Genomic DNA, 70,409 nt, shown 5'->3' with positions numbered 1-70,409 from the left:
GCTTCAACACACCATTCTTTCTCATTTCTACAAAGCCTGTGGTGCCATTTTTCTTTTAAAATACAGGGCATTGGCTTCTTGGAGTTGCTATTTTCTGTTTCTTTATTTTATGTTCTAAACGCTGCTGACAACCTGACCAGAATGTGAGGATGAGAAAAGTTCGTGCTCTCTTTTCTCCACTCAGTATGTTCTCCCTTTCCTTCTCAGAGCCCCATGCCTCGCCGGGCCCTTATGATCACGGGCAAAGGCTCTGCTCTGTGACATGGCCTGGCAGCTCCACCTCCCAGCCTCTCTGTACTGTGACCTCCTAGAGGCCAGGGTCCTGCCCTACTCTCTGTCCCAGCCCTGCACAACAGAGCCACCCCTAACTGCTACCCCCAGCTAGATATCCTGCATTTCTGAGCATCAGGGACAAAGTCCCCGGAGCCTCGGCCCTCCTGACCTACTCACCTTCCAAGAGATGCCACCTCTCAATACTGTCACCTTGGGGTTAAGGTTTCAACATATGAATTTGGTGGCTCGATGGGAAAATCAGGCTGGGGTTGGTACAGCTGAACATTGAAGGAACGGTCTTGCAAAGACGTTGAGATAGAACGCCTTTGCTGCTAAAACCCCTGTGCTCTGCCAAGGTGCTGGTGCAGCCCCAAAAGAGAAGTGAAGGGGACCCCACGTGAAAAGCCACCCTGTTCTATTCAAGTGTTAGGGGCTGAGAATGACCTGAGGGAAGGAGCAGGCAGGGCACAGGTGAGACCTTGGCAGAGACTGACGGGCCCTGGGCAGCCCTGTCCCAGCCACAGACTCGGGAGGAGGAAAGGACAGGAGCATGCCCCCCAGGGAGCAGCGTCCCAGAGAAGAATGTGCCAGGGAGGGAGTGCTGCTCCCGAGGTCTGGCTGGGAGCACTGGTTTCCTGGAGAGTCCCAGGGACCAAGACCACTGCGGTAGAACCTGCACATCCCCTGCCCAGTGTTCATCCCGCTCCTGCTGGGTTCAGAGTGGCTCTTATGCCTGCCCAGAATTGGTCTGAGGACAGTATCTGCACACAATACCAGGTCATACAGGCTAATGACAATCTTTCTGCTGCCTTGGTAGCCTCCTGGAGGTCCCTCTATGACATTAGGTCTCATGCAACATTATCATGATTCTCTGATAGTCCTAGACAGTCGTTCAGCTTTGAGCTATCTATTGGCCAAGCAAGGAGGTGTTTGTTCCCTCCAGAGAACCACACGCTGCACGTGCACCATTAACTCAGCGAGAGTCCGACAGGTGTTACCCTGTGAACAACACAATGGAGGTGGTGGACACTGTCACTCAGGTGCTCTCCAGCATCCCTACTCTGCTGAACAGTTTTAATTTGCTTTTGTGGTTAGAACCTGGGTCCGGGGGAAGCTGGTTGAGAAGGAGATTCCAAATTCTCTATCATGTGTATGTTGGCATTTTGATTCTGGTCACATTAAAAAAGCATGCGGTGAGATATATAGACCAGGCATTCCAGGTGGCTTTTAATATTCCCTTTGTCCAGGTAATTCAGCCTCAGCAAACAGGCCAGGCACTGTGGGGTCCACTGCCTCAGGAGTCCTGGAGGAACCAGAGTTTCTTGCTGCCTGGGCTTGGCCGAGGCTGAGCAAGATAGATAAGGGGTCCCTGTGTGGAGCCCCATTGTAACCCCAGCTTCACACCAAATTTCTCAACTCCACTTGCTGCCAGAGTTGATTAAAGTACTCAGTAGAACTGCACTCCAGCCTGGGACACAGAGTAGGGCCTTTTCTCTATAAAAAAAAAAAAAAAGGAAAAAAATGTATCCAATACAAATTAACCCACAAAATTAGGAAATCTCATCCCAAATGGCCCTTAAATAGGGAAGTCTCCTGCTTGTGCATGGTGGCTGTTGCTACAAGAGGCTTGGGACAGAGGACTGCTGTCTGCTCTCTCCAGTCACCCTCCTAGCCTAAGGATCTGTAAGTAACACAAAAGTAAGTCTTTACATTGCTATTCTCTCACTTAAGCCATGCCCATAGTCTGACCCATGACTGTGAAGCCACCCCAGAGGGACCTGGTGTGTGAATCCCCAGCTGGTGCATGTCTGTCTGGGCCTCTTGTGGTGCCATCAGCTATGTTAATAGAAAAACTCAAAAGAGTTTGGTTCAAAACACATGGGTCCTAATTGACATAGCCAATAAACACTATAATAGCTTCTTAAAACATTTTTTATTTATGTATAATAGATATAACATACCTAATAGATAAAAATATGTATAATAGAAAAGTCTATTCAGGCCTTGGCTCATTTTTAGTCAGATTATTTGTTCTTTGCTATTGAGTTGTTTGAGTAACTTATATATTCTGATATTAACCCATCATCCCATGCATCATATGCAAATAGTTTCTCTTATTTTCTAGGTGTCTTTCACTCAGTTGTTTCCTTTGCTGTGAGTATGCTTTATAGTTTGATGCAACCACACTTGTCTGTTTTCCTTTTATTGCCTGTTACTTTGGTGTCATATGCAGGAAAAAAATGCCCAGAGCAATGTCAAAATGCTTCATCCTATTGTCCTTCTAGATGTTTTATGCTTTCAGGTCTCCTGTTTAGGTATTCAATCCATTCTGAGTTAATTGTTGTATATGGTGTGAGATAAAGGCTCATATGTATGAGACAGCAAATCATAAGTTAGTATAATTAGATACATGCAATTCTTAATTATCACATGTACCTCAATAGAATTGGAAGTAATAAACATTTTTTAGCCTTAGACCAACTCTTTATCTGTATTTCACTGAACTCATTTCACCTGAAGCCTGTTGAGCTCTTTGTCCTCTTCACACTGACCCCATCAGGAGCCTACTCACTCCGTAAACTCAAACACACCTTCACAAGGGGGTATGTCCTTGAAGCCTGCAGTGAATCAGTTCTCTAGTCCACTGGAATTCAAGTCTGTCACCAGGGTCTAGACCTAGACAGTAGGAGGGCCTGTGTTGAGAAAGTAAGAGGCCATTTGTTCCATGAGGTTATTGAATTAAAACCCTGTTTACTTTCTTTTGTGAATATTGATAAGTAAATACTTAAGCAGGTGGGAAAGAGGAAAAAACAGCAGTGTCCTTATTACCACTACCAGCTCGAACATACTACAGACATTATATCACAGATTCATACCAGAGTGAGGGCTGGGAGAACACAGGAGCATCTGAGGGACTTTAGGGCACAGGCTTTCCTCACCCCATCTAGTGACGTGTGCAGCTTCTCTGACTGAGGGGTCAGAGGAGGCTTGTTGGTCTCCGCACCTCCTCCCACAGCCCTGGAAATACAGCTGACTCCTCACCCCACACATTCCCCTCCTGCTCTCCCTGCTCCAGGCGACCCCAGCATGAGGACCCTCGCCCTCGTTGCTGCCCTTCTCCTGGTGACCCTCCAGGCCCAGGCTGGGCCCCTGCAAGAGAGAGATGATGAGGCCCAAGCCCAGGAGCAGCCAGAGACAGAGGACCAGGTCATGGCCATCTCCTTTGCAGGGGACGAGAGCTCAGGTGTCCCAGCTACAGGTGAGAGACCCCAACACTGCAGAGCTGGGGCGACTAGAGAGGAAACCCAGATTCCTCTGGAATCAGTCCCAGCCACGGCCTCTGTGTCTTCAGGTGATCACCTCCCCAGGCCTCAGTTTCCTCCTGTGTACACTGATAAGAAAGAACTAGATGATATCAAGAGAATTTCCTTCCCCAAAGATTTTTGACTCTGTGACCCTTCTGTGAAATTCACTGACTTTCTGCTATGTAGAAACAAACTGGGGCGTGCCTTCTGCATCCAGATGAGACCCCTCCTCTCAGAAACATACTTTCCATGGTCTATTACAGTAGCTTCAGGAAGTGGAGACAGGTGTCGGGGTGTGTTCAGAAGTGTGTGTGACGGGGCAGGGAGCAAAGTGGGGAGAAAGTGAGAATGAGACTCTAATCCCGTGTGTGTCCAACACTGCTGGGAGTATTTATTCCAAATGGCTGGGACCGATCATGCTGCTGGCTGTAATGTCACCAATATGACCGACCCACTCTACTCAGCACATAACTGCTCGGGGACTCGCTTTGCCACCTGCCTCAGTCCCCAGCCCTAGTGCCCAATGCTGTCTCTGTGTCCCCAGGCTCAACTGGGCGCTTGAGATGCAGATGCAGAGGAAGATGTGGTTTTCTAGAGCGCACCTATGGCATCTGCCTCTACCGTGGTTTCCGCTTCAGATTCTGCTGCCGCTGAGCCCCGAGAACAGAGGACAAAGAGCTCATCATGTGCCTCGAGACCTTTTGGGGACTTTTACTCCTCCTGTCCCTCGTCCCTCACTTCCTTTCCTCATCTCAAATAAAGTCTTCACAGCAGGTTCTCTGTTTCTGCACTTCTTGGATAATTGAAATGTGTCTTAGTTGGCAGAGTTTGAGATGTAAGTGCCAAAATTCAGAAACATACATTTGAAACAAAACACAGATCCAAATTCTAGGATCGTCAGGGAGGAACGGTGGCTTCAGACACAGACTGATATGCATGTGCCAGTGAGGCCGCCGATCTCTGCACCCGCGACTCTGTCTCGCCCTGAGCCCCGTTTAGCTTCTCTCAAGACAACTCCCGAGTGCCAGGCAAGCAGTGTTGCTCCAAGGTCACACATTACGGCATCTTTGTTTCTCAGGGAAAAATCACCGTCCCCTTTCCCCAGATGTTGCAGTGTCATTGAACACACCCAGATCACACATCTGCTGCATGAGACCTGAGGTTGCATCGGCTCCAGTGAAACAATTTCAGCTCAGATTGGAAGGGCTGTTACGACAGCCGTAATGCGTAGAAGGAAGCACAGAGGCACCACGCTAGGAAATAGTATTATCTGTATCATCCAGCCATATCCACCAAAACCTGGATATTTTGTGCATGAAGCTGACCTTTGCAAACACAACATGCACAGGCACAATTGCTCAACTGCTCAACTTGGCCACAAGCGTTCTCTTGGGTTGTCTTAAAACCGCTGAGATCCTGACTCTACCTGTACGATGCAGCTTCAGAGGATCGCCAGGAACAGTGCAGCGAGGGAAAAGAGTTCCCCAAGCAACCTGGAGCCCTGTGGGTGCCGCAGGTGCGGAGGCTCTGGCACCCCGAGCGCCACGCACATCTGTGAGTGGAGGACGCAAGCTGGGTCGGGGCAGGAAGCGCAGCCGGAGCCCTCTCAGATTTCGCCTCTGAGCTGGGGCAGCCGGAGGTCCCTCTGCCGTCTGTCTGCACCTGCCCACCCCAGCGTATGCACAGCATCTGGGGTTTGAGTCCTCGTGAGCGTGTCCTCCTCCCATCCGAGAGGACATGCTCACTGCCCAACCTGGTGTCCCTGAGGGGCCAGTCTGACATCTGGGTGGGCTGTGATGTGACTCTTCCTCCTGGCTCTCGTCTCTTCCTCTCCCCAGACACTCACTGCCCCTTGGACACTCGTCCAGTGTGTCCTGCAGACGGCCTATGCGGCCCTGAGCACAGAGCCCTGGGCAGGAGCCCAGCCCTAGCCCCGGAGTCCGTGTTGTGCGCTGAACACACTGCTGGGACTCCACCCACGTGAGCTCAAGCCATGGCTACTCCTGTTAGGTGGACGCTGGTGGGGGGCCCCCAAGAAGTCCAAGGATTGCAAACAGATGGACAGTGTCTAAGAGGGACAACTCACCATTATTGACTAAAACTGCATGATGGGCCCAGACGCTGCTCTGCCCACCAACACCAACAAGTGCCCAGAGCCAGGAGGAGGGAGCAGGTGTCCCCCACGTCCCCTCCACGCTGACTCTGAGCAGGTCTCAGCCCCAGGAGGGTCTCCCTGTCTGAAGACCCAGCCCAGGGGTCCAGGCACCCCGCTGAGACCCTGCCCAGCTGGGGGACCACAGCACAGACCTCAGGGAGGGCAGAGTGGGTCTGCATCTGACAAAGACACGGTCCCAGCTCTTCCCACTTATGTGGGTGGTGAAGGCCAAAGACCGGAATTTGGGGTTCAAGGCCGGGCAGCCTTGTTTGGCTTCCTGTTCCTGCCAGTCACTTGAAGTCACTGTCTGAAGCTGGTACCTGAGTCGTGCAGTCCCTGGCATCACAAACTGCAATCTCATGGGTGCATTTGAATGTGGAGCCTCCAAAGACATTTTCCTTTTCTATGTTTTCCCTGATGAGATCTACCGGCCAGTTAATTCTGACTACCACTGGTTGACCAACCAGAGTAAGAACGTAGCCACACTCGCTAAAACAAACAGTAATTCTCTCTTTATACAATACACCCCCTTCCAAAAAGAAAAAAACATCCATAATGGGGAAAAGAACATTTCCTTGTTAACCAAGGCACTGTCCTGTCTCTAAAATCGCTATCTGCGCTGCCAAGCAACGGTGCTCCCTCGCTGTCCAGGATGCTGCTAACACCAGATGGCAGGAGAGGCGTCACCGCGACTTGTGTCCTGTCCACCACAGGTGCAAAAGCAGGACGTGGTGAAATCTTTTTGCTCCAAACTGCTCCTCTCGGTGGGGGAGGGGAGGGAAGAAATCTCTGGAGAAAATTATTTGAGTTCTGGGTTTTTGTGATCTTTGGTTCACGGAGCCAAGGCAGTTCATCCTGCCCTCTGCCAAGCAGTGCCGAGGGGGCTCCTCTCTCGCCCTGGCCTTCCTCTTCCAATCGTGGAAGCCAAACTCTGGCCTTGCTTTGTACTTGAGATTTTCCATGCACTCAGGGCCTTGGGCATCTCAGATTCCTTTCAATATATTAAATGTCATGATTAGGATTGCTGTACACCTTCCGGACCCCCTCTTTTATTGTTCTCTGCTGCGAAGACTGAACTCCCCAATGCTATAAACTTCGGGGCTTGGCACCAGAAGGCACGCATGTCCGTGCTGTGTCCGATACACGCGAGAGACACAGACCTGCGGCTAAAATCATCTTCCCGCGTGTAAACAGGTGCGCGTGTCCTCTGCGTTGGGAAGTTTCAGTGCACTGTGCTCGCACAGGTGAAGGAAGCTCTGATCCTCACAGGACGCCAGGAGCAGCACAAAGCTCTGTGTGCATTATTCTAGCCGAGCGCTCAGCGGCCCTGGGAACTGGCTGCGTCACTCTCACTCTGCGGGTGGGGACCCGGCACTGTCTCCCGGAGCCCCGCATCTGAGCAGCAGCTGAGCCTCCTACATCACCCGAATTCTGAAGTGCTGACAGGAGTTTGTGCTTATTTTTGTGAGCTCAGGGCCTCCCTGGCGGTCAGTGGCCCTTCATCCGCTGATACATTCAAGCGTCTCTTATGGAATCTCCTTTGTGGTTTTCAGAACACCTGCTTAGAACTACCGTGGGGATGTGACGTGTGCACTTTGGGGTTCAGAGGCAAAGCGTGTTTGCACAGCACCCCTGGACACTGATCCCATGCGCAGGCCCCCTGGGATAAACACCAACTTTGAGGTCAGGAGCGCCCCCTGCTGGCCACGTGTGCTACTGTAGGGCTGTCGGCCCAGTTCTCTGTAGGGGCAGGTCCTGCTTCACAGGGGACATCCTGTGGGCAGCAGGTCACCATCTGAGGACTGAAGACACTTCAACGTGGAAACATGCTGGGGCTGCTGAGGAGCAGGACAGAGACAGCCCTTGGCCCACAGAGACAGCCTCCCGGGGCAATCACCAAGATGCTGGGCTGTTATCGGGGCTTGGATGTGGGGTGGGGTGGGGGTAACAAGAGAAAGGCAGTTAGCACAGATGAGGTCCCCAGGACTGCAGGTCACGGGAGGGACGTTACTTCTCATGGGGCTGTGGGAGGCTGGCGGATAACTGGAAATACGTTGATCCAGCGCCGTGTTCATTGAACGCAGGACACAGGGGTAATGGGCCCTTCGGAACAGGACTTGGACTTGAGCATGTGAACATACGTGTGTACAGAGAGAGGGAGAGGGCCTGGGAGAGTGAAGGGAACCACGTAAACTTCCCTATTGTCCCCGAAGCTCTCTGATGTTACACCTGCTCCCAGTGTGCCACCTATTAATGTTTGCTTGGTGCCTGCGATGACTTCATAAGTCAGATTAGAACCTAATAGGATTCCCTGTTCCCCACCTGTGTACATATTTATCAACGGCCATGTGGATTGGTCTGCATTATCTTTCATTCCATTTAGAAGAGGCTGGGAACCTTTCTTATCTTCCAAAGGTAGACCAAATAATTCCAGTATTTTTCTCCTGGTCAAGACTAGTAAATCAGACTATTTATTTATCCATGGAGGTACATTGTCCTCTTAGACAGGGCAGGGCATCTGAGTGATGACTCTAGGGTAGGATTTCCAGGCGACAGGGTAATTACTGTCTTCCCAACGCACAAGTGCAGAAAGGAATGCGGACAGCTAAAATTCACAATAGACAAGCAAAATTTGGGGTGAGGGAGACAAGCTAATTAGAAACCTGCACCAGAGTAAAAGGCCATCTCACCTGGGTAAATGAATGTCAACTTCAAGTCAATATGAAGCAAATGCATCAGTATACTAATGGTCACCCTACAGTCAAAGCAGCCTCTCTGGAAGTGGCCCTACAGTTCCGGAATTCTCTCCCGCTGCATGGAGCTCAGCAGTGGGATTTGAAAGAAAGCATTTCTGTCAGTTGCTTTTCTGGACACCGGGGAGAAGGAGCCTCTGTCATGAGTGGTTGTGGCCCACGGGCAGTCAATATCCTTTAGGTTAGCGAGGTCTCCATAAAGCCCGTTTGTGGGGACCCACTCCACAGAGTTTCTGATTCAGAAGGTCTGGGGCTGAATCCACACATTTGTATTTCTAGCATGATCCCAGCTGGTGCAAGTGCTTCTGCTTCAAGGACCTGGCTTTGAGAACACCTGCTCTGGAGTGTGGGAAATGGCATTGCTCTTAGATGGCCCCCTGAAGCCACCAGTAAACCTCTCAGGTCCCCGACTCCTCAATGCCTGGAAGCTTGCTCATACTCTGCTTTGCTCACCCACCCTGTAGCCAGGCCCTCCACCTTCTTACCACGTGGAGATACTCTCATATTAAGCATCTCGCTGGCATTCGTGTTTTCTTTCCTGCATGACTAGAAGGTCCAGGGCCATGTTGGACTGCAGCAGGGAGTGCAGGCGTGCTGGGCGCGCTCCTGGGCTCAGGGGAGCATCCTGCGTGTCACCTGGGAACGACTCGAGCTCTGGGTTTCTCGTAGGTGCCAGTTTCCCTCTGATCCTTGTGAGCATTTCTCGATGGATAATGGCCCACATTTCTCTGCCTTTTTTTGTTTCTCTTCATTCTTTTCTCTCTGTTCCTTGGACCACACAGCCTCTATCAATCCGCAGTCAACGTTCCCAGTTCTTTGTTCTACCACTGAAAACCCACTATTGAGCCCCCCACCGTAAATTGCACATTTCGGCTCCAGACTTTCATATTTTTGTTCATAAGCTTCCTTCATTGACAATATCTATTTGATGAGCTATGGTCACCAGTTTCCTTATGTACTCATGGTTTTCCTTCATTCTTTTTCTTTCTTTGTTTTGTTTTGAGACAGAGTCTCACTCTGTTGCCCGGGCCAGAGTGCCATGGCGTCAGCCTAGCTCACAGCAACCTCCATCTCCCGGGCTCAAGGGATCCTCCTGCCTCAGCCTCCCGAGTAGCTGGGACTACAGGCGTGTGCCACCATGCCCGGCTAATTTTTTCTATATAGTTTTAGTTGGCCAATTAATTTCTTTCTATGTTTAGTAGAGACGTGGTTTCGCTATTGCTCAGGATGGTTTTGAACTCCTGACCTTGAGCGATCCACCCCCCTCGGCCTCCCATAGTGCTAGCATTATAGGCATGAGCCACCATTCCCGGCCAGTTTTCCTTCATTCTTTGGTCAAATTTATCATGGAGGCTGCTTCTTTTGACTTGTTGGGGTTATTTATATTTGGATAGTAACCTCTTGTTACATAGAGAGCTTGCAAATGTGTTCTCCCGTTGTCTAGGTTGCCTTCTCACTCGGGTGATTGTTTCCTTGCTGTGTGGAGCTTTATAGCTCGATGCAAGCCCACGTGTCCACCTTTGCTGCCGTAGCCTGTGTCTTTGGTGTCGTATCTGAGAAACGACTGCCTGACTAGTGCTCAGAAGCTTTGTCCCCACCCGTTCTTCCAGTTTTAATGGCATCGAGTTTATGTTTGCTCTTCAATTCATCCTTAGTTGATTTTATATATGGTATGAAGTAAAGTATCCAACATATGCATATATCCAATTAACAGGTTGCACGCTTTTCATGCATACAATTTGTAATTGTCACTCATGGCCGATTAAAGCTGGAAATAGTGAACATTCTGTTAACTCTCCCAGACCACTCTTCGCCTGGTATCCCACCGAGCTCGCTCAACCTGTACCCGGATGAGGCCATTGTCCTCTGCTCACTGAGCCCAGTGGGGGCTACTCACCCCATAACCTCAAAAACCTCCTACAGAAGGGTGAAAATGCCCCTGAATCCTCCAATGAATTGATGTTCCAGACCCCTGGGGTCCAACACTGGAACCAGGGTCTAGACCTCCAGGGAGTAACAGAGCCCAACTGCAGAATATAAGGTTATTCCTCCCTGAACTCTTAAAATAAAGCATTACTTCTATTCCTTTTGTAATATTAAAAGTAAACATTCCAGCAGATGGGAAGCAGGGAAATACAGCAGGGTCCTTATCTTCACCATCAGCCTGGACCCAGGAGGCTCACTAAACACACAGACTCTCTGTGACGAAGCCGCGGGGACAGAGGAACATCAAAGGGAGCTTCAGGCCACGGGCAGCCCTCACCCTCCCAGGCAGATGCTCGCCGGCCCTCACTGCTGGCTGCTCTCGCGCCTGCGCCCTCAGCCCTATAAAGACAGGCCGAGTCCTCGTCCCCACACTCGCCTCCTGCTCTCCCTGCTCCAGGCGACCCCAGCATGAGGACCCTCGCCCTCCTCGCTGCCCTCCTCCTGCTGGCCCTCCAGGCCCAGGCCGGGCCCCTGCAAGAGAGAGATGACGAGGCCCCAGCCCAGGAGCAGCCAGAGACAGAGGACCAGGACATGGCCATCTCCTTTGCAGGGGACGAGAGCTCAGGAGCCAGAGCTTCAGGTGAGAGACCCCAACACTGCAGAGCTGGGGCGACTAGAGAGGAAACCCAGATTCCTCTGGAATCAGTCCCAGCCACGGCCTCTGTGTCTTCAGGTGATCACCTCCCCAGGCCTCAGTTTCCTCCTGTGTACACTGAAGAGAAAGAACCATATGATAGGAAGACACCTTTTTACTCTGAAGATGTTTGACTCTATGACAATTCTGTGAAATGCACTAATGTCATGATTTGTCGCAGCACAGTGGGGGGTCTCTCCTGCAATGTCCCCGCAGAGAGCCCAGTTGAAGAGAAACGTATCTTAACACTGTCTCTTAGAGGAGCTTTAGAAAGTGGAGACGGCGTCAGGGTGTGTTCAGACGTGAGTGTGACGGGGCAGGGGAGCAAAGTGGGGAGAAAATGGGAACGGCTCTCGAATCCTGCCGTGCCCAGCACGGCGCCTGTGTTTATTCCTGTCGACTGGGGATGGTCAGTTCTGCCTGGCGCGATGTCGCCAACAGGATGAACCCGACTACCCACCAAGGACCTGCCGGGGACTCCCTTTACCTCCCACCTCTGCGCCAGCCCTAGTGCCCCATGCTCTCTCTGTGTCCCCAGGCTCAGCCAGGGCCTTGACCTGCGCCTGCAGAAGGACCCGGTGTCGTTCTTCCGAGCGTGTCTCTGGCACCTGCCTCTACCGTGGTGTCCCCTACCTGTTCTGCTGCCGCTGAGCCCCGGGAACAGAGGACAATGAGCTCATCATGTGCCCTGGGACCTAAAGAACATTTTGACTCCTCTTGTCCCTTGTCCCCCACTTCCTTTCCTCATCTCAAATAAAGTCTTCATAGCAGGTTCTCTGTGTCTGCACCTCTTTCATGATCAAAATGTGTCTTAGTTGAGACCCTTTGGCATGGAAGTACCGCAATCCTAGATTAAACTTTTTAAACAAAATGCGATTCTAAATCCTAGGAATATCAGGGATGAAAATGGCTTCCGACACAAATGCATAAGAAGGCGCCAATGACGTGGCTGCTCTCACCCTGAGCTTCCGTGTCCTCTCCCCGAGCCTCGCTGGGGTGGGACTCACTGGCGGGGACACTCCCACGCGTTACTCGAACAGTCACTGTCAGCGCCCAGTTCACGAAGTTACAGCGTCTTTGTGTCTAAGGAAAAGACTCGACCCCCTTTGCGACAATGTTGGAGTTACATTGCACAGACCCGGCTCACACATCTGCCTTTTAAGACCTGGGGTTGCGCCAGCCCGATGACACAAGTTTAGTTAGGGCTGGGGTGGGCTGTTCAGGAAGACGCAATGAGTAGACGACACACAGGAGCACCACACGCACATGCACGCGCCACCGGTGTTTCCCGGCCGTAGCCAGTGACATCTGGGTAGAGATGAAGCTGTCTGCGCACACACACACACACACGCGCACACACATACACACACACACACGCACGCACACGCACGCACACACAGACACACGCACGCACACACACGCACACACACGCACACACACACACTTGCACGCACACACACACGCACACACACACACTTGCACGCACACACACACGCACACACACACGCACACACAGACACACACGCACACACACGCACACACGCACACACGCACACACTCGAACGCACACACACGCACACACACACACTTGCACGCACACACACACGCACACACACGCACACACAGACACACGCACGCACACACACGCACACACACGCGCACACACACACACACACGCACACGCCACTGCGCCACTGCGCCTGCACGCTCTCGCGCTGCTTTACAACTGCGAAGGTGCTTACTCTGCCTGTCACATGCAGCGTCAGGTGTGCACGTGGGGAGTGACGTGAAGGAAAAGACTTCTCTGCGCACCTGGAGTCCTCGTTGGTGCCGCAGGTGCTGAGGACCCCGTCCGCTAAGCAGCGGGCACGTGGAGAAGTGAAGGGAGGACACCAGGCCTGGGGAAGGCGGCAGCAGGAGCGCCCTCTGAGATCCAGAGTGTGCCCGGGACAGCCGTGCCCGCCAGACACACCACACTCGGCGTCGGTGTCCTCTGAGCGTGTCTTCCCCTTCCTCTCCGAGAGGACACGCTCGCCGCCTAAACCCAGCGTCATCCTGGTGCCGTGTGATGTGACTCTTCCTCCTGTCCCTCCTCTTGTCCTTCCCCAGACACTCGCTGACCCGTGAACACTCCTCCAGCGTGTTCCGCAGACGCCCGATGAGGACCTGACCACAGACCCAGGGCAGGAGCCCACCCAGAGCCACCACGTTTACTCCGGATCTGTGTCTGGAAACAGACTCTCTCAGTTCGCGCCATGGCTACTATCAGCGTGACCACGGCGGTCACGGGTAGCATGACCCCAACGCACACAAGAGGGACGCAGAGACCAGGGTCACTAAGAGCGAGACAGTGTTTGAAGGAGGGTCATTCACCATTCTCAGTAAAAACAATCTGAAGGGCCCAGACACTGCTGTCACCACCAACACCACCAGCACATGCCCAGACCCAGGAGAAGGGAGCAGCTGTCCTCTGCGTCCACTCCATGCTGGCTCTGAGAAGGTCCCAGCCCCAGACGGAGGGTCTGCCTGTGTGAATACACAGCCCAGGGGTCCAGGAACCCCACTGAGACCCCACACGGCTGGGGAACCACAACACACACCTCAGGGAGGACAGAGTGGGTCAGTGTCTGACAAACAAATGGTCCTAGTTCTTCCACCTTGAGTCCAGGTGAAGGTCAAGCACTGAGCTGTGGGGTGTGGAGGCCAGGCCGTCTTCTGCGGTGTCCTGCACCTGGCCCTGGCTTGAAGTCCTGACCTCCTTGAACTAACTCAAGCAAACAAATTCAGGGACTAAGTCAAGGACCTCAGGATGTCTGTATTGTTCCTAACTCTACATATTTTCCTCATTGCTCCTAACCGTGCCCTGGGCCTGACCCCATCCCTGGGCATCTGCACTTCAGCCAGAAATGCACCTGTCTCCCTCCCCAGCTCCTGGGGTCTCTGCTACAATGTCAGTTTGGCCCTGAGGTCTGTCCTGATTTCTCAATTGCAAATTACAACAAGTTCCCCCTGGAAACCTCAATCCTCTTCTTCCCTTTATTTTTAACTGTAGACTTTGAATCCATCTCACATTTTATACATCTGTCTATTTACTTTCTGTGCCACTTTTCTGCCTACAGTAGGGGAGGAGTGGCGTGTTTCGCTCATCTTGGTGCTGAGATGACTGCATGACACATAATAGGTGATCAATGAATTAATTTGAATTAAATTAATTTCCAACATCATATAATATTAGAAAATTACATTATTTTTACTAACTGCTCCAAAGAAAGCTGAAATCTAAAAAGCTAAAGCAGTTTATATATCCAGTTCATGTGACTGCTACCTTTAATAAAACTAATTAAAATCACGTATACTGAAATATAGGAGAATATCATGGGTACACTTGGCTTCATGAATTACTGGGACTTTAGAAAGAAGGAAGAGACCATCGTGGTCGGGTGTCAGGGAAATAGTTCTTGGTGACTCTCAGAATGAAAGGTACAAGACGTGAAAATGTGGGTAAAGTAAAACAAGGGGCAGAGTAGCATTTTAGGAAGAGAAAATGGTATCAGGACAGGAGAGATGCAGGGTCGCAACCTAATTCCACTCGATGTGAAGGAAATGAGGTTGCCAGACAGCGAGGTGGAATAGAGTTCCGGGCTAACCAGCTCAGGAGCATCTGTGAATTCAAGGGATGCGCAGATGTGGGATGGGACCCTCGTGTGGATGCAGGGGTCCTGGGGACTTCATGCTCCGCTCTCGCTGCTCCATCTCAGTTGAGCAATGAGAGATTCAAACCCTAAGGACAGCGATGGTGGGGAGACGTGTGACGGTCTCCAAACGACCAACCTGCCCAGACTCAAACAAGACGGAACACTGGCTGTTGACCTGCGTGTGCCCTGGGTGCTGACTGCAGACCTACAAGTTGTCATCTGCCTTAAATAAGCAGCTCTCCTGGAAGGAGAATGAAATAAAGAATAAGTCAGACGTGGAGCCACCAGTTTGAAATACCATTTTCCAGGGGGAAGTACCCTGTCTCTGTGGAAATATAGGGGTCCAACCTCTGTGAGCCCAGATTAGCAAACATAGATGGGCTAATCCCACCGGTCAGCCCCCACTTACACCCACCAGTGCCGACCCAGGGAAGGCCCAGTGCCCAGGCTCTCCTGCTGCCCATCCGGAGCGCTGCCTGTGCCTCTCTCCCGACTGCAGCGTCCTGGCCCCTAGTGCAACAGCCCCTAGTGCAATACACCATTCTTTGCCACTCCAGCAAAAAGTCTGCTGCAATTTTTCTATTAAAACAATGCACAGTGCATTGTTGTCGTTTTATATCTCTTTCTTTGTTTCATCTCCTGCTTATAATCTTACCAGAATGTAAGAGGCAATCAGGACCTAAGGTGAGGTCAGTGCACCAAGTGTGCTGAGGCACCTGGCCATCGGTGCGGTCACAGGTGGGCGGCCCCAGTGCAGGTGGAGCAGGCGACTCTCAGGACCTGCACTGCATCTTCCTGTGGAGGGAGGAGGAATTGCATCTTGAGGTCGTGGTAGCAATGGAGTGAGAGATGAAGTGTCTCCCCCAGTCTCGAGCCTTGTCTAGGGTGGTAACTGCCACTTGAGTGGGGTCGGCTGCCACTCTGGGCAAGGAGAGTGGTCCACCCATGTGACAGGACCAGCAATTTAACCGTCTGAGGACATGGGCAAAGGTCTCAGCCCAGAATATGAGCAAACCTGGGCTATTTTGAGGGAACTGGCCCCCAGGGGATGATTTTAGGTTCCAGTGCACTATTTATTAATATAGCTCCCTTTTCCCCACACATTGTCCCGTTTACCCCACTGTGAAGAGAAGAAATGTGGTGGAGTCTGACACATTAATGCACAGGGGGCTGCCCAGCACTCTCCTCAAACTCCCCAGGAGGACCACATGAGGTGCAGCCTGCACATCCCACACCCCGTGTTCATCCCACTCCTGCTGGACACAGAGTGTCCTTTAAGCCTGTCCAGAATTAGTCTGAGGACACAGAATTTGTCTGGGCACAACTTGTGGTGACATGCTAATAACAATCTCTCTGCCACATTGGCAACCTCCTGGATGTCCCCCATGAGACATTAGGTCTCAAGCAACAATCTCATGAGTCCTTGACCCCAATGGTCCTACACATACATTCACCATTGAGCTGTCTATTGGCCAAGAAAGGAGGTGTTTGTTCCTGCTAAAAGGGAACCACATGCTGCATGTGCACCATTAACTGAGTGAGAGTCCAACAAGTGTTATCCTGTGAACAGCAGAAAGGGAGGTGGTGGACACGTGCAGTGAGATATGTAGACCAGGCTTTCCAGGTGGCTTTTCACATTCCCTTGGTCCAGTTAATTCAAGCTCAGCCAACAGCCCAGGCATCCTGGGGTCCCTGCCTTAAGAAAAACCATAGTTTCTTCCTACCTGGGCTTGGCCAAGACTGGACAAGATAGATAAGGGGTCCCCGTGTTGAGCTCTGTTTTAACCCCAGTTTCACGCTAAATTTCTTTTTTGTTCTGGTGACAGAGTTGTTTATTATACCCAGTAGAACAGCACTCTAGCCTGGGATACACAGTGGGATCCTACCTAAAAAAGAAAAAAAGGAAGAAGAAAGAAAAATCACCCAATAAAAAATAACCCCACCAAATTATGAAACCTCATCACAAATGACCCTTAAATAGAAAAGTCTTCTGCTTGTTCATGGTGACTGTGGCTGCAAGAGACTTGGGACAGACAACTGCTGTCTGCTCTCTCCTGGCACCCTTCTAGCCTAAGGATCTGTAAGTAACAAGAACACTTAAACCTCCACATTGCTATTTCTTCATTGAAGCCATGCCCACAGTCTGCACCATTACTGTGAGGCCAACCCAGAGGGAATTAGTAGGTGAATCCTCACCTGGTACACATCTCTCTGTGCTCCTGGTGTTGCCACCAGTTATGCTAATAGTGAAACGCAGAGACTTTTACTCAAACCCACAGGTCCTGCTTTACATGTCCAAGAAAAACTATAATACCTTCTTACAACATTATTTTATTTATATGTATAATGACATGCCTAATAGATAAAGGGAAGTATAATGTTAATAGAAGTGTTTGTTGTGGTCATTGCCCATTTTTGATTCAGATTACTTGTTTTTTGTTATTGAGTTGTTTGAATCTCTTATGTATTTAGATATTAACTGTTCACCCCATGCATGGTTTACAAATATTTTCTCTTATTTTCTAGGTTGCTTTTCCCCTCAGTGGATTGTTTTGTTTGCTGTGCATAGCTTTATTGTTTCTTGTCATCCTACTTGTCTATTTTTCCTTTTATTGACTGCTCCTTTGGTGTCATACCCAGGATATAATTGCCCCAGCCAATGTCACAGGCTTTATGCCTATATGTCTTTTTAAAGTGCTATGCTTTCAGGTCTTAGGTTTAGGTATTCAATCTATTCTGAGTTGATTTTTGTATATGGTGTGAGATAAGGGTTCAAATTTGAAATACATCAAATCATAAGGTAGTATATAATAGAGAGATACAATTTTTAACTGATACTCATACTCCAATAGAGCTGGAAACAAGAAGTATATTTTTAGCCTTAAATTACCTCCTTATGTGTATCTCACAGAACTGATTTCACCCAAAGCCTGATGAGGTCATTGTCCTCTGTTCACAGACCCAAGCTAGAACCTTCCCTTCCTATAATTCACAAACCCCTTTCTGAGAGTGATAACACCCTTGAAGCTTATAGTGAATTATCTTTTTACTCCATTGGAATTCAGGTCTGACACCAGGGTCTAGGCCTACAGAGAGTAGCAGGATCTATCATCAGAAAAAAAGAGGTTTTTGTTCTCTGGGGTTATAGAATGAAAGCCCTATGTGTTTAATGTTCTTGAAAATTAAAATGTAAATATTTAAACAGATGAGAAACAGAAAAATACCGCAGGGTCCTTATTACCACCATCAGTTCCAACTTAGTACAAACATTACAGTATATATTCATACCAGAGTGAAGCTGGAAGAACAGATGAACATCTTAGGGACCTTTGGGGCACAGACTTTCCTCACCCTTCAGTGACATGCACACCTTCTCTGACTCAGAGGGTGAGAAGAGGCTTTTTGGTCTCTGCAACTCTTCCTGCAGCCCTGGAAACACAGCTAAGTCCTCGTCCCCACACTCGCCTCCTGCTCTCCCTGCTCCAGGTGACCCCAGCATGAGGACCCTCGCCCTCCTTGCTGCCCTTCTCCTGGTGACCCTCCACGCCCAGGCTGGGCCCCTGCAAGAGAGAGATGAGGAGATGCCACTGCAGGAGCTGCCCGTGGCAGAGGACCGGGACGTGTCCATTTCCATCACATGGAATGAAAACTCCATTCCTCAAGCTCCAGGTGAGAGACACCAGCATGGCAGAGCTCCTAGGTCTAGAGCAGAGGGACAGGAGACAGGCTCTGGAATGAGCTCTGGAAGGGTCTAGGCAGCTTAGATGGCTTTATTTAATATCGACGAGTGGTGTTGAATTTCTTATCTATACATTCAACACACAGACCCAAATAAATGTAAGAGATCTTCTTTTCCGAAGTGTTTTGATTCCAAGATGGCCTGTGACATGCACTGTGTTGAAGATATAGACAGACCTACTGACTAGTTCTTCGTTGATTTTAAGAGTAGATTTCATTACAGGGAGAAGATTTGCCTCTATTTATAGAGGAGATTTTAGAAATTGTAGACTGGCCTGGGGTGTGGTCAGGTGCCTGTGTGATGTGGACTAAAACACAGAAGAGTAGAGACTGCTGACAATGTGTGTAACCCTGTGTGTGGCCCACTCTGCTGTGTGTATTTATTCCTGTTGATTGAGGCTGTTCATACCCCTGTTTAATGTGACCAGCGTCACACATAAGCCAGCATGTGACTTCTCCAGAACTCCCTTCATCGTCACTGCTGACCTGGGACTCAATTTCTGACGCTGTCTCTGCGTCCCATTCCTAGTGGGGAGCATGCGCTGCGCTTGCGGAGACGTCTGCTCTCCTGACGAGCGTCCCGGAGGCCCGTTCCGCATTCGGTCATGCCTTCATCCGTTGCTGCCCTGCCGTTGAGAGATTGTGGAGGATAGTGGAAAAGGGGCTCGTACTGTGCTTGGAGAGCTAAACGACATTGCTGTCACTCTTCTACCTTGTCCTCAATTTGCTTTCCCTATCCCAAATGAAATCCTTGTTGAAAGGTTCCTGTGTTTGCGTGTCTGTAGTGTTTGATATGTGTGTGAGTCAGTACACTTTGGAATGTAAGTGCCAGAATCTTAAATCACACTTTTTGAGCAAGAAACATTCCATTTATAAGAATTTCAGTGGGAGACTGTGGTTTGAGACACAAGTTGATATGAAAGCTGATATGATGCTGCTGACCCCTGACCCACTTCTCTGTCTTTTCACTGTGACCCATTTAGAGTGGATTCGGGCCCAAAGACACCTCCCATGCTTTAGGCCAACAGTCATCATCAGACTAAAGTGCACACAATGGTAGCATCACTAATTCCCAGAACATACCACACCCTGTTTCCCAAGAGTTGGAGTTTTCTTGAAAAGACCCCCATCACGTATCTGCCATTTCAGGTCTGGGGTTGCTTCAGCTCCATGGAAAACACCTGTAATAAAGATTGTAACAAACGCATGAGGACTGGAACAGAGAGCACAGGAGCCCCACCCGATAACATCTCCTTATCAACGCTATCCAGGCATGTCTACAAACATGAGGATTTCATATACTTGAACTGGGTTTCACACACAAAATGCACATGCCCCCTTCGTGACATCTTCTTTGTCATATGCCCTCTCCAGGGTACCTTAAAACTGCAGAGAAACCGATTCCTTCCGTAAAATACAGCTTCCAAGGGCAGCGGGATAAGCGAGGTGAGGGAGAGCATTTCTCCAGGAACCTGAGTCCCTGTTGGTGCTGCAGGTGCTGAGGCTCCGATACCCAAATAGTCGTGCACACCTGTGAGTAAGAGGCAGGAACGTGGGTCTGGAGCAGAGCCAGCAGGAGGCGCCCTCTCAGGTCCTCAGAGAGTGTGCTGGGACACCCGGAGGTCCCTCTGTTGCTCTGCCTGCCACTGCCCACCCCAACGTACGCTCCGCATTTGGGGTTTGTGTCCCTACGAGCTTGTCCTCCTCCTCCCGTGCAGCACGACACACTCACCGCCCAAACCTGGTGTCTCTGTGGGCCAGTCTGACACCTAGGTGGGCTGTGACTCTTCCTCCCGTCTGCTGTGTTTTTCTCTGCTGGAAACACTCAGGGACCCTTGAGCACTCGTCCAACATGTCCTGTAAATGGCCTAGGTGGCCCTGACCACGAAACCTGCAGAGCAGATCCATGTGAGCCTCTAAATCTCCTCTGCATGTGCTGGTCCCAGTTTGCGGTTCCACAACACATGTCCAGAAAAAGAACACGTCTCCTCACATCTTGGCTACTCAGGGCGGTGACTGATGGAATGCCCGACAGAGTCCCAGCATGACAGAGAAACCACAGTTTGTAAGGAAAGGGACAATGTTTCAAGTCGGGTTAATCATCATTCTCACCTCAAACACTATGAAGGTCCCAGACTCTCCTGTGACCACCAACACCAACAGTAAATTCCCAGACCCAGGGGAAGGGGGCAGGTGTCCCCCACGTCCACCCCGTGAGGATTCTGAGCAGGTCTCAGCCCCAGATGGAGGGTCTGCCTGTGTGGAAACACAGCCCAGGGGTCCAGACACCCCACTGAGACCCTGCCTAGTTGGGCAAACACAACACAGACCTGAAGAAGAACAGAGTGGGTCTGTGTCTGACAAGGAAATGGTCTCAGCTCTTCCCTCTGTGCAAAACGTCAAGGTCAAGTATTTTGATTTGGGGTGTGACAGCCAGGCAGCCTCCTCTGGTTTCCTGTACCTGCTAAGAAGTTGAAGTCATGAGGTCCCTGTACTAAATGTTGGTGGTTTTTCTAACTGTTGCCCTGGCCAGGATGACCCTATCTCAGAGTATGTGCAGTTCACCCAGAAGGACATCTGGCTCCCTCCCCCAGCTCCTGAGGTCTTGGCTAAAATTTCAGTTTGTCCCTGAGGTTTTTCCTGATTTCTCAATTTCAAATTGCAACCAGTTCCCCCAGGGAACCTCAGTGCCCCTTCTTCTCTCAATTTGTAACTGTAGAATTTCAAACCATTTCACATTCTATACATTTTACTACTTGCTTCCTGTAACATTTGTCTGCATACTCTATGAGGTAAGCTGCAGGCTTTCCTTGTCCTTGTACCACAGCGCCAAGATAATTGCCTAATACATTTTAGGTGATCAATAATTTCATTTTCATTCGATTAATGATGTCATACATCATATGACAGAAAATTACATTATTATTACTGAACTGCACAGAAAACTTCTGACACCTACAGAGGTAAAGCAGTCCATGTGTCTACTTCATGTGACAGCTACCTGTAAAATATTAACAAAAATCATTGAATTCTATATTATAGGAGAATATCATGGGTAAGTTCTAGGGAAGTTCTAGGAGTTTAGAAAGTAGAAAGTGGCTGGAGTGGATTTTATGGTGAATCTTAAAATATAACATATAAGAAGTTTAAAGCTTGGATACATTCAAAGAAGGGGCACAGCATCATTTTACGTAGAGAAAGTGGTTTCAGGACAGGAACTTTGTGCAGATAAGGTCTAACTCCACTGAATTTGGAGGGACTAATGTGAGAGACAAGGATGGCATAGAATGCAAGCTGATGTGCTCTGTCAATTCAAGGGGAAGGGGCAGATGACCCGTGGAATGCCCCTGTCCACACTGTGTGATAAACGCGCAAAGCCTCACATCAACTCCCACGAGTGGATTTACAAAAGCATACCCCAAGGGGAGGCTGTGATACCCACGGAAGATCCTCACTTAACAAATGTGCTGACTGTCAGCGTCTGTCAAGCTCCGGCCTCAGAACTACCAAGTAACTGTCACTGCTTCCAGCATCTAGCACTGTAGATTTCAGAAAACTTAGAGGAGGGAATAAAATAGTGGTCAAATATATGGGATTTGCCATCAGCTTGTTGCTTAATCTTTTTTGACTTTGAGTAAGGGAATTAACCTGTTTAAGAGTTATTTTCCCACGTCTGGAATCCTAGCACTTTGGCAGGCCGAGTCGGGAGGATTGCTTGAGCTCAGGAGTTAGGGACCAGCCTGAGCAAGAGCGAGACTCTGTCTCTACTATAAAAATAGAAAGAAATTAGCCAAACAGTTAAAAATAGAAAAAATTAGCTGGGCACGGTAGCTTGTGCCTGTAGTCTCAGCTACCTGGGAGGCTGAGGCAGAAGGATCGCGTGAGCCCAGGAATTTGAGGTTGCTGTGAGCTAGACTGACACCATGGCACTCTAGCCCAGGCAACAGAGTGAGACTCTGTCTAGAAAAAAAAAACATTTATTTTCCCACCTGTAAAAAAATTGGTTAATGACAGGTAGGGACATAGTAAACATGGACATTTTTTATCATGTTGGAAGAAAAGTTCTTGGCAATCAATCAATATCAGCTCATATGAGTACAGTAAATGCTTGCATATATCCTGAGAAGACTTCCTGGCGTACAGCAGCTATCCATTTAATGCCACTTCTACGCAGTGACACAAGGATGTCTTCCTCCCACCATGAGTGGTCGGGACACACTTGTGCTCTCACTTTACAGGAGACGAGACTGAACTCCACAGGATTTGAGTGTTGCATTTGGGGATAAAAGGCAAGCATTTAAGAGAACTAGACTGGAACCCAGGTCTCAATCCTATTTTCAAATGACTCCAGCAGTTTATGGTTTTGGGAAGCTCGTGTGGATGAAAGACCATGACAGAGGAAGTGTCCCACGTCTGTGCATGATTCCAGCCAAGTGACAGGGTGGAGTGGCCAAGGTTTCATGTCCTCCTTGAAGGAAGAATAAGATTGGGGACGAGAGAGAGGTCAGACCACAGATTCCAAGAGTGGAGAATGGTGTTAAGGAGGAAAAGGGTGAGAAACTTCCAATAGGACCACACGTGGGTCCTGCAGACTGTGGGACGGGGAATGGCCAAGGAGTTGGGAACAGAAATTGGGGCTGGGACGTTTCCTAGACATGTCACAGACACACCTCGTCATTTTGAACATGAGAACTTGGGAATGGGAGCAGCGTCGTGGAGACGGAGCTGTTGAATGAATCCAAGACTTCCGAACCAGAGCCCAGATCTTGTCTTTGCCCTTCCATCTGTCCAAGGTCTATGCGGCTTCAAAGCCACGCCACGGACGCCTAAGGTGGGGCAGGGGTTCATCTCTGAGGATAATCACATTTCCATGTCAGACTTATTTTTTATTTTCTTGGCCCACCGTAGGAGCTGCTTATTTAAGGTAGAAAATGTCTTGTAGGTCTTCGGTAAACAGAGAGGATGTGCATTTCGGTCATCAGTGTTGGGCACTACTTTAGGCTGAGTGAGCTGTCTTGGATGTTTGGTGACCTTCACACGTCTCCCCCTATGTCTGTCGTAGGGTTTGCATCTCTCATAGCCCAACCTAGACTGCAGTAGCAAAAGCCAAATGTGATGCTGCCGGCCAGCCTTTGTGGACCCTGCGTGAAAAAGGATGTTCCGTCTCTCTTCTGCCCCTTCCCCTTAAATGGAGAGATGCTTCTGAGCATATCAGCCCGGAATTCTATTCCATCTTTCCCTCTGGCAAGATCAGTTTCTCTAAATCCGTGGTATTAGATTCTCACCCTGCCCAGGAGGATTCTCACCCTCCTGCCCTGGTACCGTTCTTTCTACCAAAATGACTGCTCTATTCCTTCTTTCACTGCATGCAACTCAGAAACATTTTTATGTTTAAATTTGAAATTCACCATGTTACACTTCCTTGCCACTGCATCCACAATGGCTTCTTCTTTTGAAAGTCCCAATGCTTCATGAAGCCACACTGTATCCGTGATATTCTCCGATGACATAGTCTCCGATGATTTTTATTGTTTTTTTTTAAAGGTGGCTGTCACATGACTTAGATACCTGGACTGCTTTACCTCTGTAGGTTTCAGGTATTTTAGGTACAGTTTAGTAATAATAATATAATTTTCTGCCATTCTGTGATGTTTGATATCATTAATCGAATGAATCAAAATTGATTTATTGATCAATTGTGTAAGACACTAATGTAGACAATGTGGTAAAATGATGCACAAAACATGCAGCTCCCTCCTGGTATAGGGAGACGAATGTTACAGAAAGTAAATAGTCAAATGTATAGAGTGTGAGATGTGTTGAAATTCTACAGTTGGAAGCAAAGGGAAGATGGGGGCTGGAGGTCCCGGGGGAAACTGGTTGCAATTTTCAGTTGAGAAATCAGGCAAAGCCACAGGGACAAAGTGAAATTGTAGCCAAGACCCCAGGAACTGGGGGAGGGAGCCAGGTGTCCTTCTGGGTGAAGTGCAGATGCCTTGAGATGGGGTCAGCCTGGCCCAGGGCACAGTTAGGATGATACTGTTAGTTCAGGGGTTTCATGACTTCACATCGGTGGCAGGTACAGAAGGCTGTCTGGCCTTGACACCTTGATCCCAATATGTCATTTTCACCTCTACACAAGGGAGAGCAGCTGGGACCACTTCTTTGTCAAACACAGACCCACTCTGTCCTCCCTCAGCTCTGTGTTGTGTTTCCCAAGTGGGGCAGGGTCTCAGCGGGGTGCCTACACCACTGGGCTGTGTCTTCAGACAGGCAGACCCTGCATCTGGGGCTGAGACTGGCTCAGAGTCAGCATGGAGTGGCCGTGGCGGACACCTGCTCCCTTCTCCCGGGTCTGGGCAGTTGCTGGTGGTGTTGGTGGTCTCCTCAGTGTCTGGGCCCAGCAGATTGAGTCAATCGTGGTAAATATTCCCATTTTACCTCTATCCTCTTTCTTTGCAAACTGTGGTCTTTCTGTCACTTTTGGACTCCTTGGGGCACTGTGCCAGGGTCCACACTGATAAGAGTGGCCATGGCTTGTACAGACACAGTTTTATTTTCAGACATGTGCTGTGGAATCACAAGCTGAAACTGCTGGGTGCAGAGTAGATGCAGAGGCTGACGCCGGACTCCTCCCTGGGGCTCTGTGCTCAGGGCCTGGAAGGCCGTTTGCAGGACACACTGGACGAGTGTCCAAGGGTCAGTGAGTGTCTGGGGGAGAGAAAGAGACGAGAGCCAGGAGGAGGAGTCACATCACAGCCCACCTAGATGCCAGACTGGCCCCATGGAGACCCCAGGTGTGGGCAGTGAGCGTGTCCACTTGGAAGAGAGGCAGACAAGCTCAGGAAGAACTCAAACCCCAAATGTGGTGTGTATGTTGGGTGGGCAGTTGGAGACAGAGCAGCAGGGACAGATACGGCCATCCCGGCACATACTCTGAGGATCTAAGAGGGCTCCTGTTGCCGTTCCTTCCAGAGCCTAGTCTCCTGTCTTCACTCTCCAACCTGCACAAGGATCTGGTGTCAGAACCCCAGCTCCTGCAGCACCAATGGGGACTCAGGTTCCTGGTGAAATGCTCTCCCTCACCTCGCTTTTCCTGGTACATTTGGGAAGTTGTATATTACAGGCAGAATCAGGTTTTCTGCAATTTTAAGGAAACCCAAGAGAGTGCATGTCGCAAGTGTAATTGAAGAATTATTTGTGTATTATTGTGTATTTTATGTGCGTGAAGACCCACTTTATGGATGTGAAATCCAGATTTTAGTGTTTATGGCTGGATAATATTGACAATGAGTACATCCTAGTAAGGTGTTTTTGTGCTTTTGTTCTACTCATCATGCATTTCTTCCCACTTTATTTAAAGTTGTTTCAGTGGAGCTGATACAACCCAGACCTTAGGAGACAGATATGTGACCTGGGCCTGTTCAATGAAACTCCAACACTTGGGGAAGCAGGGTGTGCTTTTCCTCAGAATTACTGATGCCATGACGGTGTACACTTTAATCTGATGATGATTGTTTGCCTAAAACACGGGAGGTGTCCTTGAGAGGGAATCCACTCTAAAGGCGTCACATGAAACGACAGAGGAGATACAGATATCAGCAGCATCATTTGCACTTCCATATCAATGTGTGTCTGAACCCACAGTTCGCCCTTGAAAGTCCTAGAATTTGAAGCTGTATTTTGTTCAAAGAGCTTGATTTACGTTTTTGATACCTGGATTCTAATATGTCTTTACCAGCCATATATCGTATGCAAAAGAGGTGCAAACAGAAGTCTTTGCAAAAGGACTTTATTTCAGACCAGGAAAGGAAATTGAGGACAAGGTAGAAGAGTAACAGCAATGCCCTGGAGGTCTCCAAGCAAATGAGGAGCTGCCTTTTCTCTCTTCTCCACACTCAGCAGCAAAACACAAAGACATTGTTACCAAAGTGGCAGGTCCCAAGGCGAGTTTCCCCTGCAAGGCAAGCTGGTCTTCGGCAAGCACAGGCCATGCTTCTCACTAAACATGTGGACACAGAACATCAGAAACTCAGTCCCGGGTCAGCAGAGATGATGAAGGGAATTTTGGAGAAGTCACATGCTGGCTAATGTGCAATGCTGGCTACATGACATCTGGGGTATGAACAGCCTCAATCTACAGGAATAAATGCACACAGCAGAGCGGGTCACACGCAGGGGTACACACACATTGTCAGTAGTCCTTACTCTTATGTGTTTCGGTCCACGTCACACATGCATCTGACCACACCCCAGGCCAGTCTACAATTTCTAAGAGCACCTCTATAAATAGAGTCAAATCTTGTCCCTATAAGTAAATCTACTCTTTTAAATCCACAAAGAATGAATCAGCAGGTCTCTCTATATCTTTAAACTATGTCACGGCCATCTTGGAATCAAAAGACTTCGGAGAAAGAAGATCTCTTACATTTATTTGGGTCTGTGTGTTGAATGTATAGATAAGAAACTCAATGCCTGTCCATGTTAAATAAAGTCACCTATGTGGCATAGACCTTGCAGAGCTCATTCCAGAGCCTGTCTCCTGTCCCTCTGCCCTAGACCTAGGAGCTCTGCCATGCTGGTGTCTCTCACCTGGAGCTTGAGGAATGGAGTTTTCATTCCATGTGATGGAAATGGACACGTCCCGGTCCTCTGCCACGGGCAGCTCCTGCAGTGGCATCTCCTCATCTCTCTCTTGCAGGGGTCCAGCCTGGGCCTGGAGGGCCAGCAGGAGAAGGGCAGCGAGGAGGGCGAGGGTCTTCATGCTGGGGTCGCCTGGAGCAGGGGGGGCAGGAGGCGAGTGTGTGGAGTGAGGAGTCAGCTGTGTTTCCAGGGCTGTGGGAGGAGGGGCAGAGACCAACAGGCCTCCTGTCACTCTGGAGTCAGAGAAGGTGTGCATGTCATGGGGGGGAGGAAAGGTTTTGCCCTCAAGGTCTCTCAGATGTTCCTCTGTTCTCCCAGCTGCCACTCTGGTATGAATCTGTACTGTAGTGTCTGTAGTATGAGATGATAGTAGTAATAAAGACACTACTGTTGTTTTTTTTTTCCTGTTTCCCACCTGCTTAAATAATTACTTTTTAATATTAACAAAAGAAAATAATCAGTGCTTTCATTCCATAACCTCAGGGAACAAATGGCTCTGATTTCCAAACAAGGAGCTTGCTACTATCTGTAGGTCTAGCCCCGGTTGTTGCACCTGAACTCCAGGATAGGATAGAGTTAATTCCCTGCAGGGCCAAAGGCCTTACCACTCTCATGAAGGGCTATAGAGAGAGCAGGCTCCTGCTGGGGCCAGTGCAGAGAGGACAATATGTGAAATGAGCTCAGTAAGTTATATTAATAGGTAAAGAATTGGTCTAAGATGGAAAATATGTTTATTATTTCCAGCTCTATTGATATATGAGTGGCAATAAAAAATGTTGTTTATCTAATGTATACCACCTTATGATTTGATATATTTTACATTTAGAACTTTATCTCACACCATATACAACAATCAACTCAGAACAGATTAAAGACCTAAACATAAGACCTGAAAGCATAAAACTTCTAGAAGAACAATAGAAATAAAACTTTTTTTTTCTTTTTTTTTTTTCTTTTCCTGAAGAAAGTCAGCAGGTAAGAAATAAAACTTTTTAACATTGGGATGTATAGAATTATTTCTTGAAGATGACACCAAAGGAGCAGGCAATAAAAGGAAAAATAGACTGGTGTGATTGTGTGAACTATTAAGTATATGTCCAGCAAAGAAAACAATCAACTGAGTCAAAAGGCAACCTAGAAAATCAGAGAAAATATTTGCAAACCATGCATGGGATAAGGTATTAGTATCAGAATATATGTTACTCAAACAACCAAATAGCAAAGAACAAATAATCTGAATGAAAAATGGGCCAAGGACCTGAATAGACTTTCCATATATATATATCTTTATTTCCTAGACATTCTATATGTATTATACATATAAATGAAAGAATGTTTTAAGCAGCTATTACAGTCTCTATCAGACATGTCAAGCAGGACCCGTGTGTTTTCAACAAAACACTTTGAGTTTCTCTATTAACATGAGCTGGTGGCACCAGCTATTCACCTACTGGGTCCCTCTGGGGTGGCCTCACAGTCAGGGTGCAGACTGTAGGCATGGCTTCAATGAGGAAATCCCAACGTAAAAGTTTAAGTTTTCTTGTTACTTACAGATCCTTGGGCTAGGAGGGTGACTGGAGAGAGCAGACAGCAGTCCTCTGTCCCAAGCCTCTTGTAGCAACAACCACCAGGCACAAGCAGGAGACTTCCCTATATAAGGGTCCTTTGGGATGAGGTTTCATAATTTGGTGGGGTTATTTTCTATTGGGTTCTTTTTTTCTTCCTTTTTTTTTTTTTTTTTTTTGACAGGGTCTCTCTCTGTATCCCAGGCTGCAGTGCAGTTCTATTGGGTACTTTAAAGAACTCTGGCAGTCAGGGCAGTTGAGAAATTTGGCGTGAAGCTGGGGTTACAATGGGGCTCCACTCAGGGAGCCCTTATCTATCTTGCTCAGCCTTGGCCAAGCCCAGGCAGCAAGAAACTCTGGTTCCTCCAGGACTCCTGAGGCAATGGACCCCACAGTGCCTGGGCTGTTGGCTGAGGCTGAATCACCTGGACCAAGGGAATAATAAAAAGCACCTGGAAAGCCCGGTCTACATATCCCAGTGAACATATAGTTAAGGAGACTAGGATCAAAATGCCAATATACGCCCAGAGGAGGATTTGGAATCTGGTTCTCATCCAGCCTCCCCAGGTGCTCCCCTCAGGCTGTGCTGAGCACCCGCACACCTGAGGAGCTGTCTGCTTGAGGCCCCGTCTCACAGAAGCCCGCAGCAGGGTGGTGGGAACTGTCCCAGGTGCATGTAGGAGAACTTGTGCTCCTCTGTCCCTCCTCAGCTGTGGCAGCCTGCACCCCTCCCAAAGGTGGGCTCTGCCCTGCTTCAAACTCCAAGCTGGTGCCCTGGGGCTGTGACCAGCGTGGGGGCCCTTCCCAGGAAGGCTGCAATGCTGGAGAGTGTGGGGAGTGCCACTCACGTGGGACTCTGGTGCACAGCAGCTGGCTGCAGCCTGGGGGCCACTGTCCCAGAGGCCTGGTTTCCCTGCACCAGCCCAAACTCAGCCTGAGGGAGGAACGCAGCATGATGTCAAACTCTCAAAGTGGTATCTGGGGCCTGTGTACTGAAAGGGACTGGAAAATGCTGTCTGCTCACGTCTCAGTCACAATAGCAGCTCACAGTAGGGTGGTGGGGTCTTTCCCAGGAGTGCAAGGTAGCACCTGGCTCTTGCATCCCTCCTCAGAGCCCGGCAGTGGCTGCAGGTGCACCCGCAGTTCCCCGTGATCTGGGCTGCCGGAGTGGTGCCCAGGGCAAGCTGCCTGTGGAATGCCACGTGGGTCCCCGTCTGGAGCGACTTCTCCGTGCGATCTCTAGGCAGCTCCCCATGTTAGGCCCAAGACCTGCATGGGTTGGGGGAGCTCTTGTAGCCGAGATCGTAAAAGCCCGTCTCAGGGTGGGAGCCTGGGGGGTTCACTCTGACTGTTTCCCCGTGTCCGAGAGCTTCTCCCCATTCTTAGCCAGTCCCTGGCTGTCAAGTGGCCCTGACCCTCTCCTTATCCACATTAGGGGGTGCTTCCCATGGTTTCCCTAGTGATCCCCAGTGTTCTCTCTTAGATGATCTGTTCGAAATGTGAGCATCTGCTGACTCTTCTGGTCCTTCTCCCTGGGGGAGGCACATGCTACCGGTTACTAGATGGCTGCCTTGGAGACACCTCTGCCCTGTTCATGTTTTAAATCCCTCCAGGGGAGGCACAGGCAGGGGGGACCCAGACGTGGTGCAAACCTACACCCTAAGGGGCAGGTTCAAGGGAGGGCATGTGGCCTTGGAGTTTGCTGGAGAAACAGGGAAGGAAGGAGGAGTTTTTCCCAGGATGATCGACTATCATGGCCATGTACATGTGGCTGTCATTCACCTTGATGTCATATAAGGACAGTGACAGGGGTAAAATCAAGAGAAAGAAAGGGAACAGAAAGTGAAGTTATCAATGTAATTCATCCTTTCAGCCCTTGGATCAAGCATTTTCTGAAGCCTGAATTCCTGCTTAAAACTCCCAGATGTGGGAGTCACAATGTTGACACAGCTTGATGTGGTTTCTGAACTTTGATCCAAAGACTCCAACTAACATGCATGGCGCACGTCAAATGTGCCAGTCCCAGAGGACCTTATGCAAAGGTGCTACAGTGCAGCAGGCAAGGACAGGAGGGGCAGACTGTGGCTGTTCTGGGTGCAGCCTGGACAGCAGCCCCCGGGGCACCCTGAGACTCAGCCCCGTGATAACTGCCCATTGGTGCTGGTGCCCAGGGAAGGAGGGACGCTGAATGAGAGGCTGGGAGGACAGCGGGTGAGGTCAGGGCCCAGGAGCTTTGTCCCTGATGCTCAGAGATGGAATTCTAACAGGACAGGGATTAGGGGTGCAGGGCTGGGAAGAAGAGTAGGGCCGGTCCCTGTCCTCTTCTAGGAGGTCACAGTGCCTAGAGGCTGACGGGGGAGCTTCCACTCCATTTTAGAGAGCAGAGCCTTTCCCCATGATCGGAAGTGCCCTGGGGAGGCACGGGGCTTTGGGCAGCAAAGGGAAAATTCAGAATGGAGAAAAGCAAAGGAGCACTTTCTCACCCTTATGTTCTGGTCAAGTTGTAAGCAGAGCTTAGAACATCAAACAAACAAACAGAAAATAATAATAACAACAACAAAACGCCAATGCCCTTCAATGCCAATGTAATTCATCCTTTCAGTCCTTTCCTTTCCTTTTTTTTTTATTTTTATTTTTATTTTTTTTTATTTAGGCATATTATGGGGGTACAGATTTTGAGGTTTCAATAAATGCCCTTCCCCCCTCCCCCCACAAGTCTGAGTCTCCAGCATGACCATCCCTCAGATGGTGCGCATATCACTCGTTATGTATGTATATATCCACCCCCCCTCCCCAATACCCTATTACTGTAGTACCTATGTGTCCACTTAGGTGCTACTCAGTTAATACCAGTTTGCTGGAGAATATATCTGGTGCTTGTTTTTCCATTCTTGGGATACTTCACTTAGTAATATGGGTTCCTTTTTTAAAAGAAAAATTGCATGGGAGAAGTTGTAGAAATAGCAAAGAATCGTTCTTCAAAGACTGTTGAAATAGGGCCCAGGACTCTACAGTAGGGACAGAGGTGGAATTAGTGCTCTTGAAGCCAAAGGTGGAGATGGTTTGAAATTCTACAGTTAATAAAAAGAGAAGAAGGGGAATGGAGGGGGAATTTTTTGCAACTGAAAGTTGAGAAATAAGGAAGGATTTCAGTGACAAAGAGAAATTTAGCAGGATACCTAAAGATGGGTGAACTGTCCCTGAGATGGGGTCAGCTGGGCCCAGGCCACAATTAGGACCATAGAATTAGTTCAAGGACCTCATGACTTTAAGTCCTTGGCAGGTACGGGAAGTCAAAGAAGGCTACCTGGCCATCACACCCCAAATCTCAGTGCATGAGCTTCACCTTATGTATAAGGTGGAAAAGCTGGAACCATGTCTTTGTCAGACACAGACCCACTCTGTCCTCCCTCAGCTCTATGTTGTGTTTCCCCAGCTGGGCAGGGCCTCAGCAGGTTGCCTGGACCCCTGAGCCTCATCTTCAGACAGGCAGACCCTCTGTCTGGGGCTGGGACCTGCTCAGAGTCAGCATGGAGTGGACGTGGAGGACACCTGCTCCCTTCTCCTGGGTCTGCACATGGTGTTGTTTGTGGTTGTGGTCACAGCAGTGTCTGGTCCCATCGTATTTTTTTGTTAAGAATAGTGAATATTCTCATTTGACCACTGTTCCCCCCCTTTTATTCTGCAAAGTGTGTGTTCCTACTGTCACTGTTGGATTCTTTGTGGCATCTACCAGTCACCACCATTGAGAAGAGTAGCCATGGCTTGAATAGTCACAGTTTTATTCAGATGTGTGCTGTGGAATCACAAGCTGAAATTGCTGGGTGCAGAGTAGATGCAGAGGCTGACACTGGGGCTCTGTGCTCAAGGTCTGGAAGGCCGTTTGCAGGACACACTGGATGAGCGTCTAAGGGTCAGTGAGTGTCTGGGGGAGAGAAAGAGATGAGACCCCAGGAGGAAGAGTCACATCACAGCCCACCTAGATGCTAGACTGGCCCCATGGAGACCCCTTCTGTGGGCAGCGAGTGTGTCCACTTGGAAGAGAGGAAGACAAGCTCAGGAAGAACTCAAACCCCAAATGTGGTGTGTATGTTGAGTGGGCAGTTGGAGACAGAGCAGCAGCAGGGACAGATACGGCCATCCCAGCACATGCTCTGAGGATCTAAGAGGGCTCCTGTTGCCGTTCCTTCCAGAGCCTAGTCTCCTGTCTTCACTCTCCAACCTGCACAAGGATCTAGTGTCAGAACCTCGTCTCCTGTAGCACCAATGGGGACTCGGGTTCCTGGTGAAATGCTCTCCCTCACCTCACTTTTCCTGGTACCCCTTGGAAGCTGTATATTACAGGCAGAATCGGGTTCTCTGCATTTTTAAGGAAACCTAAGGGAGTGCATGTCTCAAAATGCAATTGTGACAAATTATTTGTGTGCACTTTCTGTGTTTGAAGACTCACTTCATGTATATGAAATTCTGATTTTAATAGATATGGTTGGGTAACACTGACAAAGAGTATTGCACACTGGGGTGTTACTTCAATGGAGCTGATACAACCTCAGGGCTTAAAATGCAGATGTGTGATCTGGGTCTGTTCAATAAAGCTCCAACACTTGGAGAAACAGGGTGTGGTTTCTCAGATTAGTGATGCCACCGCTGTGTAAACTCTACTCTGACAACAATTGTTTATCTCACACATATGAGTTGTCTTTGGGAGTGAATCCACTCTAAATGGGTCAACATGAATAAAACAGAGAAGTAGATCAGAGATCAGCAGCATCATTGGATATCTCATATCAGTTGGTGTCTGAATCCCTCATTCCTCCTCGAAATTCTTAGAATTGAAAACTATAGCTTGTTCGGAAAGTGTGGTACTTGCATTTCAAAGTGTCTTGACTCAGACACATATCAAGATATTACAGACATGCAAACAGAAATTTTGGAACAGAGACTTTATTTGGGATGGGGAAAGCAAATTGAAGACAAGGGAGAGGAGTACATCTCTCCAAGCAAATTATGAACTGTTTTTTCTCTGTTCTCCATGCTCAGGAGCAGCAGAATGCATAGATATTATTACCCTCGAAGCAGGTACCAATATGACGTTCTCCCAAATTGCAGAATGCTCTTCTGCAACTGCAGCTCACCAGCCTTCCTAGGAATGTGGGCACAGAGAGAGCATCAGAAATGAGGCCCAGGTCAGCAGTGATGGTGAAAAGAATTCTGGAGAAGTCACATGCTGGCTAATGTGAAATGCTGGCTACATTACAGCCTCCATCAACAGGAATAAATACACACAGCAGAGCAGGTCACACACAGGGTTACAGTCGTCCTTACTCTTCTGTGTTTTTGTCCACATCACACATGCATCCAAACACACCCCAGGTGAGTCTACAATTTCTAAGAGCTCTTTTATAGACAGAGTAAAAGTTCTCTTAATAATCATGTGTACTCTTTTAAATCTGCAAAGACCTAATTAGTAGGTCTCTCCATATCTTAATGCTAGTACATTTCAGATTATCTTGGAATCAAAATTCTTGAAGAAAGAAGATCTCTTAAATTTAATTGGATCTTAGTGTTAAATTTATAGATGAGAAAATCAAGGCCTGTAGATGCTAAATAAAGTCACCTAAGTGGCATAGACATTTGCAGAACTCATTCCAGAGTCTGTTTCCTGTCCTTCTATTCTAGATCTTGGAGCTCTGCCATGTTTGTGTCTCTCACCTGGAGTTTCAAGAATGGAGTTTTTATTCCATGTGATAGAAATGGATTTGTCTCGGTCTTCTGCCCAAGGCAGCTCCTGGGCTTGGGCCTCTTCATCTCTCTCTTGCAGTGGCCCAGCCTGGGCCTGGAGGGTCACCAGGAGAAGGGCAACGAGGAAAGCAAGGGTCCTCATGCTGGTGTCACCTGGAGCAGGGAGAGCGGGAGAGGAGTGTGTGGAGTGAGGAGTCAGCTGTGTTTCCAGGACTTCAGGAGGAGGCACAGAGACCAACAAGCCTCCTCTGACCCCTCAGTCAGAGAAGCTGCACACGTCACTAGATGGGGTGAGGAAAGCCTGTGCCCTCAAAGTCCCTCAGATGCTCCTCTGTTCTCCCAGCCCTCACTCTGGTATGATCTGTGATATAATGTCTGTAGTATGTTCGAGCTGGTAGTGGTAATAAGGACACTGCTGTTTTTTCCTGTTTCCCACCTGCTTAAGTATTTACTTATCAATATTCACAAAAGAAAGTAAACAGGGTTTTAATTCAATACACTCATGGAACAAATGGCCTCTTACTTTCAACACAGGCCCTCCTACTGTCTAGGTCTAGACCCTGGTGACAGACTTGAATTCCAGTGGACTAGAGAGCTGATTCACTGCAGGGTTCAAGGACATTACCCCCTTGTGAAGGTGTGTTTGAGGTTATGAGGTGAGTAGGCTCCTGCTGGGGTCAGTGTAGAGAGGACAAAGAGCTCAACAGGCTTTAGGTGAAATGAATTCAGTGAGATACAGATAAAGAGTTGGTCTAAGGCTAAAAAAAATGTTTATTACTCCCAACTCTATTGAGGTACAAGTGATAATTAAGAATTGCATGTATCTAATTATACTAACGTATGATTTGCTATCTCATACATATGAGCCTTTATCTCACACCATATACAACGATTAACTCACAATGGATTGAAAACCTAAACATAAGACCTGAAAGCATAAAACATCTAGAAGGACAATATGATGAAGCATTTTGACATTGATCTGGGCATTTTTTATTACATCTGACACCAAATGAGCAGGCAACAAAAGGAAAAACAGACAAGTATGATTGCAAGAAACAATAAAGCATACACACAGCAAAGGAAACAATCAACTGAGTTAAAGACACCTAGAAAATAAGAGAAACTATTTGCAAATGATGCATGGGATGATGGGTTAATGTCAGAATATATAAGTTACTCAAACAACTCAATTGCAAAGAATAAATAATCTGACTAAAAACGGAGCAATGCCTGAATAGACTTTTCTATTATACATATGTTTATCTACCAGGTATGTTGTATCTACTATACATATAAATAAAAGAATGTTTTAAGAAGCTATTATAGTGTTTATTAGACATGTCAATTAGGACCCATGTGTTTTGAACCAAACTCGTTTGAGTTTCTCTATTAACATAACTGGTGGTACCACCCGAGCCCCAGACAGACATGCACCAGCTGGGGATTCACACACCAGGTCCCTCTGGGGTGGCCTCATAGTCAGGGGTCAGACTATGGGCATGGCTTCAAGCAAATCACAATGTGAAAGCTTATTTTTGTGTTACTTACAGATCCTTAGGCTAGGAGGGTGACTGGAGAGAGCAGACAGCAGTCCTCTGTCCCAAGCCTCTTGTAGCAACAGCCACCAGGCACAAGCAGGAAACTTCCCTATTTAAGGGCCATTTGGGATGAGATTTCCTAATTTTGTGGGTTAATTTCTATTGAATACTTTTTTTCCTTTTTTTTTAATAGAGAAAAGTCCTTACTCTGTGTCCCAGGCTGGAGTGCAGTTCTATTGAGTACTTTAATCAGCTCTGGCAGCAAGTGGAGTTGAGAAATTTGGTGTGAAGCTGGGATTACAAAGGGCTCCACATAGGGACCCCTTATCTATCTTGCTCAGCCTTGGCCAAGCCCAGGCAGCAAGAAACTGTGGTTCCTCCAGGACTCCTAAGGCAGTGGACCCCACGGTGCCAGGGCTGTTTGCTGAGGCCGAATTATCTGGACCAAGGGAATATTAAAAACCACCTGGAAAGCCCAGTCTACATATACCAGTGAACATATAGTTAAGAGGACTAGGATTAAAATGCCAATGTACACACAAGGAGAATTTGGAATCTGGTTCTCACTCAGCCTCTCCAGGACCTGGGGTCTAACTGTGAAAGCAAATCAAAGCCGTTTGGCAGACGAGGGACACTGGAGAGCACCTGGGTGACAGTGTCCACCTTCTCCATTGTGTTGTTCACGGGTAACACCTTTCAGACTCTTGCTGAGTTAATGGTGCACGTGCAGCAGGTGGTTCTCTGGAGGGAACAAACACTTCCTTGCTTGGCCAATAGATAGCTCAAAGCTGAATGACTGTCTAGGAGCATCGGGGTCAGAGAATCATGATATTGTTTTGTGAGACCTGATGTCTCCTACCAAGGCAGCAGAAAGATTGTCATTAGCCTGTATGACCTGGTATTGTGTGCAGATACTGTCCTCAGACCAATTCTGGGCAGGCATAAGAGCAACTCTGTACCCAGCAGGAGTGGGATGAACACTGGGCAGGGGATGTGCAGGCTCTACCACAGTGGTCTTGGTCCCTGGGACTCTCCAGGAAACCAGTGCTCCCAGCCAGACCTCGGGAGCAGCACTCCCTCCCTGGCACATTCTTCTCTGGGACGCTGCTCTCGGGCTCCCTAGGAACTTGCTTCTGTCCTTGCCTCCTCCCGAGTCTGTGGCTGGGACAGGGCTGCCCAGAGCCCATCAGTCTCTGCCAAGGTCTCACCTGTGCCCTGCCTGCTCCTTCCCCCAGGTCATTCTCAGCCTCTAACACTTGAATAGAACAGGGTGGCTTTTCACGTGGGGTTCCCTTCACTTCTCTTTTGGGGCTGCACCAGCACCTTGGCAGAGCACAGGGGTTTTAGCAGCAAAGGTGTTCTATCTCAACGTCTTTGCAAAACCGTCCCTTCAATGTTCAGCTGTACCAACCCCAGCCTGATTTTCCCATCGAGCCACCAAATTCATATGTTGAAACCTTAACCCCAAGGTGACAGTATTGAGAGGTGGCATCTCTTGGAAGGTGAGTAGGTCAGGAGGGCCGAGGCTCCGGGGACTTTGTCCCTGATGCTCAGAAATGCAGGATATCTAGCTGGGGGTAGCAGTTAGGGGTGGCTCTGTTGTGCAGGGCTGGGACAGAGAGTAGGGCAGGACCCTGGCCTCTAGGAGGTCACAGTACAGAGAAGCTAGGAGGCGGAGCTGCCAGGCCATGTCACAGAGCAGAGCCTTTGCCCGTGATCATAAGGGCCCGGCGAGGCATGGGGCTCTGAGAAGGAAAGGGAGAACATACTGAGTGGAAAAAAGAGAGCACGAACTTTTCTCATCCTTACATTCTGGTCAGGTTGTCAGCAGTGTTTAGAATATAAAATAAAGAAACAGAAAATAGCAACTCCAAGAAGCCAATGCCCTGTATTTTAAAAGAAAAATGGCACCACAGGCTTTGTAGAAATGAGAAAGAATGGTGTGTTGAAGCCGGTTGCACTAGGGGCCAGGTCGCTGCAGTCGGGAGAGAGGCGGAGGCAGCGCTCTGGACGGGCGGCAGGAGAGGCTGGGCACTGGGCCAGCCCTGGGACGGCACTGGTGAGTGTAAGTGGGGGGTTGGCCGGTGGGATTAGCCCATCTGTGTTGGCTAATCTGGGCTCATGGAAGTTGGGCCCCTATATTTCCACAGAGACAGGGTACTTCCCCCTGGAAAATGATATTTCAAACTGGTGGCTCGACATCTGACTTATTCTTTATTTCATTCTCCTTCCAAGAGAGCTGCCTATTTAAGGCAGATGACAACTTGTAGGTCTGCAGTCAGCACCCAGGGCACACGCAGGTCAACAGTGTGTCATCTTACTGGAGTTTGGGCAGGTTGTCCTTGTCATTTGGAGACCGTCACACATCTCCCCAACATCACTATCCTTAGGGTTTGAATCTCTCATTGCTCAACTGAGATGGAGCAGCACAGCGCAGCTTGATGCCCCCAGTGCACCGGTATCCACACAGTCAACTAGCGGGTCCCATCCCACACCTGCGCGTCCCTTGGACTCACAGATGCTCCTGAGCATGGCAGCCTGGAACTCTATTCCATCTGGCTCTCTGGCAACCTCATTTCCTCCAATCCAGTGGAATTAGGCCTGACCCTGCATCTCTCTTGTCCTGATACCGTTTTCTCTTCCTAAATTGCTGCTCTGCCACTTCTTTTACTTTACCCACATTTTCACATTCTGTGTGATTCATTCTGAGAGTCACCAAGAACTATTTCCCTGACACCCAACCATGATGTCCTCTTCCTTCTTTCTAAAGTCCTAGTAATTCATGAAGCCGACTGTACCCATGATTTTCTCCTATATTTCAGTATAAGTGATTTTAGTTAGTTTTATTAAAGGGAGTAGTCACAAAAACTGTATATATAAACTACTTTAGGTTTTTAGATTTCAGCTTTCTTCGGAGCAGTTTAGTCAAAATAATGTAATTATCTAATATATGATGTTGGAAATAATTAATTTCATCAGAATTAATATATTGATCAGCTACTATGTGTCATGCAGTCATCGCAGTACCAGGATGAGCAAATCATGCAGCTCCCCTCCTATGAAGGGAGAAAAACATTAGTGCGAGTAAGTAGTCAAATGTACAGAATGTGATATGGGTTCAACTTCTGCAGTTAAAAATAAAGGGAAGAAGGGCCTTGAGGTTCACAGGGGAACTTGTTGCAATTTACCATTGAGAAGTCAGGAAAGACCTCAGGGACAAACTGTAATTTCAGCTGAGACCCCAGGAACAGGGGAGGGAGACAGGTGTCCTTCTGGCTGAAGTACAGGTGCCCTGAGATGGGGTCATCCTGGCCCAGGAACCACTTAGGAACAATAAGGAGAATGAGTTCAAGGACCTTGGAACTTCAGGTCAATGGCAGTTGCAGGACACCGAGAAGGCTGCCTGGGCATCACAGCCCTATCTCAGGGCATGACCTTCACCTTCTCTACAAGGTGGAAGAGCTGAGACCATTTCCTTGTCAGACACAGACCCACTCAGTCCTCCTTCAGGTCTGTGTTGTGTTTGCCCAGCTGGGCAGGGTCTCAGTGGGGTGCCTGGACCACACAGGCAGACCCTCCATCTGGGGCTGAGACCTGCTCAGAATCCTCACGGGGTGGACGTGGGGGACACCTGCCCCCTTCCCCTGGGTCTGGGAATTTACTGTTGGTGTTGGTGGTCACAGGAGAGTCTGGGACCTTCATAGTGTTTGAGGTGAGAATGATGATTAACCCGACTTGAAACATTGTCCCTTTCCTTACAAACTGTGGTTTCTCTGTCATGCTGGGACTCTGTCGGGCATTCCATCAGTCACCGCCCTGAGTAGCCAAGATGTGAGGAGACATGTTCTTTTTCTGGACATGTGTTGTGGAACCGCAAACTGGGACCAGCACATGCAGAGGAGATTTAGAGGCTCACATGGATCTGCTCTGCAGGTTTCGTGGTCAGGGCCACCTAGGCCATTTACAGGACATGTTGGACGAGTGCTCAAGGGTCCCTGAGTGTTTCCAGCAGAGAAAAACACAGCAGACAGGAGGAAGAGTCACAGCCCACCTACGTGTCAGACTGGCCCACAGAGACACCAGGTTTGAGCAGTGAGTGTGTCGTGCTGCACGGGAGGAGGAGGACAAGCTCGTAGGGACACAAACCCCAAATGTGGAGCGTACGTTGGGGTGGGCAGTGGCAGACAGAGCAGCAGAGGGACCTCCGGGTGTCCCAGCACACTCTCTGAGGACCTGAGAGGGCGCCTCCTGCTGGCTCTGCTCCAGACCCACGTTCCTGCCTCTTACTCACAGGTGTGCACAACTATTTGGGTATCGGAGCCTCAGCACCTGCAGCACCAACAGGGACTCAGGTTCCTGGAGAAATGCTCTCCCTCACCTCGCTTATCCCGCTGCCCTTGGAAGCTGTATTTTATGGAAGGAATCGGTTTCTCTGCAGTTTTAAGGCACCCAGGAGAGTCCATGCGACAGAGAGTTCACGAAGGGGGCATGTGCATTTTGAGTGTGTGAAAACCCACTTCATGTATATGAAATCCTGATGTTTATAGACGTGGCTGGATGACATTGATATGGAGATGGTGTCGGGTGGAGCTCCTATCCTTTCTGTTGCACTCCTCATGTATTTGTTAATTGCCTGTTACAATCTTTATCACAGGTGTTTTCATGGAGTTGATGTAATCCCAGACCTCCAAAGGGAAATATGTGATCAGGATCTTACCACTGAAACTCCAACCCTTGGGGAAACAGGGTGCGGCATCTCCTCGGAATAAGTGATGCTGCCACTGTGTGTACTGTAGTCTGATGAGGATTGTTTGTCTAATGTCTGAGAGGTCTCTTTGGGAGTGAATCCACTCTAACTGGGTCACAGAGAGAAGACAGAGAAGTAGGTCAGGGGTCAGCAGCATCACATCAGCTTTCATATCAACCTATGTTCAAGCCACAGTTTCTCACTGAAATTCTTAGAAATTAAAACAATTTTTTTTTGCTCAAAAAGTGTGATTTAAGTTTCTGGTACTTGCATTCCAAGGTGTCCTGACTCACACACATATCAAACATCACAGCCATGCAAACACAGGAATCTTGCAACAAGCACTTTATTTGTGATGGGGAAAGCAAATTGAGGACAAGGTAGAGGAGTGACAGCAGTGTTGTTGGGCTCTCCAAGCACAGTATGAGCCCCTTTTCCGCTATTCTCCGCAGTCAGGGGCGGCGGCGAGAGCAGCAACTGACCTGGACACGACCAAAGTCATTACAGATCCCTCGGACACGTTCACCACGACGGCAGAATGTTCTGCAAGAGCACTGCCTGTCCCCCGCTGTGAATGTGGACACAGAGAGAGCATCAGGAATTGAGTCCTGGTGTGAGCAGAGATGATTAAGGGAATTCTGGAGAAGTCACATGCTGGCTAATGTGCAATGCTGGCTACATGATAGCTGGGGTATGAACAGCCTCAATCTATAGGAATAAATACACACAGCAGCGCGGGTCACACGCAGGGGTACACACACATTCTCAGTAGTCCTTACTCTTCTGTGTTTCTGTCCACATCACACGCATCTGACCACACCCCAGGCCAGCCTACAATTTCTATGAGATCCTCTATACATAGAGTCAAATCTTGTCCCTGTAAGTAAATCTACTCCTTTAAATCCATAAAGAACTAGTCAATAGCTTTCTCTATATCTTTAACCCAGTACATGTCACAGGCCATCTTGGAATCAAAAGACTTCGGAGAGAAAAGATCCCTTACATTTATTTGGGTCTGTGTGTTGAATGTATAGATAAGAAACTCAATGCCCGTCCATGTTAAATAAAGTCGCCTAAGTGTCATAGACCTTGCAGAGCTCGTTCCAGAGCCTGTCTCCTGTCCCTCTGCTCTAGACCTAGGAGCTCTGCCATGCTGGTGTCTCTCACCTGGAGCTTGAGGAATGGAGTTTTCATTCCATGTGATGGAAATGGACACGTCCCGGTCCTCTGCCATGGGCCACTCCTGGGGTGGCATCTCCTCATCTCTCCCTTGCAGGGGCCCAGCCTGGGCCTGGGTTACCAGGAGGAGGGCAGCTAGGAAGGCGAGGGTCCTCATGCTGGGGTCACCTGGAGCAGGGAGAGCAGGAGGTGAGTGTGTGCAGTGAGGAGTCAGCTGTGTTTCCAGGTCTGCAGGAAGAGATGTAGAAACCAACAAGCCTCCTCTTACATGCTGAGTCAGAGAAGGTGTGCATGTCACTGGGGGGTGAGCAAAATTTGTGCCCCAAAGGTCCTTCAGATGTTCCTCTGTTCTCCCAGCTTCACTCTGATATGAATATATACTATAGTGTTGTATTACATTGGAGGTGATGGTGTTAATAAGGACCCCACTATATTTTTTTGTTTCTCATCTGTTTCAATATTTACATTTTAATGTCCATGATCATAAAACAAACAGGGCTTTCATACCAAAACTGCAAGGAAGAAAAACCTCTTCTTTTCTGACAATAGGGCCTGCTACTCTCTGGAGGTCTAGACCCTGGTGTCAGACCTGAATTCCAATGGAGTAAACAGTTAATTCACTACAAGACTCAGGGGTGTTATCACTGTCAGAAAGGGATTGTGAATTATAAAAAGGGGAGGCTCTAGCTTGGGCCAGTGTACAGAGAACAGTGACCTCATCAGGTTTTGGGTGAAGTCAGCACTGTGAGATATACATAAAAAGGTAATTTAAGGATAAAAATATGCTTATTATTTCCAGCTCTATTGAGGTATGAGTGGCAATTGAAAATTGCATTTATATAATATAGACTACCTTGTGATTTGATGTATTTCAAATGTAAACTTTATCTCACATCGTATACAAAAATCAACTCAGAAGAGACTGAGTATGTAAACCTAAGACCTGAAACCATAGCACTTGAAAAGAACATATAGGCATAAAGCCTGTGACATTGACTTGGGCAATTATTTCCTGGATATGACACCAAAAGAATAGGCAATAAAAGGAAAAATAGACAAGTAGGATTGCATGAAACAATAAAGCTTCACACAGCAAGGGAAGCAATCCACTGAGTGGAAAGGCAACCTAGAAAATAAGAGAAAATATTTGCAAACCATGCATGAGGTGAAGAGTTAATATCTGAATACATAAGAGACTCAAACAACTCAATAACAAAAAACAAGTAATCTGAATCAAAAATGGGCCAATGGCCTGAACAAACACTTCTATTAACATTATATATACATTTATCTATTAGGTATGTCATATCCATTATACATATAAATAAAAGAATGCTGTAAGAAGCTATTATAGTTTTTCTTAGACATGTCAAACAGGACGCATGGGTTTGAGTAAAAGCCTTTGAGTTTCGTTATTAACATAAATTGTGGCAACACCAGGAGCCCAGACAGACATGTACCTGCTGGGGATTCAACTACTGGGTCCCTTTGGGGTAGCTTCAAAGTCAGAGTGCAGACTATGGGCATGGCTTCAATGAGGAAATCGCAATGTGGAGGTTAAAGTTTTCTTGTTACTTACAGATCCTTCGGCTATGAGGGTGACTGGAGAGAGCAGACAACAGTCCTCTGTCCCAAGAGTCTTGTAGCAACAGCCACCATGCACAAGCAGGAGACTTCACTATTTAAGAGTCATTGGTATGAGGTTTCATAATTTGGTGGGGTTATTTTCTATTGGGTACTTTTTCTTCCTTTTTTTTTTTTTTGTTTCCTTTTTTTGAGACAGGGTCTCTCTATGTATTCCAGGCTGGAGGGTAATTTTACTGGGTACTATACACAACTCTGTGACCAGAGCAAAAAAGGTATTTAGTGTGAAACTGAGGTTAAAACAGGGCTCCACACAGGGACCCCTTATCCATCATGCTCTGCCTTGGCCAAGCCCAGGCAGGAAGAAACTATGGTTTCTCTTAAGGCAGGGACTCCAGGATGCCTGGGCTGTTGGCTGAGGTTGAATCACCTGGACCAAGGGAATGTGAAAAGCCACCTGGAGAGCCTGGTCTACATATCTCACTGCACGTGTCCACCACCTCCCTTTCTGCTGTTCACGGGTAACACCTGTTGGACTCTCCATGAGTTAATGGTGCACGTGCAGCATGTGGTTCCCTGGCGGGAACAACAAAACCTCCTTACTTGGCCAGTAGATAGCTCAATGCTGAAGAACTGTCTAGGACCATTGCGGTCAAGGATTCATGACATTGTTGCCTGAGACCTAATGTCTCATGGGGGGACATCCAGGAGGTTGCCAAAGCAGCAAAAGATTGTTATTAGCGTGTCACCACAAGTTGTGCCCAGACTGTCCTCAGACTAATTCTGGGCAGGCTTAAGAGCCACTCTGTCCAGCAGGAGTGGGATGAACAGGCATGGGGAATGTGCAGGCTCTACCTCATGTGGTCCCTCTTGTGGTGTTTGAGGGAAGTGCTGGGCAGCCCCATGTGCATTAATGTGTCAGACTCCACCACATTTCTCCTCTTCACAGTGGGGTAAATGGGACTATGTGTGGGGAAAAGGGAGATATATTAATAAATAGTGCACTGGAACCCAAATATCATCCCCTGGGGGCCAGTTCCCTCCAATTAGCCCAAGTTTGTTCATATAGTGGGCTGAGACCTTTGCCCATGTCACCAGACAGTGAAATTGCTGGTCCTGTCACATGGGAGGACCACTCTCCTTGCCCAGAGTGGCAGCCGACCCCACTCAAGTGGCAGTTACTGCCCTAGACAAGGCTCGAGACTGGGGGAGACACTTCATCTCTCACTCCATTGCTACCACGACCTCAAGATGCAATTCCTCCTCCCTCCACAGGAAGATGCAGTGCAGGTCCTGAGAGTCGCCTGCTCCACCTGCGCTGGGGCCGCCCTCCTGTGACCGCACCGACGGCCAGGTGCCTCAGCACACTTGGTGCACTGACCTCACCTTAGGTGCTGATTGCCTCTTACATTATGATAAGGCACTAAGCAGAAGATGAAACAAAAAAAGAGATATAACAATGACAATGCTATATGCATTATTTTAATAGAAAAATTGCAACAGGAACTTCGTACAAGTGGCAAAGAATGGTCTATTGAAGGCTGTTGCACTAGGGGCCAGACGCTGCCGTGGGGAGAGAGGCGGAGGCAGCGCTCTGGACGGGCGGCAGGAGAGGCTGGGCACTGGGCCAGCCCTGGGATGGCACTGGAGGGCGTTATCGGGGGTTAGCAGGTGGAATTAGCCCATCTGTGTTTGCTAATCTGGGCTGATGGAGGTTGGGCCCCCATATTTCCACAGAGACAGCGTACTTCCCCCTGGAAAATGGTATTTCAAACTGGTGGCTCCACTTTGACTTAGTCTTTATTTCATTCTCCTTCCAGGAGAGCTGCTTATTTAAGGCAGATGACATCAAGTAGGTCTGCAGTCAGCACCCAGGGCACTGTCATGTCAACAATTAGTGTTACGTTTTGCTTAAGTTTGGGCACATTGTCCTGGTCATTTTGAGACCTTCACACATCTCCCCGCCATCACTGTCCTTAGGGTTTGAATCTCTCATTGCTCAACTGAGATGGAGCAACGACAGAGGAGCTTGATGTCCCCAGGGCACCTGCATCCACACAGAGTCCACACAGGTGTCCCATCCCGCACCTGCCCTTCCCTTGAACTCACAGATGCTCCTGAGCATGGCAGCCTGGAACTCTATTCCATCTGGCTCTCTTGCAACCTCATTTCCTCCAATCCAGTGGAATTAGGCCTGACCCTGCATCTCTCTTGTCCTGATTCCCTTTTCTCTTGCTAAATTAATGCTCTCACCCTTCTTTTAATTTATCCACATTTTTACATCCTCTATGTTTCATTTTGAGAGTCACCAGGACCATTTCCCTGACATCCCAGCCACGATGGTCTCTTCCTTCTTTCTAAAGTTCTAATAATTCATGAAGAAAACTGTATCCATGAATTCTCTTATACTTGACTCTTAGGGATTTTAATTAGTTTTATTAAAGGCAGCAGTCATAGGAACTGGATATATAAACTGCTTTAGATTTTTACATTTTGACTTTCTTCTGTGGGGTATAGTAAAAGTAATGTAATTTTGCAATATTATAGAATGTTGGAAATAATTAATTTCATCAGAATTAATATATTGATCAGCTACTATGTGTCATGCAGTCATCGCAGTACCAGGATGAGCAAATCATGCAGCTCCCCTCCTATGAAGGGAGAAAAACATTAGTGCGAGTAAGTAGTCAAATGTATAGAATGTGATATGGGTTCAACTTCTGCAGTTAAAAATAAAGGGAAGAAGGGCCTTGAGGTTCGCAGGGGAACTTGTTGCAATTTACCATTGAGAAGTCAGGAAAGACCTCAGGGACAAACTGTAATTTCAGCTGAGACCCCAGGAACAGGGGAGGGAGACAGGTGTCCTTCTGGCTGAAGTACAGGTGCCCTGAGATGGGGTCATCCTGGCCCAGGAACCACTTAGGAACAATAAGGAGAATGAGTTCAAGGACCTTGGAACTTCAGGTCAATGGCAGTTGCAGGACACCGAGAAGGCTGCCTGGGCATCACAGCCCTATCTCAGGGCATGACCTTCACCTTCTCTACAAGGTGGAAGAGCTGAGACCATTTCCTTGTCAGACACAGACCCACTCAGTCCTCCTTCAGGTCTGTGTTGTGTTTGCCCAGCTGGGCAGGGTCTCAGTGGGGTGCCTGGACCACACAGGCAGACCCTCCATCTGGGGCTGAGACCTGCTCAGAATCCTCACGGGGTGGACGTGGGGGACACCTGCCCCCTTCCCCTGGGTCTGGGAATTTACTGTTGGTGTTGGTGGTCACAGGAGAGTCTGGGACCTTCATAGTGTTTGAGGTGAGAATGATGATTAACCCGACTTGAAACATTGTCCCTTTCCTTACAAACTGTGGTTTCTCTGTCATGCTGGGACTCTGTCGGGCATTCCATCAGTCACCGCCCTGAGTAGCCAAGATGTGAGGAGACATGTTCTTTTTCTGGACATGTGTTGTGGAACCACAAACTGGGACCAGCGCATGCAGAGGAGATTTAGAGGCTCACATGGATCTGCTCTGCAGGTTTCGTGGTCAGGGCCACCTAGGCCATTTACAGGACATGTTGGACGAGTGCTCAAGGGTCCCTGAGTGTTTCCAGCAGAGAAAAACACAGCAGACGGGAGGAAGAGTCACAGCCCACCTAGGTGTCAGACTGGCCGACAGAGACACCAGGTTTGGGCGGTGAGTGTGTCGTGCTGCACGGGAGGAGGAGGACAAGCTCGTAGGGACACAAACCCCAAATGCGGAGCGTACGTTGGGGTGGGCAGTGGCAGACAGAGCAGCAGAGGGACCTCCGGGTGTCCCAGCACACTCTCTGAGGACCTGAGAGGGCGCCTCCTGCTGGCTCTGCTCCAGACCCACGTTCCTGCCTCTTACTCACAGGTGTGCACGACTATTTGGGTATGGGAGCCTCAGCACCTGCAGCACCAACAGGGACTCAGGTTCCTGGAGAAATGCTCTCCCTCACCTCGCTTATCCCGCTGCCCTTGGAAGCTGTATTTTACGGAAGGAATCGGTTTCTCTGCAGTTTTAAGGCACCCAGGAGAGGGCACAGGACAGAGAATAGGCATTAATGGGGCGTGCGCATTTTGAGTGTGTGAAAACACACAGCATGTGTATGAAATCCTCATGTTTGGATAACATATATAAGAAGATATTATCGGGTGGGGCTCCTCTACTTTCTGTTCCACTCCTCATGCATCTGTTAATTACCTGTCACAATCTTTATTACAGGTGTCTCCACCTGAGTGATGCCTCCCCAGACCGTAAAAGGCAGATATGTGATCGGGGTATTTTCAAAAAAACTCCAACCCTTGGGGAAATAGGGTGTGGGATCTATTCAGAATTAGTGACGCTGTGACTGTGTGCACTTTAGTCTGATGACGACTGTTGCACTAACACATGGGAGGTGCCTTTGGGCGCGAATCCACTTTGAATAGGTCACAGTGAAAAGACAGAGCAGTGGGTCAAGGATCAGCAGCATCATTTGAGTTCTTATATCAAGTATCATAATTTGTGTCTGAAGCCACAGTTTCTCATTGAAATTCTTAGAATTTGAAGCCGTATCTTGTTCAAAAAGTGTGATTTAAGGATCTGGTACTTACATTCTAAAGGATCCTGACTCACTCACACATCAAAAATTACAGCTATGCAAACACAGAAATCTTGCAACAAGGACTTTATTTGGGATGCGGAAAGCAAAGTGAGGACAAGGTAGAGGAGTGACAGCAGCATCGTTTAGCTCTCCAGGCATAGTTTGAGCCCCCTTTCCGCCATTCTCCACAATCAGCGGCGGCGGCAGCAGCGCAATAAGGAACCACCACCGAACTGACAGATCCCTGTGAGACGTTCCCCGACACGGCAGAGAGTTCTACAAGAGCAGCGCATGCTCCTTGCTAGGAATATGGACACAGAGAGAGCATCAGAAATTGAGTCCCGGGGTCAGCAGGGATGTTTAAAGGAATTCTGGAGAAGTCACATGCTGGCTTATGAGTAATGCTGCCTACATGCCATCTGGGGTATGAACAACCTCAATCTACAGGAATAAATGCACACGCAGGGTTACACACACATTCTCAGTTGTCTCTACTCTTCTGTGTTTTTGCCTACATCACCCATACATCTGACTACCCCCAGTTCAGTCTACAATTTCTAAAATCTCCTCTACAGATAGAGGCAAATCTTCTCCCTGTAAGTAAATCTACTCTTTTAAATTCATAACGAACTAGTTAGTAGGTCTCTTTATATCTTTAACCTAGCACCTGTCACAGGCCATCTTGGAATCAAAAGACTTCGGAGAATGAAGATCCCTTAAATTTGGGGGTTTTGTCTGTTGAATGTATAGATAAGAAACTCAACCCCCATTAGTGTTACATAAAGTCACCTAAGTGGCACAGACCCTTGCAGAGCTCATTCCAGAGCCTGTCTCCTGTCCCTCTGCTCTAGACCTTGGAGCTCGGCCATGCTGGTGTCTCTCACCTGGAGCTTGAGGAATGGAGTTTTCATTCCATGTGATGGAAATGGACACATCCTGGTCCTCTGCCACGGGCCGCTCTTGGGGTGGCATCTCCTCATCTCTCCCTTGCAGGGGTCCAGCCTGGGCGTGGAGGGTCACCAGGAGAAGGGCAGCAAGGAGGGCGAGGGTCCTCATGCTGGGGTCACCTGGAGCAGGGAGAGCAGGAGGCGAGTGTGTGGAGTGAGGAGTCAGCTGTGTTTCCAGGGATGTTGGAGGAGGGGCGGAGACCAACAAGCCTCCTCTAACCCTCTCAGTCAGAGAAAGTGCACATGGGGGGGGGGTATGAAAGCCTGTGCTCCCAAGGTCCCTCAGATGTGCCTCTGTTCTCCCACCTTCACTCTGGTATGAATCATCTTATAGACTTTGTACTAGGTTGGAGCTGGTGGTAGTAATAAGGATCCTGCTGTATTTGTGTTTCTCATCTGTTTGAATATTTACATTTTAATTTGCAAGAACATAAAACACACAGGGCTTTCATTCCACAACCCCAGAGGAAAAGAGCCTCTTATTTTCTGATGATACATCCTGCTACTTTCTGTAGGTCTAGACCCTGGTGTCAGAACTAAATTCCAATGGAGTAAAGAGTTAATTCACTACAAGCTTCAAGGGTGTTCTCATTCTCAGAAAGGGGTTTGTGAATTATAGGAAGGGGAGGCTCTAGCTTGGGCCAGTGTACAGAGGACAATGACCTCATCAGGCTTTGGGTGAAATCAGCTCTGTGAGATATACATCAGGAGGTAATTTAAGGCTACAACTATGCTTATTATTTCCAGCTCTATGGAAATAAGAGTGGCAATTAAAAATTGTATTTCTCTAATATATACTACCTTATGACTTGATGTATTTCAAATTTGAAACTTTATCTCACACAATATACAAAAATCAAAAGGAATAGATCGATAATAGATAAATAGATAAACCTAAGACCTGAAAGCATACTACTTGAAAAGGACATACAGGCATAAAGCCTGTGACATAGACTTGGGCAATTATATCCTGGATATGACACCAAAGGAACAGGCAATAAAAGGAAAAATAGTCAAGTGGGATTGCATGAAACAATAAACCTACGCACAGCAAAGGAAACAATCCATTGAGTGGAAAGGCAATCTAGAATATAAGAGAAAATATTTGCAAACCATGCATGGGGTGAAGAGTTAAAATCTGAATACATAAGAGACTCAAACAACTCAATAACAAAAAACAAGTAATCTGAATAAAAAATGGGACAATGGCCTGAACAAACACTTCTATCTACATTATACATACATTTATCTAGTAGGTATGTCATATCTATTATACATATAAATAAAAGAATGTTATAAGAAGCTATTATAGTTTTTCTTACACATGTCAAACAGGACCTATGGGTTTGAGTAAAAGTCTTTGAATTTCGCTATTAACATAACTGGTGGCAACACCAGGAGCCCAGACAGATGTGAACCAGCTGGGGATTCAACTACTGGGTCCCTCTGGGGTGGGCTCACAGTCAGGGTGCAGACTGCGTGCATGGCTTCAATGAAGAAATCGCAATGTGAAGGTTTATGTTTTCTTGTTACTTACAGATCCTTGGACTGGGAGGGTGACTGGAGAGAGTAGACAGCAGTCCTCTGTCCCAAGTCTCTTGTAGCAACAACCACCACGAAGGAACAAAAGAGTTCCCTATTTAAGGGTCAATTGGGATGAAGTTTCATAATTTGCTGGGGTTATTTTCTACTGGGTACTTTTTATTTTTTACTTCCTTTTTATACTGTTGTGGGTTTTTTTTTTTTGTTTTTATGGGGTTTTTTTTGAGGCAGGGTCTCTCTGTGTATCCCTGGCTAGAGTGCAGTTCTACTGAGTACTATAAACAACAATGTCACCAAAGAAGAAAAGAAATATAGCGTGTAAGCGGGGTAAAACAGGGCTCCACACAGGGACCCCTTATCTATTTGCTCAGCCTTGGACAAGTCCAGGCAGGAAGAAACTATGGTTTCTCTTAAAGCAGGGACCCCAGGATGCCTAAGCTGTTGGCTGAGGCTGAATCACCTGAACCAAGGGAATGTGAAAAGCCACCTGGAAAGCCTGGTCTACATATCTCACTGCACGTGTCCACCACCTCCCTTTCTGCTGTTCACAGGCTAACACCTGTTGGACTCTCACTCAGTTAATGGTGCACATGCAGCATGTGGTTCCCTTTTAGCAGGAACAAACACCTCCTTTCTTGGCCAATAGACAGCTCAATGGTGAATGTATGTGTAGGACCATTGGGGTCAAGGACTCATGAGATTGTTGCTTGAGACCTAATGTCTCATGGGGGACATCCAGGAGGTTGCCAATGTGGCAGAGAGATTGTTATTAACATATCACCACAAGTTGTGCCCAGACGAATTCTGTGTCCTCAGACTAATTCTGGACAGGCTTAAAGGACACTCTGTGTCCAGCAGGAGTGGGATGAACACTGGGTGTGGGATGTGCAGGCTGCACCTCATGTGGTCCTCCTGGGGTGTTTGAGGAGAGTGCTGGGCAGCCCCCTGTGCATTAATGTGTCAGACTCCACCACATTTCTCCTCTTCACAGTGGGGTAAATGGGACAATGTGTGGGGAAAAGGGACCGACGGCCAGGTGCCTCAGCACACTTGGTGCACTGACCTCACCTTAGGTCCTGATTGCCTCTTACATTCTGGTAAGATTATAAGCAGGAGATGAAACAAAGAAAGAGATATAAAATGACAACAATGCACTGTGCATTGTTTTAATAGAAAAATTGCAGCAGACTTTTTGCTGGAGTGGCAAAGAATGGTGTATTGCACTAGGGGCTGTTGCACTAGGGGCCAGGATGCTGCAGTCGGGAGAGAGGCACAGGCAGTGCTCCGGATGGGCAGCAGGAGAGCCTGGGCACTGGGCCTGCCCTGGGTCGGCACTGGTGGGTGTAAGTGGGGGTTGACCGGTGGGATTAGCCCATCTATGTTTGCTAATCTGGGCTCACAGAGGTTGGACCCCTATATTTCCACAGAGACAGGGTACTTCCCCCTGGAAAATGGTATTTCAAACTGGTGGCTCCACGTCTGACTTATTCTTTATTTCATTCTCCTTCCAGGAGAGCTGCTTATTTAAGGCAGATGACAACTTGTAGGTCTGCAGTCAGCACCCAGGGCACACGCAGGTCAACAGCCAGTGTTCCGTCTTGTTTGAGTCTGGGCAGGTTGGTCGTTTGGAGACCGTCACACGTCTCCCCACCATCGCTGTCCTTAGGGTTTGAATCTCTCATTGCTCAACTGAGATGGAGCAGCGAGAGCAGAGCCTGAAGTCCCCAGGACCCCTGCATCCACACCAGGGTCCCATCCCACATCTGCGCATCCCTTGAATTCACAGATGCTCCTGAGCTGGTTAGCCCAGAACTCTATTCCACCTCGCTGTCTGGCAACCTCATTTCCTTCACATCGAGTGGAATTAGGTTGCGACCCTGCATCTCTCCTGTCCTGATACCATTTTCTCTTCCTAAAATGCTACTCTGCCCCTTGTTTTACTTTACCCACATTTTCACGTCTTGTACCTTTCATTCTGAGAGTCACCAAGAACTATTTCCCTGACACCCGACCACGATGGTCTCTTCCTTCTTTCTAAAGTCCCAGTAATTCATGAAGCCAACTGTACCCATGATATTCTCCTATAGTTCAGTATACGTGATTTTAATTAGTTTTATTAAAGGTAGCAGTCACATGAACTGGATATATAAACTGCTTTAGCTTTTTAGATTTCAGCTTTCTTTGGAGCAGTTAGTAAAAATAATGTAATTTTCTAATATTGTATGATGTTGGAAATTAATTTAATTCAAATTAATTCATTGATCACCTATTATGTGTCATGCAGTCATCTCAGCACCAAGATGAGCGAAACACGCCACTCCTCCCCTACTGTAGGCAGAAAAGGGTACAGAAAGTAAATAGACAGATGTATAAAATGTGAGATGGATTCAAAGTCTACAGTTAAAAATAAAGGGAAGAAGAGGATTGAGGTTTCCAGGGGGAACTTGTAGTAATTTGCAATTGAGAAATCAGGACAGACCTCAGGGCCAAACTGACATTGTAGCAGAGACCCCAGGAGCTGGGGAGGGAGACAGGTGCATTTCTGGCTGAAGTGCAGATGCCCAGGGATGGGGTCAGGCCCAGGACACGGTTAGGAGCAATGAGGAAAATATGTAGAGTTAGGAACAATACAGACATCCTGAGGTCCTTGACTTAGTCCCTGAATTTGTTTGCTTGAGTTAGTTCAAGGAGGTCAGGACTTCAAGCCAGGGCCAGGTGCAGGACACCGCAGAAGACGGCCTGGCCTCCACACCCCACAGCTCAGTGCTTGACCTTCACCTGGACTCAAGGTGGAAGAACTAGGACCATTTGTTTGTCAGACACTGACCCACTCTGTCCTCCCTGAGGTGTGTGTTGTGGTTCCCCAGCCGTGTGGGGTCTCAGTGGGGTTCCTGGACCCCTGGGCTGTGTATTCACACAGGCAGACCCTCCGTCTGGGGCTGGGACCTTCTCAGAGCCAGCATGGAGTGGATGCAGAGGACAGCTGCTCCCTTCTCCTGGGTGTGGGCATGTGCTGGTGGTGTTGGTGGTGACAGGAGTGTCTGGGCCCTTCAGATTGTTTTTACTGAGAATGGTGAATGACCCTCCTTCAAACACTGTCCCTCTCTTAGTGACCCTGGTCTCTGCGTCCCTCTTGTGTGCGTTGGGGTCATGCTACCCGTGACCGCCGTGGTCACGCTGATAGTAGCCATGGCGTGAACTGAGAGAGTCTGTTTCCAGACACAGATCCGGAGTAAACGTGGTGGCTCTGGGTGGGCTCCTGCCCTGGGTCTGTGGTCAGGTCCTCATCGGGCGTCTGCGGAACACGCTGGAGGAGTGTTCACGGGTCAGCGAGTGTCTGGGGAAGGACAAGAGGAGGGACAGGAGGAAGAGTCACATCACACGGCACCAGGATGACGCTGGGTTTAGGCGGTGAGCGTGTCCTCTCGGAGAGGAAGGGGAAGACGCGCTCAGAGGACACCGACGCCGAGTGTGGTGTGTCTGGCGGGCACAGCTGTCCCGGGCACACTCTGGATCTCAGAGGGCACTCCTGCTGCCGCCTTCCCCAGCCCTGGTGTCCTCCCTTCACTTCTCCACGTGCCCGCTGCTTAGGGGACGGGGTCCTCAGCACCTGCGGCACCAACGAGGACTCCAGGTGCGCAGAGAAGTCTTTCCTTCACGTCACTCCCCACGTGCACACCTGACGCTGCATTTGACAGGCAGAGTAAGCACCTTCGCAGTTGTAAAGCAACGGGAGAGCATGCATGTGCAGTGGCGCAGTGGCGTGTGAGTGTGTGTGTGTGTGTGTGTGTGTGTGTGTGTGCGCAGACAGCTTCATCTCTACCCAGATGTCACTGGCTACGGCCGGGAAACACCGGTGGCGCGTGCATGTGCGTGTGGTGCTCCTGAGTGTCGTCTACTCATTGCGTCTTCCTGAACAGCCCACCCCAGTCCTAACTAAACTAGTGTCATCGGGCTGGCGCAACCCCAGGTCTTAAAAGGCAGATGTGTGAGCTGGGTCTGTGCAATGTAACTCCAACATTGTCGCAAAGGGGGTCGAGGCTTTTCCTTAGACACAAAGACGCTGTAACTTCGTGAACTGGGCACTGACAGTGACTGTTCGAGTAACGCGTGGGAGTGTCCCCGCCAGTGAGTCCCACCCCAGCGAGGCTCGGGGAGAGGACACGGAAGCTCAGGGTGAGAGCAGCCACGTCATTGGCGCCTTCTTATGCATTTGTGTCGGAAGCCATTTTCATCCTTGATATTCCTAGGATTTAGAATCGCATTTTGTTTAAAAAGTTTAATCTAGGATTGCGGTACTTCCATGCCAAAGGGTCTCAACTAAGACACATTTTGATCATGAAAGAGGTGCAGACACAGAGAACATGCTATGAAGACTTTATTTGAGATGAGGAAAGGAAGTGGGGGACAAGAGGAGTCAAAATGTTCTTTAGGTCCCGAGGCGCATGATGAGCTCATTGTCCTCTGTTCCCGGGGCTCAGCGGCAGCAGAACAGGTAGGGGACACCACGGTAGAGGCAGGTGCCAGAGACACGCTCGGAAGAACGACACCGGGTCCTTCTGCAGGCGCAGGTCAAGGCCCTGGCTGAGCCTGGGGACACAGAGAGAGCATGGGGCACTAGGGCTGGTGCAGAGGTGGGAGGTAAAGGGAGTCCCCGGCAGGTCCTTGGTGGATAGTCGGGTTCATCCTGTTGGCGACATCGCGCCAGGCAGAACTGACCATCCCCAGTCGACAGGAATAAACACAGGCGCTGTGCTGGGCACGGCAGGATTCGAGAGCCGTTCCCATTTTCTCCCCACTTTGCTCCCCTGCCCCGTCACACTCACGCCGTCTCCACTTTCTAAAGCTCCTCTAAGAGACAGTGTTAAGATACGTTTCTCTTCAACTGGGCTCTCTGCGGGGACATTGCAGGAGAGACCCCCCACTGTGCTGCTACAAATCATGACATTAGTGCATTTCACAGAATTGTCATAGAGTCAAACATCTTCAGAGTAAAAAGGTGTCTTCCTATCATATGGTTCTTTCTCTTCAGTGTACACAGGAGGAAACTGAGGCCTGGGGAGGTGATCACCTGAACACACACAGAGGCCGTGGCTGGGACTGACTCCAGAGGAATCTGGGTTTCCTCTCTAGTCGCCCCAGCTCTGCAGTGTTGGGGTCTCTCACCTGAAGCTCTGGCTCCTGAGCTCTCGTCCCCTGCAAAGGAGATGGCCATGTCCTGGTCCTCTGTCTCTGGCTGCTCCTGGGCTGGGGCCTCGTCATCTCTCTCTTGCAGGGGCCCGGCCTGGGCCTGGAGGGCCAGCAGGAGGAGGGCAGCGAGGAGGGCGAGGGTCCTCATGCTGGGGTCGCCTGGAGCAGGGAGAGCAGGAGGCGAGTGTGGGGACGAGGACTCGGCCTGTCTTTATAGGGCTGAGGGCGCAGGCGCGAGAGCAGCCAGCAGTGAGGGCCGGCGAGCATCTGCCTGGGAGGGTGAGGGCTGCCCGTGGCCTGAAGCTCCCTTTGATGTTCCTCTGTCCCCGCGGCTTCGTCACAGAGAGTCTGTGTGTTTAGTGAGCCTCCTGGGTCCAGGCTGATGGTGAAGATAAGGACCCTGCTGTATTTCCCTGCTTCCCATCTGCTGGAATGTTTACTTTTAATATTACAAAAGGAATAGAAGTAATGCTTTATTTTAAGAGTTCAGGGAGGAATAACCTTATATTCTGCAGTTGGGCTCTGTTACTCCCTGGAGGTCTAGACCCTGGTTCCAGTGTTGGACCCCAGGGGTCTGGAACATCAATTCATTGGAGGATTCAGGGGCATTTTCACCCTTCTGTAGGAGGTTTTTGAGGTTATGGGGTGAGTAGCCCCCACTGGGCTCAGTGAGCAGAGGACAGTGGCCTCATCCGGGTATAGGTTGAGCGAGCTCGGTGGGATACCAGGCGAAGAGTGGTCTGGGAGAGTTAACAGAATGTTCACTATTTCCAGCTTTAATCGGCCATGAGTGACAATTACAAATTGTATGCATGAAAAGCGTGCAACCTGTTAATTGGATATATGCATATGTTGGATACTTTACTTCATACCATATATAAAATCAACTAAGGATGAATTGAAGACGCAAACATAAACTCGATGCCATTAAAACTGGAAGAACGGGTGGGGACAAAGCTTCTGAGCACTAGTCAGGCAGTCGTTTCTCAGATACGACACCAAAGACACAGGCTACGGCAGCAAAGGTGGACACGTGGGCTTGCATCGAGCTATAAAGCTCCACACAGCAAGGAAACAATCACCCGAGTGAAAAGGCAACCTAGACAACGGGAGAACACATTTGCAAGCTCTCTATGTACCAAGGAGTTACTATCCAAATATAAATAACCCCAACAAGTCAAAAGAAGCAGCCTCCATGATAAATTTGACCAAAGAATGAAGGAAAACTGGCCAGGAATGGTGGCTCATGCCTATAATGCTAGCACTATGGGAGGCCGAGGGGGGTGGATCGCTCAAGGTCAGGAGTTCAAAACGATCTTGAGCAAGAGGGAAACCACGTCTCTACTAAAAATAGAAAGAAATTAATTGGCCAACTAAAACTATATAGAAAAAATTAGCCGGGCATGGTGGCACACGCCTGTAGTCCCAGCTACTCGGGAGGCTGAGGCAGGAGGATCCCTTGAGCCCGGGAGTTGGAGGTTGCTGTGAGCTAGGCTGACGCCATGGCACTCTAGCCCGGGCAACAGAGTGAGACTCTGTCTCAAAACAAAACAAAGAAAGAAAAAGAATGAAGGAAAACCATGAGTACATAAGGAAACTGGTGACCATAGCTCATCAAATAGATAATGTCAATGAAGGAAGCTTATGAACAAAAATATGAAAGTCTGGAGCCGAAATGTGCAATTTACGGTGGGGGGCTCAATAGTGGGTATTCAGTGGTAAAACAAAGAACTGGGAAGGTTGACTGCAGATTGATAGAGACTGCTGTGTGGTCCAAGGAACAGAGAGAAAAGAATGAAGCGAAACGAAAACAGGCAGAGAAATGTGGGCCATTATCCATCGAGAAATGCTCACAAGGGTCAGAGGGAAACTGGCACCTACGAGAAACCCAGAGCTTGAGTCGTTCCCAGGTGACACGCAGGATGCTCCCCTGAGCCCAGGAGCGCGCCCAGCACGCCTGCACTCCCCGCTGCAGTCCAACATGGCCCTGGACCTTCTAGTCATGCAGGAAAGAAAACATGAATGCCAGCGAGATGCTTAATATGAGAGTATCTCCACGTGGTAAGAAGGTGGAGGGCCTGGCTACAGGGTGGGTGAGCAAAGCAGAGTATGAGCAAGCTTCCAGGCATTGAGGAGTCGGGGACCTGAGAGGTTTACTGGTGGCTTCAGGGGGCCATCTAAGAGCAGTGCCATTTCCCACACTCCAGAGCAGGTGTTCTCAAAGCCAGGTCCTTGAAGCAGAAGCACTTGCACCAGCTGGGATCATGCTAGAAATACAAATGTGTGGATTCAGCCCCAGACCGTCTGAATCAGAAACTCTGTGGAGTGGGTCCCCACAAACGGGCTTTATGGAGACCTCGCTAACCTAAAGGATATTGACTGCCCGTGGGCCACAACCACTCATGACAGAGGCTCCTTCTCCCCGGTGTCCAGAAAAGCAACTGACAGAAATGCTTTCTTTCAAATCCCACTGCTGAGCTCCATGCAGCGGGAGAGAATTCCGGAACTGTAGGGCCACTTCCAGAGAGGCTGCTTTGACTGTAGGGTGACCATTAGTATACTGATGCATTTGCTTCATATTGACTTGAAGTTGACATTCATTTACCCAGGTGAGATGGCCTTTTACTCTGGTGCAGGTTTCTAATTAGCTTGTCTCCCTCACCCCAAATTTTGCTTGTCTATTGTGAATTTTAGCTGTCCGCATTCCTTTCTGCACTTGTGCGTTGGGAAGACAGTAATTACCCTGTCGCCTGGAAATCCTACCCTAGAGTCATCACTGAGATGCCCTGCCCTGTCTAAGAGGACAATGTACCTCCATGGATAAATAAATAGTCTGATTTACTAGTCTTGGCTAGAAGAAAAATACTGGAATTATTTGGTCTACCTTTGGAAAATAAGAAAGGTCCCCAGCTTCTTCTAAATGGAATGAAAGATAATGCAGACCAATCCACATGGCCGTTGATAAATATGTACACAGGTGGGGAACAGGGAATCCTATTAGGTTCTAATCTGACTTATGAAGTCATCACAGGCACCAAGCAAACATTAATAGGTGGCACACTGGGAGCAGGTGTAACATCAGAGAGCTTCGGGGACAATAGGGAAGTTTACGTGGTTCCCTTCACTCTCCCAGGCCCTCTCCCTCTCTCTGTACACACGTATGTTCACATGCTCAAGTCCAATCCTATTCCGAAGGGCCCATTACCCCTGTGTCCTGCGTTCAATGAACACGGCGCTGGATCAACGTATTTCCAGTTATCCGCCAGCCTCCCACAGCCCCATGAGAAGTAACGTCCCTCCCGTGACCCGCAGTCCTGGGGACCTCATCTGTGCTAACTGCCTTTCTCTTGCTACCCCCACCCCACCCCACATCCAAGCCCCGATAACAGCCCAGCATCTTGGTGATTGCCCCGGGAGGCTGTCTCTGTGGGCCAAGGGCTGTCTCTGTTCTGCTCCTCAGCAGCCCCAGCATGTTTCCACGTTGAAGTGTCTTCAGTCCTCAGATGGTGACCTGCTGCCCACAGGATCTCCCCTGTGAAGAAGGACCTGCCCCTACAGAGAACTTGGCTGATAGCCCTACAGTAGCACACGAGGCCAGAAGGGGGCGCTCCTGACCTCAAAGTTTGTGTTTATCCCAGGAGGCCTGCACAAGAGATCACTGCCCAGGGGTGCTGTGCAAACACGCTTTGCCTCTGAACCCCAAAGTGCACATGTCACATCCCCACGTTAGTTCTAAGCAGGTGTTCTGAAAACCACAAAGGAGATTCCATAAGAGACGCTTGAATGTATCAGCGGATGAAGGGCCACTGACCGCCAGGGAGGCCCTGAGCTCACAAAAATAAGCACAAACTCCTGTCAGCACTTCAGAATTCAGGTGATGTAGGAGGCTCAGCTGCTGCTCAGATGCGGGGCTCCGGGAGACAGTGCCGGGTCCCCACCCGCAGAGTGAGAGTGACGCAGCCAGTTCCCAGGGCCGCTGAGCGCTCGGCTGGAATAATGCACACAGAGCTTTGTGCTGCTCCTGGCGTCCTGTGAGGATCAGAGCTTCCTTCACCTGTGCGAGGACAGTGCACTGAAACTTCCCAACGCAGAGGACACGCGCACCTGTTTACATGCGAGAAGATGATTTTAGCCGCAGGTCTGTGTCTCCCGTGTGTATGAGACACAGCACGGACATGCGTGCCTTCTGGTGCCAAGCCCCGAAGTTTATAGCATTGGGGAGTTCAGTCTTCGCAGCAGAGAACAATAAAAGAGGGGGTCCGGAAGGTGTACAGCAATCCTAATCGTGACATTTAATATATTGAAAGGAATCTGAGATGCCCAAGGCCCTGAGTGCATGGAAAATCTCAAGTACAAAGCAAGGCCAGAGTTTGGCTTCCACGATTGGAAGAGGAAGGCCAGGGCGAGAGAGGAGCCCCCTCGGCACTGCTTGGCAGAGGGCAGGATGAACTGCCTTGGCTCCGTGAACCAAAGATCACAAAAACCCAGAACTCAAATAATTTTCTCCAGAGATTTCTTCCCTCCCCTCCCCCACCGAGAGGAGCAGTTTGGAGCAAAAAGATTTCACCACGTCCTGCTTTTGCACCTGTGGTGGACAGGACACAAGTCGCGGTGACGCCTCTCCTGCCGTCTGGTGTTAGCAGCATCCTGGACGGCGAGGGAACACCGTTGCTTGGCAGCGCAGATAGCGATTTTAGAGACAGGACAGTGCCTTGGTTAACAAGGAAATGTTCTTTTCCCCATTATGGATGTTTTTTTCTATTTGGAAGGGGGTGTATTGTATAAAGAGAGAATTACTCTTTGTTTTAGCGAGTGTGGCTACGTTCTTACTCTGGTTGGTCAACCAGTGGTAGTCAGAATTAACTGGCCGGTAGATCTCATCAGGGAAAACATAGAAAAGGAAAATGTCTTTGGAGGCTCCACATTCAAATGCACCCATGAGATTGCAGTTCGTGATGCCAGGGACTGCACGACTCAGATACTAGCTTCAGATGGTGACTTCAAGTGACTGGCAGGAACAGGAAGCCAAACAAGGCTGCCCGGCCTTGAACCTGAAATTCCAGTCTTTGGCCTTCACCACCCACATAAGTGGGAAGAGCTGGGACCGTGTCTTTGTCAGATGCAGACCCACTCTGCCCTCCCTGAGGTCGGTGCTGTGGTCCCCCAGCTGGACAGGGTCTCAGCGGGGTGCCTGGACCACTGGGCTGGGTCTTCAGACAGGGAGACCCTCCTGGGGCTGAGACCTGCTCAGAGTCAGCGTGGAGGGGACGTGGGGGACACCTGCTCCCTCCTCCTGGCTCTGGGCACTTGTTGGTGTTGGTGGGCAGAGCAGTGTCTGGGCCCATCATGCAGTTTTAGTCAATAATGGTGAGTTGTCCCTCTTAGACACTTTCCATCTGTTTGCAGTCCTTGGACTTCTTGGGGGCGCCCTACCAGCGTCCACCTAACAGGAGTAGCCATGGCTTGAGCTCACGTGTGTGGAGTCCCAGCAGTGTGTTCAGTGCACAACACGGACTCCGGGGCTAGGGCTGGGCTCCTGCCCAGGGCTCTGTGCTCAGGGCCGCATAGGCCGTCTGCAGGACACACTGGACGAGTGTCCAAGGGGCAGTGAGTGTCTGGGGAGAGGAAGAGACGAGAGCCAGGAGGAAGAGTCACATCACAGCCCACCCAGATGTCAGACTGGCCCCTCAGGGACACCGGGTTGGGCAGTGAGCATGTCCTCTCGGATGGGGGGAGGACACGCTCACGAGGACTCAAACCCCAGATGCTGTGCGTACGCTGGGGTGGGCAGGTGCAGACAGAGCGGCAGAGGGACCTCCGGCTGCCCCAGCTCAGAGGTGAAATCTGAGAGGGCTCCGGCTGCGCTTCCTGCCCCGACCCAGCTTGCGTCCTCCACTCACAGATGTGCGTGGCGCTCGGGGTGCCAGAGCCTCCGCACCTGCGGCACCCACAGGGCTCCAGGTTGCTTGGGGAACTCTTTTCCCTCGCTGCACTGTTCCTGGCGATCCTCTGAAGCTGCATCGTACAGGTAGAGTCAGGATCTCAGCGGTTTTAAGGCAACCCAAGAGAACGCCTGTGGCCAAGTTGAGCAGTTGAGCAATTGTGCCTGTGCATGTTGTGTTTGCAAAGGTCAGCTTCATGCACAAAATGTCCAGGTTTTGGTGGATATGGCTGGATGATACAGATAATACTATTTCCTAGCGTGGTGCCTCTGTGCTTCCTTCTACGCATTACGGCTGTCGTAACAGCCCTTCCAATCTGAGCTGAAATTGTTTCACTGGAGCCGATGCAACCTCAGGTCTCACGCAGCAGATGTGTGATCTGGGTGTGTTCAATGAAACTGCAACATCTGGGGAAAGGGGACGGTGATTTTTCCCTGAGAAATAAGGATGCCGTAATGTGTGACCTTGGAGCAACACTGCTTGCCTGGCACTCGGGAGTTGTCTTGAGAGAAGCCAAACGGGGCTCAGGGAGAGACAGAGTCGCGGGTGCAGAGATCGGCGGCCTCACTGGCACATGCATATCAGTCTGTGTCTGAAGCCACCGTTCCTCCCTGACGATCCTAGAATTTGGATCTGTGTTTTGTTTCAAATGTATGTTTCTGAATTTTGGCACTTACATCTCAAACTCTGCCAACTAAGACACATTTCAATTATCCAAGAAGTGCAGACACAGAGAACCTGCTGTGAAGACTTTATTTGAGATGAGGAAAGGAAGTGAGGGACAAGGGACAGGAGGAGTAAAAGTTTCCTTTAGGTCTCGAGGCACAAGATGAGCTCATTGTCCTCTGTTCTCGGGGCTCAGCGGCAGCAGAACAGGTAGGTGACACCACCGTAGCGGCAGGTCCCATAGATGAGTTCTGGAAAACGACAGCTTCCAATCCTGCAGGCGCAGGTCAAGCCCTTGGTTGAGCCTGGGGACACAGAGACAGCATCGGGCACTAGGGCTGGGGACTGAGGCGGGTGGCAAAGCGAGACCCGAGCAGTTATGTGCTGAGTAGAGTGGGTCTGTCATATTGGTGACATTACAGCCAGCAGCATGATCGGTCCCAGTCATTTGGAATAAATACACACAGCAGTGTTTGACACACACGGGATTAGAGTCTCATTCTCACTTTCTCCCCACTTTGCTCCCTGCCCCGTCACACACACTTCTGAACACACCCCGACACCTGTCTCCACTTCCTGAAGCTACTGTAATAGACCATGGAAAGTATGTTTCTGAGAGGAGAGGTCTCATCTGGATGCAGAAGGCACGCCCCAGTTTGTTTCTACATAGCAGAAAGTCAGTGAATTTCACAGAAGGGTCACAGAGTCAAAAATCTTTGGGGAAGGAAATTCTCTTGACATCATCTAGTTCTTTCTTATCAGTGTACACAGGAGGAAACTGAGGCCTGGGGAGGTGATCACCTGAAGACACACAGAGGCCGTGGCTGGGACTGACTCCAGAGGAATCTGGGTTTCCTCTCTAGTCGCCCCAGCTCTGCAGTGTTGGGGTCTCTCACCTGAAGCTCTGGCTCCTGAGCTCTCGTCCCCTGCAAAGGAGATGGCCATGTCCTGGTCCTCTGTCTCTGGCTGCTCCTGGGCTGGGGCCCCGTCATCTCTCTCTTGCAGGGGCCCGGCCTGGGCCTGGAGGGCCAGCAGGACGAGGGCAGCGAGGAGGGCGAGGGTCCTCATGCTGGGGTCGCCTGGAGCAGGGAGAGCAGGAGGCGAGTGTGGGGACGAGGACTCGGCCTGTGTTTATAGGGCTGAGGGCGCAGGCGCGAGAGCAGCCAGCAGTGAGGGCCGGCGAGCATCTGCCTGGGAGGGTGAGGGCTGCCCGTGGCCTGAAGCTCCCTTTGATGTTCCTCTGTCCCCGCGGCTTCGTCACAGAGAGTCTGTGTGTTTAGTGAGCGTCCTGGGTCCAGGCTGATGGTGAAGATAAGGACCCTGCTGTATTTCCCTGCTTCCCATCTGCTGGAATATTTACTTTTAATATTCAAAAGAGGAGAGAAACAGTGCTTTCATTCAACAAGCTCAGGGAACAAATGTCTCTTATTTTCTGAAGATGGGCCATCCTCCTATCTGGGGGTCTGGTCCCTGGGGCAGATCTGGACCCCAGTGAGCAAAGAGTTAATCATTGCAGTATTCCGGCATGGCCACCCTCATGTAGGAGGCTTTGAGGGATGTGTGGTGAGCAGGCTGCTGCTGGGCCCTGTGTGGGGAGGACAACGACTTTATGAGGCCACAGTTGAAATGAGCTCAGTGGGATACCAGGTCAACAGTTGGTCAGAATAAAACTGAAACATATATTTCAATAAGCCAATGTGTTCTGAACACACCATATACCGTGTTTCCCTGAAAATAAAACAGGGTCTTATATATATTTTTCCTCAAGAAGACACCCTAGGGCTTATTTTTAGGGCATGTGTTATTTTCCCCTAAAGCCTCAGCTTGCAGCACGCACAGGATGGCCGGGACCTGACAGGAGGAGCCGACCTTGTTGGTGGGGCTGCCAGCACCTTTCCTGTCACCTCTGGGATAGTAGCTGTCATGATGGGGCAGATGAGAAGGGCTGCTCGTCTTATTTCCCGCTCCTTGACGAAATGCATGGGTTGTGCAGATGCGCTGCGTAGCCACGCCCATCACTAGGTCTTATTTTCGGGGTAGGGCTTATATTGTGCAAATGCTTAGAAATCCTGCTAGGGCTTATTTCATGGGTAGGTCTCATTTTCGGGGAAACATGGTAAAATGTATATCAGGTATTTGTCTCCACTTTGAGAAATATAAAACCAGTTGATTTCACTATGTTTCTCTTTTTTGAAAAAAAAAATAAATAATAAAAAAAAATAAAACCAGTTGATACGGACATAGCTTCCTTCTGAGATATTTGACTTTTTGTTAATTTTAGGAAATTTTAAATCATGTACAAGGAACAGAATTTGAAAGGTGGAATAAATCATGAGCTTCTCTCTCTACCCCCACCCTCCAGCTGTTCTCTGGGGAACCACTACTATTTAGCCTTACACACATGGTTGTGTACTTTGCATTTTTCATCTAATGCCATATCTTGGATACTTCATATATCAAAACACATGCAACTGTATCATTTTAATACTTTTATACTGTTTCAGTGTTGTTATGCTGTCATGTAACTAGTTTTTATTTAATTTGGCATATTATGGGGGTACAGATTTTAAGGTTTCAATAAATGCCCTTTTCCCCCACTCCCCCCACAAGTCTGAGTTTCCAGCATGACCATCCCCCAGATGGTGCACATCTCAATCATTATGTATATATATATACCCATCCCCCGCTCCCCTCCCCACTGCCCAATACCCTATTACTGTAGTACCTATGTGTCCACTTAGGTGCTACTCAGTTAATACCAGTTTGCTGGTGAGTATATGTGGTACTTGTTTTTCCATTCTTGGGAAACTTCACTTAGTAGTATGGGTTCCAGCTCTAACCAGGAAAATATAACCAGGAAAATATAAGATGTGCTATATCACCATTGTTTCTTAGAGCTGAATAGTACTCCATGGTATACATATACCACATTTTATTAATCCGTTCTTGGATTGATGGACAATTGGGCTGTTTCCATAGCCTTGCGATTATGAATTGTGCTGCTATAAACATTCGAGTGCAGGTGTCTTTTTTGTAGAGTGTCATTGGATCTTTTGGGTAGATGTCCAGCAATGGGATTGCTGGATCAAATGGTAGATTCACTTGTATCGCTTTAAGGTATCTCCATATTGCTTTCCACAGAGGTTGAACTAGTTTGCAGTCCCACCAGCAGTATAGGAGTGTTTCTCCCTCTCCACATCCACGCCAGCATTTGTTATTTGGAGACTTTTTGATAAAGGCCATTCTCACTGGAGTTAAGTGATATGTCATTGTAGTTTAGATTTTCATTTCCCTGATGATTAGAGATGTTGAGCATTTTTTCATATGTGTGTTGGCCATTCTTCTGTCTTCTTTAGAAAAGTTTCTGTTCAAGTCCTTCGCCCACTTTTTAATGGGATTACTTGATTTTTTCTTCCTGATTTTCATGAGTTCTAAGTATATTCTAGTTATCAGTCCCTTATCGGATGCATAGGATGCAAAAATTTTCTCCCATTCTGTAGGTTGTCTGTTTACTTTCATGACTATTTCTTTGGCTGTGCAGAAGATTTGTAGTTTGATCATGTCCCATTTATTTATTTTTGTTGCAGCTTTGATTGCCTTTGGGGACTTCCTCATAAACTCTTTGCCTAGGCCAATGTCTAGGAGAGTGTTTCCAACTTTTTCCTCTTGAATTCTAATAGTTTCATACCTTAGGTTTAAGTCTGTTATCCAGCGTGAGTTGATTTTTGTGAGAGGTGAAAGGTGTGGGTCTTGCTTTAGCCTTCTACAGGTGGCTATCCAGTTTTCCCAGCACCATTTATTGAAAAGGGATTCTTTTCCCCAGGGTATGTTTTTGTCTGCTTTGTCAAAGATGAGATGGCTATGTGAGGATGGTTTTATATCAGGATTCTCAGATCTGTTCAACTGGTCAATATTCCTATTTTTGTGCCAATAACTGATTGACTTAACTACTACAGCTTTGTAGTATAGTTTGATATCCGGCATATTAATGCCTCCCATTTTGTTTTTGTTACCTAGAATTGCTCTTGATATTCGGGGTCTTCTTTGGTTCCATACAAAAAGTAAAATTATTTTTTCTATATTTGTGAAGAATGCAGATGGGATTTTAATAGATATTGCATTGAATCTGTAGATCAGTTTGGGTAGTATAGACATTTTAATGATGTTGAGTCTGCCAATCCACGAGCATGGAATGGATTTCCATCTGTTTACATCCTCTGCTATTTCCTTCCCTAGTGTTTCATAGTTCTCTCTGTAGAGGTCTTTTACCTCCTTGGTTAAGTATGCTCCTAGGTACTTTAATTTCTTTGTTGCTATTGTGAAGGGTATTGAGTCTTTAATTTGCTTCTCAATTAGATTGTTGTTGGTGTATATGAATGCCTCTGATTTCTGTGTATTGATTTTGTATCCTGAGACTTTACTAAATTCATTGATCAGTTCCAGGAGTTTCTTGGTTGAATTTTTGGGGTTTTCTAAACACAATATCATATCATCAGCAAAGAGTGTAAGTTTGATCTCTTCGGCCCCTATTTGGATACATTTAATTCCACTTTCCTGTCTTATTGCTGTAGCCAGGACTTCCAGCACTATGTTGAATAGAAGTGGAGATAGTGGGCAGCCTTGTCGGGTTCCAGTTCTAAGTGGGAATGCTTTCAGTTTTTCCCCATTCAGTATGATGTTGGCTATGGGTGTGTCATATATGGCTTGTATCATTTTTAGGTATGTCCTTTCTATGCCTATTTTCTTAAGTGTTCGTATCATGAAAGGGTGTTGAATTTTGTCAAAAGCTTTTTCTGAATCTATTGAAAGAATCATGTGGTCTTTGTTTTTGCTTCTGTTTATGTGGTGAATTGCATTTATAGATTTACATATGTTGAACCATCCCTGCATCCCTGGGATGAAGCCCACTTGGTCGTGATGGATTATTTTTTTGAGAAGCGTCTGAACTCGGTTAGCTAAGATTTTGTTGAAAATTTTTGCATCTATATTCATTAGGGATATTGGTCTGTAGTTTTCTTTTTCTGTTGCATCCTCTCCTGATTTTGGTATCAGAGTAATATTCGCTTCATAAAAGGTGTCGGGAGGTTTTCGTTCTTCTTGATGTTGTGGAATAGTTTCTGCAAGGTAGGTACTAGTTCTTCTTTGTAAGTGTGGTAAAATTCAGGTGTGAAGCCATCTGGACCGGGACTTTTCTTTTTAGGGAGATTTTTAATTGTTGTTTCTATTTCAGCTCTTGAGATTAGTCTGTTCAGGGACTCTATTTCTTCCTGATTGAGCCTAGGGAGGCTGTGTGTTTCTAGAAATTTGTCCATTTCTTCCTCATTTTCCAATTTGTGTGAATAAAGATTTTTGTAGTACTCATAAATTATATCTTGTATCTCTTTGGGATCAGTTGTGATATCTCCTTTTTTGTTTCTGATGGAGCTTATTAGAGATTTCTCTTTTCTGCTTTTCATTAGCTTAGCCAGTGGCTTGTCAATTTTGTTTATTTTTTTCAAAGAACCAACTTTTTATTTTGTTAATCTCCTGAATAGCTTCCCTGTTTTCAATTTCGTTTAGTTCTGATTTGATCTTGTTGATTTCACTTCTTCTGCTGGGTTTGGGGCTGGTCTGCTCTTCTTTTTCCAGTTCTTTGAGTCGTTTCGTTAGATTGTCTATTTGTGATCTTTTGACTTGTGGTTATAGGCATTTATGGAGATAAACTTTCCTCTCGGAACTGCTTTAGCTGTGTCCCAGAGGATTTTATAACTTGTCTCTCCATTGTCATTTTCTTCATAGAATTTTTTTATTTCCATGTTGATTTCTTCATTTATGAAGTAATCCTTTAGTAGGAGATTGTTTAATTTCCACGTTTTTGTGTAGAAAGGTGAGTTTCTGTTAGGGTTGTTTTCTACTTTTATTCCACTGTGATCTGAGAAGATACATGGTATGATTTCTATTTTTTAAAATTTCTTGAGATTTACTTTGTGTCCTAGGATATGGTCAATCTTAGAGAATGTCCTGTGAGCTGATGAGAAGAACGTATATTCAGTGGATTTTGGGTAGAATGTCCTGTAAATGTCAGTCAGACCCAATTGTTCTAGAGTTTTGTTTAAGTCCATCATTTCTTTATTAATTTTCTGTTTGGAGTATCTGTCTTGTGCCATCAGTTGGGTGTTGAAATCTCCAGTGATTATGGAGTTGCTGTTAATCAATTTGCTTATATCCAGTAAGGTTTGTTTTATGACTCTGGGTGCACCTAAATTGGGTGCATATATATTTACAATTGTTATCTCTTCTTGTTGAAGTGTGCCCTTCACCATTATATAATGACCCTCTTTGTCTTTCACTACTTATGTTGCTTTCAATTCTAAATTATCTGAAATTAGAACTGCCACATCAGCCTTCTTTTGGCTTCTATTTGCTTGGAGTACTGATCTCCACCCTTTTACTTTTAGTCTATATGCATCCTTGCAGGTTAGATGTGTTTCCTGAAGACAGCATATACTTGGCCTGTATTTTCTTATCCATTCAGCCAGCCTATGTCTCTTGAGTGGAGAGTTTAAGCCATTCACATTTATTGAGAGAACTGATAGGTAAGGTAGATTACTGTTTATTCTGTTGGGTTGGATGTTGTTGCTATGATTTGTCTTAAGCCATTGTAATATCTGGCGTTTAGTCTTTGGATTTTGGTTGTTTTTATATTCGTGAGAGTTTATTATGGTGTTCTGTGCATAACACTGTTTTGGGTACTTCTTGTAGTGCTGGTCTTGTTTTGGTGAATTCTCTGACCTTTGCTTGTCTGAGAATGTCTTTATTTCTCCTTTGTATATGAAGCTTAGTTATGCAGGTAATAAGATTCTAGGCTGGGCATTGTATTGTTTTAAAAGAGTGAGAATGGGTTCCCAGTCTCTCCTTGCTTGTAAAGTCTCATTAGAGAAGGCTGGTGTTATTCGAATTGGCTTTCCCTTGTATGTTACTTGCTTCTTTTGTCTTACAGCTCTTAGAAGGGCCTCTTTAGTTGATATTTTGTCAGTCTGATGACTGCATGTCGTGACGTCTTCCTGTTTGCATTGTATCTCCCAGGGGTCCTCTGAGCTTCTTGAACTTGTATATCGAGATTTTGAGCAAGGCCTGGGAAATTTTCCTCTATTATATCTTCAAATAGCTCGTCCAACCCTTGAGTGTTGTCTTCCTCCCCTTCTGGTAACCCTATGATCCTCACATTAGGTTTCTTCACATAATCCCACATCTCTTGTAGGTTTTGCTCTTTTCTCTTGTTTTTCTGCTCTATCTCTGTGACTGATTTATTTAATTGGAGGGTGTTATCTTCAAGCTCTGAGATTCTTTCCTCTGTTTGATCTACCGTGTTCTTGAGACTTTCCACTGTATTTTGTAGTTCCCTGAATTGATTCTTCATTTCCAGGAGTTTGGTTAAACTTTTCTTCATTGTGCCTATTTCTTTAGTAAGCTTTTTTTCCAGATCCTGGAGGCTTTTTGTGGTTTCTTTGTGTTGGTTATTGAGTTGTTCTTGCTGGTTGGTGAGTGTTTTTATGATCCACATTCGAAATTCCTCTTCTGTCATTTTGCTTGCCTGATTTTGGTTGGTGTCCGTTTCTAGGGGACTGGGGCTCCTCTTTGAGGGTGTGTTTTCTGTTTGGTTCTTCATATTTCCTGAGTTCCTTCGCTGATTTCTTCCCATGTCGATCAGTTGTTGTTTCTTTTCTTTATGTTTTTGTTTGGGTATTCACACGCCTTCTTTAGTTCCTGAGCCGGTAGGTGGTGTCTTTGGGTGAGATTTGACCACTCTTTGTATAATGAGTCAATATGTGCTGTGAAAAGGGTGTGCAGGATGTCCTCCATGTCAGTAGGTGGCACTTGCTTTGAGGAACAGGCTACACTGTTGTTTTTGTGTCCTGTTATCAGCTCTTGTTCCTGTAGAGAGAACTCTAGTGCCTCAGGTGGTGGGTGGGGCCCTGGGACTTCCAGGTGTGTCCTTTTCT

At 48.1% G+C, this 70,409-nt stretch overlaps 3 protein-coding genes and 2 long non-coding RNA genes across 5 annotated transcripts; 1 reads left to right on the top strand and 4 right to left on the bottom strand.

Annotated features, from left to right (window-relative positions):
• The first annotated feature begins 1,861 nt into the window (after positions 1–1,861).
• On the top strand, positions 1,862–4,351 carry LOC142864131 (defensin alpha 5-like). Its single transcript, XM_075997284.1, has 3 exons — positions 1,862–1,956; positions 3,350–3,532; positions 4,123–4,351. The coding sequence occupies exons 2-3, from the start codon at positions 3,361–3,363 to the stop codon at positions 4,230–4,232; spliced, it is 282 nt and encodes a 93-aa protein (XP_075853399.1). The 5' UTR covers positions 1,862–1,956; positions 3,350–3,360; the 3' UTR covers positions 4,233–4,351.
• Positions 4,352–26,315: 21,964 nt separating this feature from the next.
• Positions 26,316–28,840, bottom strand: LOC105881500 (neutrophil defensin 3). The gene is made up of 3 exons (XM_075997202.1): positions 28,734–28,840; positions 27,132–27,314; positions 26,316–26,541 (listed from the first exon to the last, which is right to left on the bottom strand). Exons 2-3 carry the CDS (start codon positions 27,301–27,303, stop codon positions 26,438–26,440), a joined length of 276 nt encoding a protein of 91 aa, XP_075853317.1. The 5' UTR covers positions 27,304–27,314; positions 28,734–28,840; the 3' UTR covers positions 26,316–26,437.
• A 12,267-nt stretch (positions 28,841–41,107) lies between these two features.
• On the bottom strand, positions 41,108–43,635 carry LOC105881502 (uncharacterized). The gene is made up of 3 exons (XR_001158770.2): positions 43,536–43,635; positions 41,945–42,124; positions 41,108–41,345 (listed from the first exon to the last, which is right to left on the bottom strand). It is a non-coding gene; the product is annotated as an uncharacterized LOC105881502 (long non-coding RNA).
• Positions 43,636–48,209: 4,574 nt separating this feature from the next.
• LOC105881503 (uncharacterized) lies at positions 48,210–50,729 on the bottom strand. The gene is made up of 3 exons (XR_001158771.2): positions 50,625–50,729; positions 49,025–49,207; positions 48,210–48,441 (listed from the first exon to the last, which is right to left on the bottom strand). It is a non-coding gene; the product is annotated as an uncharacterized LOC105881503 (long non-coding RNA).
• Positions 50,730–55,106: 4,377 nt separating this feature from the next.
• Positions 55,107–55,983, bottom strand: LOC105881499 (defensin alpha 4-like). Its single transcript, XM_012783211.3, has 2 exons — positions 55,796–55,983; positions 55,107–55,219 (listed from the first exon to the last, which is right to left on the bottom strand). Exons 1-2 carry the CDS (start codon positions 55,965–55,967, stop codon positions 55,107–55,109), a joined length of 285 nt encoding a protein of 94 aa, XP_012638665.1. The 5' UTR covers positions 55,968–55,983.
• Between the last annotated feature and the right edge of the window lie 14,426 nt (positions 55,984–70,409).

Source organism: Microcebus murinus, chromosome 24 (assembly GCF_040939455.1).
Source record: "Microcebus murinus isolate Inina chromosome 24, M.murinus_Inina_mat1.0, whole genome shotgun sequence".
NCBI classification, from domain to species: Eukaryota; Metazoa; Chordata; class Mammalia; order Primates; family Cheirogaleidae; genus Microcebus; species Microcebus murinus.
This window is presented reverse-complemented; position numbering and strand designations above follow the sequence as displayed.

Bases quoted from the DNA above. Each gene is read 5' to 3' on its own strand.
- LOC105881500 (XM_075997202.1), bottom strand. From the start codon at position 27,303: ATGAAGACCCTCGCCCTCCTCGCTGCCCTTCTCCTGCTGGCCCTCCAG. The intron at 26,542-27,131 runs GTGAGAGACACC...CCACATGTTTAG, and splicing joins CTCCATTCCTCAAGCTCCAG to TGAGAAGCATGGCCTGTGCT.
- LOC105881499 (XM_012783211.3), bottom strand. From the start codon at position 55,967: ATGAGGACCCTCGCCCTCCTCGCTGCCCTCCTCCTGCTGGCCCTCCAG. The intron at 55,220-55,795 runs GTGAGAGACCCC...CTGTGTCCCCAG, and splicing joins CTCAGGAGCCAGAGCTTCAG to GCTCAGCCAGGGCCTTGACC.
- LOC142864131 (XM_075997284.1), top strand. From the start codon at position 3,361: ATGAGGACCCTCGCCCTCGTTGCTGCCCTTCTCCTGGTGACCCTCCAG. The intron at 3,533-4,122 runs GTGAGAGACCCC...CTGTGTCCCCAG, and splicing joins CTCAGGTGTCCCAGCTACAG to GCTCAACTGGGCGCTTGAGA.